At 45.2% G+C, this 59,299-nt stretch overlaps 2 protein-coding genes across 5 annotated transcripts; one reads left to right on the top strand and one right to left on the bottom strand.

Moving 5' to 3' along the window:
• Positions 1-1,101: 1,101 nt before the first annotated feature.
• Positions 1,102-7,891, bottom strand: cstpp1 (centriolar satellite-associated tubulin polyglutamylase complex regulator 1). The gene is made up of 9 exons (XM_072386718.1): positions 7,676-7,891; positions 7,492-7,594; positions 7,008-7,138; positions 6,089-6,173; positions 4,862-4,947; positions 3,351-3,558; positions 3,165-3,274; positions 2,992-3,055; positions 1,102-2,708 (listed from the first exon to the last, which is right to left on the bottom strand). The coding sequence occupies exons 1-9, from the start codon at positions 7,716-7,718 to the stop codon at positions 2,540-2,542; spliced, it is 999 nt and encodes a 332-aa protein (XP_072242819.1). The 5' UTR covers positions 7,719-7,891; the 3' UTR covers positions 1,102-2,539.
• A 4,237-nt stretch (positions 7,892-12,128) lies between these two features.
• On the top strand, positions 12,129-42,423 carry ckap5 (cytoskeleton associated protein 5). 4 transcript variants are annotated; one of them, XM_072386721.1, is made up of 45 exons: positions 12,129-12,223; positions 15,483-15,579; positions 17,027-17,220; positions 19,252-19,458; positions 20,195-20,366; positions 20,441-20,573; positions 20,656-20,756; positions 20,952-21,065; positions 21,225-21,329; positions 21,903-21,992; positions 22,310-22,474; positions 22,562-22,690; positions 22,774-22,932; positions 23,027-23,128; positions 24,223-24,333; positions 24,428-24,520; positions 24,622-24,807; positions 24,900-24,994; positions 25,415-25,598; positions 25,683-25,825; positions 26,084-26,258; positions 26,353-26,466; positions 26,559-26,687; positions 29,221-29,415; positions 29,501-29,621; positions 30,928-31,019; positions 31,730-31,837; positions 32,213-32,335; positions 32,817-32,966; positions 33,038-33,241; positions 33,316-33,451; positions 35,061-35,254; positions 35,336-35,508; positions 35,998-36,021; positions 37,275-37,448; positions 37,528-37,648; positions 37,746-37,925; positions 38,005-38,192; positions 38,729-38,804; positions 38,879-39,067; positions 39,174-39,311; positions 39,636-39,719; positions 39,821-39,980; positions 40,062-40,183; positions 41,022-42,423. In XM_072386721.1, the coding sequence occupies exons 2-45, from the start codon at positions 15,523-15,525 to the stop codon at positions 41,268-41,270; spliced, it is 6,159 nt and encodes a 2,052-aa protein (XP_072242822.1). In that variant the 5' UTR covers positions 12,129-12,223; positions 15,483-15,522; the 3' UTR covers positions 41,271-42,423. The 4 variants fall into 4 exon arrangements, with proteins under 4 accessions (XP_072242822.1, XP_072242821.1, XP_072242824.1 ...); XM_072386720.1 differs by having other exon boundaries at positions 41,019-42,423; XM_072386723.1 differs by lacking the exon at positions 31,730-31,837 and having other exon boundaries at positions 41,019-42,423.
• Positions 42,424-59,299: the final 16,876 nt, after the last annotated feature.

Here is a 59,299-nt window from a genome sequence, read left to right as displayed (position 1 = left end):
GGGGGGATGGGTGGGAAGGTGGAAGTGGGTTTGGAAGAAACGTAGAGCTGGGTGTCATCTACATAACAGTGAAAAGGATTTTATGTTTGCGGAATATCAGTCCAAGCGGGAGGATGTAAATAATAGATAGGAGTGGGCCCAGGACAGAGCCCTGGGGAACACCAGAGGAGAGGGAGGATGGGTGGGAAGGTGGAAGTGGGTTTGGAAGAAACGTAGAGCTGGATGTCGTCCGCATAACAGTGGAAAAGGATTTTATGTTTGCGGAATATCAGTCCAAGCGGGAGGAGGTAAATAATAGATAGGAGAGGGCCCAGGACAGAGCCCTGGGGAACACCAGAGGAGAAGGGGGATGTGAATGATTTCAAATGGATGAACTGAGTACAGCCAGAGAGATATGAGTGAACCAGTCTAGGGGTGTGTCAGTTGTGCTAATTGAAACCAATCTGTCAGGAGGAGGAGTGTGAGATGGTATCGAAGGCCATGCTCAGGTCAAGAAGGATGAGGATGGATAATCGTCCGGAGTCAGCTGCCATTAGGAGGTCGTTTGTAATTTTAAGGAGGGCCGTTTCTGTGCTGTAGGGGGGGGCGAAAGCCGGATTGGAATTGGTCAGAGAGGTTATTGTTAGAGAGATGAGCCTGAACCTGTGATGCAACGCCTTTTCCAGTATTTTTCAGAGAAATGGCGGGTTGGAGATGTTGTTGCTGGGGTCTGAACCAGGTTTTTTTAATATTGGTGTCACTGCAGCAGATTTAAAAGATGGTGGGACAGAACCAGTGATCAGGGAGGAATGGATAACGGCCGTTATCAAAGGCAGCAGAGATGGAAGGGAGGCTATAACCAGGGAGGATGGCAGGGGGTCAAGTTGGCAGGTTGATGGTTTGGATTTCCGGATGACTTCTGAGAAATCGGCGGCAGACGGGAGTTGGAACCATGAGAGTTATTTTAGTTGAAGAAAGACATCAGGGAGTTTCATTGGAGTAAAAGTAAGGGGGGAAGGGGATCTGGGGGACGTGGTGAGCTGTTGAGCACTGAGAACAGAGCCCTGGTGTCACCAAGATACATCTATAAATAAACCGACAATAAGCAGAAATCTTCCATCTCAGGCATCAAAGTTCCATCTTTATTATTCACAATGTTATCGTTTCTTTAATAAAAACTCATTAACATAACAGCACTGAACACACAGCAGAGTGTCAGTTTTCCATCTTTAAACATGAAGGTTTGCAGCCTCATTTTAGCACATTTAACACATGTTCAGCCATTAAACTGCAATTACAGAAGAGTCGGAGAGAAAGGAGGAAAACATGAATAAAGGGAAACAATAGAACTGAAAATATAACAAAAACAACATGTATAAGCCTCTTATATTATACTTATTTAAATATCTTTACCCCTCCTTCATTTTCTGCTTTTCTATCCCTTTATTTCTTTTCTCGGCTGCCTTTATTATTTACAGCAAAGAAGGGTGAAAACATCTGGATTATGGGTATAAAATAAGGACAAATACATTAATAAATAAGGACAAATACAGGCATTCAAATAAAGAAATCAGTGCTGAAAATATGCAGAAAAAAGTGCATCAACACTTTTATCAGAAACCAAAATGTTTGACTGAGTGTATCTTTATTTATTCTTCTTAATCCTCAGCAGATTTATTCTTTACTCATTCCATGCAAACTGCATCAGGGAGCAAATAATTCACATTTCCTGCCTATTTTGTTCATTATTGGACAATAATCCTCCAACTTAGTCCAGAAAACAGCTGAGAGACGACATAAAACTGTCAGAAAAATGAATTCAGTGCTTTTAAATACCAAAATAAATACATAAATACTGTTTATGGGTGCCAGTTTACCTCTGAACGATCACGTTTATGTGAGCTTCTTCTGACTTTCTGCTGGCCGACAGTTTAGCAGAAACATTACAGAAAAGGTGGCTTTGACACGATGATGATAATCAAAGCCTTTCGTCAGGTTTCCGTTCACCACAGAACAAATTCAACCAAAAGAAGATGCACAAAAAGACTAAAAAATGACTAAATATCTCATCACAGAGAAGATTCTGTTAGGAAGTTAGTTGCAGTGTTGTTCTTGTGGAGTAATAATTCACAGATATTATGAAGTGTAGCAGAGTTGATCATGAAATGTAAGTTTCTGTAAATAATGCAGTCGGATCTGGCCCCAAACAAGCCTGAGAACCTGCTGCAGAGGCAGAAGAAAGGCTGGATTTTAGTGGATAACAGCCTGGAGAAGAGATTTGTGAATTTTTTCACCTTTTGTTCTGACACTTTCTTCTTTTTTTTCCCATCAATATGGTTGTAACGAGGCATATTTGGTTAATGTTCGTGTGGAAGTCAAGACGATGGGATGTGAGGCGTCACCTCAGGGAGGAGAAGTTCTTTCTTAACAACCAGAAATGTGAACAGAAATCAAACTTGTATTAAAACTGTGTGGTTTTCTTTCCTCCTGTTTCCACTCGGAGTAACACATGTCAGAACTTTAGCAGCTGCTGTGGAACAGGAACCGTTCCCCGAGAGGTTCAGTTTTCAGAGGAGTCCGTCTCCTCAGTGGAGCCGTCGCTCTCCACCTCCATCTTCCTCTTGTGGTGGATGTTCCTGCGGGGGGAGGCCCTCCTCTGCACCTCCTTCAGCCCCCCCACGGCGCTGCCGCTGCTGTTGCTGCTGGGGCTCACTGAGATCTGAGCGATCCTGGAGAGTGGCAGGGAGAAAGGTTTTCCGTTTCTACGGTTACGCATCATGACAGACCACAAAAAAACGCTTCAGAAATCACGTGTTTTGACTTCAAGGAGATGCAAAGACGGACAGAATGTCCACAGCTGCCTCTAGGGCGGCGACATTCTGGGTTAAATGAATAAAATGACATAAAAACAACCCAGAAGCCCCATTGGCTGAAGCCCACCTCACACTTCTGCAGCAGAACAATCAGAGCCCAGGTGCACAGGAAAGCTCCTGTGGACCTGTGTTTTCTTACAGTTTGTCCAGTTCTTGGTCCATCTCCGGGTCGATGAGCAGCTCTGCCTTACTGGGTAACGCTCCTGCATGATCGGGGAGCAAAGACGAGTTGCATGAGAGAAAAAGTGATCTTCACCTGCTGGCTGAAAGGTTTAGATCGAGTTTAGCGGGAGCAGCAGAGGGTGAACCCACCGATAGTTTCGTTAATGGTGTCGTGTTTAGCCAGACTCATGACGAAGCCGTAGTAAGACACTCTGTCAGCCTGCTCCAGGATCTCCCTCATGCACGACCGGGCGGGATGACTGCACAGAGAAGCAAGTAAAAGCTGCCTTTGGGATGAGGAGGAATGCATGGCATGAGGAGGTCTGAGCGGTTTACCTGTGCTTGAAGCGCTCACACAGAGCATCCACACACTGAGTTAACGTGGACGGCTCCACCCCGTCCTGCTGCGGCTCCTCTCTGTCGTTCTCCTCTGCAGCCACGGAGGGCAGCTGCTCGATGGAGCTGGACGTGGGTACGATGACGGTGTTGGGACTCTTCCCTGCCAACAGGTCCTGGTAGATCAGCAGAACACTGTCCAAGAACTCTGGGAACGACAGATGTGCCTGTTATGTTCACAGCTGTTCACTCGCTTCGTTGGTCAGTTCCTTATTTCAGTTTGTTACATAAAGAACTGTGAAAAGATCCTGATCAGCTTCATTTCTTTATCTATTTCCATGAAAACAGGAAACAGCTGCAGAGATTCACTGAAACATGAACATAAACCCAGAATCTGAGGCAGAAACAGAGTTTTTTATCAGTTCTCAGCAGCTTTAAAGTGAATATCTGGTCTGAGCTCCTTTATTCTCCAACACAGCCTGAACCCTCTGAGACCAGCTTTCTGTCATTTCTTTAAGGAGTCTTCAGGAATAGTTCTCCAGGCTTCTTGAAGGACATCCCAAAGCTCTTCTTTGGATGTGGGCTGCCTTTTGTTCCGTTCTCTGTCAGATGATCCCACACTGCTTCAATAATGTTGAGGTCCGGGCTCTGGGGAGGATTCATCCCTCCATAAGACCTGTTGCCACTGATTTTCAGTCCACTTCTTGTGTCATTTGGCACAGCTCAGCCTTTTCTCCCTGTTTCCCTTCCTTAAGAACGGCTTCTTGACAGCCACCCTTCCATGGAGCCCATTTCTGATGAGGCTTGGGCCAACAGTAGATGGATCAGCTGAAGGTCCAGATGCATCTCTCAGGTCCTGTCAGGTCACAGCTGGATTTTTTCCTCTTTCTTAAGGACATCACTTTCAGATCCTGTTCATCTGCTGTAGATAGTTTTTTAGGCCTGACACTTCTTCTTTTGTCCTCCACTTGTCCAGTTTCCTCAAATGTTTTAAGGACACACTGCACACCATGCTGAGATATGCCAAGTTTTCAGCTAATAGCTCTTTGGGAATCACCTTGTTGCTGCAGAAATGCTATTTTCTGTCTGTCAAACTGTGTTATCTTTGCTGTTTTTCATAGATGCAGCTAAAGAAATGGGAACAAATGATGTGTCTTTGTGACAGGCTGCTGGTAACAAAGAGCCTAAAGATCCAGTTTAAATGGCTTCTTTGCTAAGTTGTCTGTTCTGTGTCGACACAACACTGGTTCATCCCTTGAGTTAGGAGCCTTTTTCCTGCCTGAATGCTTCATAGCTCGGAGTTAAGTGGCTGAACAAAGAAAAAACACTGAAAATGCTCAGGTACAAGGACTGAAGATGAGGGAAAAAGCAGAAAATGTCCAAAGAAAAACTGAAAGAGCTTCAGAAAGCTGCAGAACTGATCAGGACACTTTGAAGGTTACAGGAAAAGTATATTTGCCCAGTTCGGTATCAGTTTCATTCTCTGTATCTACACTGGTTGGATGCTGTACCTTGGTAGTAGAACTGCAGCTGAAAGGCATAAATGAAGTCAGAGAACGACATCAGACAATCTGTGGCGTCGTCCATCAGAACAATTCTGCAGAATGAGAGAAACAAAGTAGTTCAACTTCAAACCGGTTAAGACCAGAGCAAACGTGTAGGAAACACTTTAATCCATCAGATCCAAGAACACATAATGTGAGTGCAATGTGCTTCATGTTTTATTGTGCAGCACTTTGTGGTTTGAAAGTGCTTCATAAATAAAGTGGAATGGTGCCAAACAACAGGTTCCAGTCAGAACCTGTCGAGATCCTTCAGGAATGAGTTGGTCACAGTGTCGGCTGTGAGTTTATGCTGCAGAATATGGGACAAATGGAAGACTAATGAGCAGCAGCAGCAGAGCCAATATCCGATATCAGCGAATGATAAGCTCTTGCAAAGGCTTCTGTCCCAACTGGGTCCCTCCGTTGGTCCCAGGATTGTCGTCTAGCAGCTCCTACACCACGCCTAAGACAATCCAAACTCTGTTCATGTGTCGTCCCACGATGGTGGAATGACCTACCGAGCGCTACCAGAACAGGGGCGTCCCTGTCTATCTTCAAGAAGCTCCTGAAAACCCAGCTCTTCAGAGAGCATCTCCTCTCCCAGCACTTACCTTGTACTTCCCTCCCCCCTCTATCTCTGCACTTTATCTTTCTGCTCTTCCTTCTATGCCTGCACCCTATCTCTACTCTGTCCCCTCTGACAGAGTCGGACTCCTGGGTTCCTTCTATGTAGCTTATTGTTAGCTTTATATATAGCTTATTGTTAGCTTTATATATAGCTTATTGTTAGCTTATTGTTAGCTTTTTGTAAAGCTGTTATATCTTCATTTGTTTTGGATAAAAGCTTCTGCTGAATACAGAAACAGAAACAGAAGCTGGAGCTGGTAACTGATGAGGAAGCGGCAGGAATACGCAGCCGTTCCCTGACCCAGCAACAGAAGCAGAAGTAATTAAATGTTCACATGAAACTTTTATTGCAGCTCCTCTGTGTTTCTGTGCTTATTCAGACAGAGGCTGAGCTGTGTTTCTGTGACAAAGCAGCACAACATCTACCAGCTGGAATAATGTGGCATTAACTCCATCATCCCGGCAGCTTCTGTGTTTTCTCTTCTCTGACTCGTGCCTGTGATGTGCTTTGCACTCCATTATTCTGAAATAATTCAAGTGTTCTTGAGAGTGTTTCCCACGGCTGACCTGGCTGAGCTCTGCACCACCTCCAGTGGGAAGTCTGGACAGAGCAGCTGCAGCAGAGACCTGTACTCCAACACGGACAGCAAGTCTGCAACAGAACAGAAGGCACAGCTCACTTCAGCTGCATGCAGCGGCGTGGCAACCATCACACGGACAGCACCTCAGAGCTGCTCCTGCTTAACAAGGCTTCCTGATGTCAAACAGAGTGATAAACAGACGTGAGCCTTATCATGGAAACTCAGTTCTACACAGAGACACGAGTATTTGTGTCCTGATGACGTTTGCATCTGTTTCAGCTGAAAACTATACAAAAGATCATTAAAAACAACAGCTAAAAGCAAGGAAAACAGTGCAGAAAATGCATTTAAAAAGCAAACATGAAGCAAAAGCAACAGCAGACAAATATAAAAACAACAGCTTCAGATTATCCTACAATATCAGGTTCACCTGGAAGCTGCAGTAAATAGTGATGTTTTAAGGCCTGATTTAAATGAGTCGACAGTTTCAGCCGACCTCAGGTATTCTGGACGTTTGTTCCACAGCCGGGAAGCACAGAAACTAAGTTTGATCCTGGGCACACTGAGTAAACCTGCTCCAGATGATCTGAGGGTTCTGGGTGCTTCATAACGTACAAGTAAATCAGAGATGAATTTAGGCCCCAGACCGCTGCAAACTGAAGCTGAAAACATTTGAAAATTAAATGATTAGCAGACTGATTTGAATATTAATGAACAGTTCATTTGTTGTCCATGGAGAATGGTTCCACCTCTTCTTGTGTTATGTCATCATACACTTTCTAACTTTGGATTCTGAACTGTTGGTTAGACCGTGAGACAATGAATCAGATGTTTTCAGTGTGTAAAATTTTACATTTTTCTCAGATTTCTGACTGTTCAGAGTCAACATTTGTAGCCGCTCTCACCTCCACTCTTGCCAACTTGTCTGAAGCACCTCCAGAAGACTCTGATGAAGGATGCTCTGTTATGAGGAGTGGCCCTGATGTAGTTAAACTCCCTGAAGAGGACGTGGTTGCTGTTCTTCACGCTGCTGAAACTGAACAAACGCATTCAGTAACCGGCTGTTACCCACAAACCTTCATACTGAGCATCTCTGATATTTGTCCTGTTGAGGTTTTAAAGCTAAAGTCCCACTCATTTTCTGCTGTCTGCAGGTCTTAGTATGTTTGTACCCTCTTCTGATGTCTTGTTATAACTGTACATATAATTTTTTTTACAGGATCATCTGTTTTAAAGTTAAGCGTTTTTACTCTTTAAAGCGCTCTATTCATACATTTACTATCATCATTATTATTATCATCGCTCTTTCAGGCCGGCAGGACCTGGTCCGGTCTGGTGCTCCGGGTCTGGGCCGCTGAAGCGAACCGTGGGACTGAATGTGAGACCTACTATTCGGCGAAGTAGCGGATCAGGCCGAACTGGGTGTATTCGTCTTTGTGCTCCAGCAGCTGGGTCACAGCATCACTCAGGTAGAACAGCACATGACTGTCCGCTGGAAGACACACATACAGGCTCAGATGAACAGAACCGGACCGGGTGAGAAGTGAGCCGCGGCTGCTAACTCAGAACCTACCGAGGTACTGCTCGGCGGGCACGGCGGGACTCAGACGGTTCATTCTGCTCCTCCGCTCCGGAAAAACCGCTCAGATGATGACGAACAGGCGCGATGTGCGCGGTGTAATGACCTGTTTTAACTATTTACTATTTTAATTCTCAAATGTGTGGATTTCATTGGCTGACATGTTAGCTAACGGTCCTGACCGGGAGGGCTTCCATGGAAACAGCCGGATGTTGTGAGTTACATTAATTAAAGTCCCCCGAACAGCGCTGATAACAGAGGTTCCTGATTTGTTTTTATAATAATAATGTTTATGTTTCTGTTTCTGTATTTATCAGACACTTTTATCCAAAGCGACTTACAAATGAAGATATAACTAGCTATATAAAAAGCTAACAATAAACTACATAGAATAAATATTAGAATAATAATAATAGTAAATAAATTATAAGAAAATGAATTATAAGAAAATAAATAGTAAGAAAATAATCATTTGAAGAAGAAATTACTATTATTACTGTATTTTTTGCTCCAGTTAAAGGTAAAAATATCTGTAATTACATTTATCTAAGAATCGATCAATAATACTGGCAGAGACTTAAGTCTTGTTGGTGATATTTTCTTGCTTGGACTAAAAATATTCAGATATGTTGTTTGATATAAATGGATAGACATATAAGGTGACCGTTCTTCAACTGAAAGGTTGCTGGATTGATTGGATTAAAGTGATACTGAACCCCACATTGTCTCCTTCTAAACTGCTTTGGATAAACGACGGTGGCAGGTCACTTGGGTCAGGGGTAGAAAAAACAGACATGGGATTAGTACTTCAGGACGGGGTAATGTTTACTCCAAATATGGCCTTTTTAACCAAGCGGGGGCATGTAAATATTTTCCAGTCCCAGTGTCGATTCAAAGGCAGAATTCTGTAAATACAGAATGCTCTATCCAAGAGACATTTTTCAGTTTAACACATTAACTATGCGACAGACATGTCATCGTAGTAAAAAGAAGAAAAAGCCAAGATAGTATCTTCCAGAATTCATATACAAAGCAATAAATTTCCCTGAATCGCTGTGTATAGTGACAATAAAGGCATATTATCTCAAAAATCCACGATTTACTGACTACGGCTGGCAACATGCTGTCATACAAGCTTTTGAAACACAGCATGGCTTCCTCTGGTGATAATTTTTGAAAGACAGCTTGTATATTCCCATTTTTCAATTCAGTTGTTCCATGTGTGGAACTTCGAAAGCCGTCTGAGCAAGAAAAATCCTGCACTTTTTTTTTGGATTATTGAATGAAACATGAATAATTTTGACACAAAATAGAATCCCATTAAAATACTAAATGTACATGTAATCATATGAGCTAGAAGTTAATTAGTCATATGTTGTTAAAGCAAAATATTTTGTGTCACAATCGTTTTACTTTTTATGTTTTTGTAGTTTTAGTGAAAACCAGGTCCGAATTCTCACTGAGTAACATAATGACTAAAAGAAGAGCTTATCATGAGCTAAATTGATCACTAAAAGTATATGTTAAAGGGGAACAGAGGGATTTCTACACAGGCACTCTACTGGGACCACTTCATCCACACGCCCCCCTGCAGCACAGTTTATTCACTCCGTGCTCTGTGACAGTCGGCTAACTTCACAGAGTTTGCTGCTGATAGTTTTGTGCAACATGGCAGGATATTTATCAGATTTTGACAATGTGAACGACGACTTTGAGTAAGATGGACGTTCTTACCGGAGTGAATGAGCTGTGCTGCAGGGGGGCGTGTGGATGAAGTGGTCCCAGTAGAGTGCCTGTGTAGAATTAGCTCCATTAGCTCTCCTATAGCTGCAAGTAGCCACATAACAGCAGCTATGAGCTAACAGCAGCTATGAGCTAACAGAGCTATAGCACACGTTCATTCATTCATTCTTCTTAAAGTATTGGTGAAATAAAGACAGATAATGCCTTATTTAGAGGCTGCATCGTCTAAGCCCCGTTCACTCCGTTATATGTATCTCCAGTTATCTAAATATCTTCACATTTCTGGCCGACTTTCACCAAACTGTTCTCGGTGAGCAGATGAACGTATTTAATGCCAGAAATAAGGTCTAGGTTTAAAAATACCGGCGTTCCCCTTTAAGTGCACAATATGCTGTGTGTTTGTCAGTATCAGATGTGCTGATCTTGGTCAATTAAAAGAAATCAAAACTTAATGACTGGATTTTTTGTCAAGTTCACATAAAACATTTTCACGCCTCTTAGATGAAATTATGATTCCAGGATCTTCAGATCCTTTGCACTCATACAGCTGCATATTGTCTCTCTCCTGCCTCCAGGTTATCACTGTGGTCCTGAATAGGCACATGCTGGACCTCCCCATCTGATCCAGACCAATTTAATTACTTTTCCAACATCCAAAGTTCAGTTTTTTCTTTTCAAGAGTCAAGTCTCTGCAGAGTTTTGATCCATGCAGAGATTTTATTTTAGTCTGAGCATAACTGAAACAGCTGTTTTCAGAAACACTTCAGTTTGTTGTTCAGTGCAGACTGATTTCTGATTTTAACCTGATCTCATGCACTGCATCAAGAGAAAATATACGAAATTATATGTATATATGTATAAATAAATTACATGTAAATGTAATTTATTTATACAGCCCTTTACAACAATCCATTTCGGTGTAACCAAAGTTTGTCTACAGCAGATAATAAATAAAGAAAAGAATAAGTACAAAACAATAAAATACAGCAAAATTTAATAAGATAATATAAAAGTGTCACCATACTACTGGGTATTAAAAGCCATCTGAAATAAGTTTTTAGCCCTGATTTAAAGAGGTCAGAGGTCAGAAATAAGGCACATCTCGGGGGGGAGCTTATTCCAGAGCCTGGGGGCAGCAACAGAAAAGGCTCGGTCACCCCAGGGCTTGTATTTGGACCTGAACACTTCCAGAAAAAGTTGATTTGTTGACCTCAGAGCTCTGCCAGGGTTACGGACAGTTAAAAGCTCAGATAAATAATATGGGGTGAGGCCGTTAAGAGCTTTAAAAACAAACATTAAAAGTTTAAAATCAATTCTATGAAGGACAGGAAGCCAATGAAGGGAGTTAAGAACAGGAGTGATATGCATACGTCTGTTAGTGTTGGTTAAAAGACGGGCAGTAGCAGCATTTTGCACCAGTTGAAGGCGACTGAGAGAAGTCTGGGAGACGCCGACATAAAGAGCATCGCAGTAGTCTGACCTTGAACTTATTAGGGCATGGACGGCTTTCTGAAGGTCGTGACGGCTTAAAAACATTGTAACTTCGGCCAGGAGATGCAACTGGAAAAAACTAGTCCCGACAACATTGTTAATTTGTTTGTCAAACTTCAGATGACTGTCAAAGGTCAAAGGTCACTCCCAGATTTCTGACGGTTCAACTGAGCTTTGAAGGTGCTAAAGTCAGCCGTCACAGTATCCCCAAACACAATACATTCAGTTTTGTCATCATTTAAATGTAGAAAATATTGGGCCAACCATTGCTTAAGGTCAGCAACATTGTGCACTGTTACTATTTGTTACATGTACTACAGAACTGCACAAAAGTCTTGTTACAGCTCTTATTTCTTTATATTTTCCTTCCAAGCAGCCAGACTTTCCTGTAATCTTTTAAATTGGTCTTGAGCAATATTTCTCAGGCTTTCTGAAGGCATTTTCAAGTTTTTCTTTGGACATTGGCTGCTTTTTCACTCATTTTCAGTCCAGTCCTTCTACCTCGTTTTCAGAGGAATGTATTTTTGCAGCCATTCAAAAACTAGGGTGTGTAAAGGCGATGTCTGAAAGCAGCCAATAACAGATAGATCAACCAAAGCAAACGGGAGGACTTCGTTGAAGAGGATCCAGTCAGATCTCTTCTAAGTATGTGCAATAATATTAACGTCCAATCAGCAAAGGTATTTTACAAATTGAGGGCGGACCCTAGTTCAAATCTAACCAATCAATGCGCTTGTCTGGTGACAAACAAGGAAGCCCATCAGAATCATCGCAAATGAGTGAAACATGAGTCTCTGCGATTTAAATAGACTAAAGTGAGGCGTTTGCAGTTTTTTTCTGACTGTGTGTGATTTATCAGGCAATCAGAATTTATCTATAAGCTTGATGTAGTCGGGGTGGTGCCCCTGGTCTCCGCCCTCCTCTGTCTCTCCGCCCTTGGAGTCATTTAAAAAGATGCTAGAAGTTAGCCGTATTTAGCAGAGACAATACCGGAAAACATTAAAAAATAAGAGCCCAACACTCCCAAAATACGCAAACGCTCATTTGAATATCTAAAAATGTTTTTCTTGGGGTAATCTATTCTTGTTTATCCTAATCCCTGATATACATATGAATAAATGTGTTCTTCTCGATGAGTTGGGAGACGGCGAATTTCACCGTTTTATTTTGTACCGGAAGCCGCGCGCCCCGTTCGTGGTAACGGCAGCGCCTGTATAAAGCTCGACCGGTCTGCGCTGTGGTGATCTCATTATCACTCTCATCTCTTTAGGCTGCGAGCATCTTATTGTCTTCCAGAGACGCAGACAGGTATCTAACTGGTGCAAATTACTGTCTCAATTTGGTGAAAGCTCGTGTCGAACCCAGAAACGACACAATGGGTCTGTGTGTTTGAGCGGCTGTCGGGGAGAACTGCGTTGTTGGGCCTGGATGTGTTGGCGCGGATGAACGGTTAGCCCGTACCTTGTCTAGCTAACGGCGGTGACATCCAGCCGCGGGGTGACGTTATGAACATTTGCTCTACACATTGTGCTTTTAACCACACAGTGGTGACAAGCTACATATTTAAGTCAATAATAGCTGCCTGTGTTGGAGCTGTGGCGTTTTTTTAACGGAGTACGTGGGCTAACGTAGCAAAAGGTTGTTGCTAAGGTAGCTAGTTAATGGCGCTCGTCTTAGACAGCTAGTTATAATGCAGACCACTCCCGATTTGAGCCATCTGAGGATGGTGTAGATGTCAACAAGTGACAAGGATAAATGGAGGAATGGTTGCTAATTATTACGGCCTGGCTGTATTTTACGGTGCAGTCTAGTTGCTGGGTGCACGACGGTTAGCTTTGCGTGGAGTGTGCACAATTTTGAATAATTACTACACATTATGTGATGCTGAAGCCCTGGTTTGTTTCAGTTTTAGGTTAAATAATTCAGATAAGTTTCTGTCTGTTTGCAGCTGCCTTTCCGTGCACTTATACTTGACATACTGGTGGAGCTATGTCCTATGTGTGCTACGATTTAATAGCTGGTCTATGAGCTGGTTTATGATTCAAAAGTCGCCATCTGTGTGTTGTTGTTATGCGACTGGCTTCTACCAAAGGTCCAAAACGGGTTATTTTACCAACCACTATGTCAAAAAGATGACCAACCGTAACACAGATGGCCAACAACAAGTTATGAATTAATGATTGACTGAAAATATTAGATTTCCATGTGGTTTTCCAACCCTACATGTAACAGTTACTGTCTTAAGAAGTGCTTGGATCCTTTAAGTTAAAGCAGTAATACCATAATTTAAGTGTTTCATTTTAAGTAGGTAAAAATTCTCTTAGAATTTCACTCAAGAAAAAGTAGGTCAACAAAAGTAAAGTTAAAAATACATTTCAGACTCAAACCTTATATTGTTGGGTTATAATTGATTCGTAATGCATCAGCAGCTCGAGTTAATGATATAATGCTGGTTGGCTCCATTTTCTTTCTTTTTTCATTCTGATTAGCAAAATCTGAAAATGAAATGGTTGCTAAAGCTTCTAAATAAATGTAATGAAACATAAAATACTCCACAGGTAAAGAGGAGCAAAAGTAGGAGGTATTATTAAAACAACACTGAAGCATTTTGCTTTGTTTTTTTAAGATGAAATCATGTTTCAGATCTGTATTTTGTGTTATTGGATTATAGTGGATTTATTGATGTGTTGGCAGCTGCCCTTCTTAAACTGTTGGGTTTCTTATCTCTGGAAACGATTAATGAGGCGACACAAGGACAAACTTTGCAGCTTTTGCCTCATTAGAGATGCTTATTTGAGAGAAACGGGAGGTTTCTGGAGAGGAGACCCAAATAAGAAACTTATTTTTATTTTAAAAAATCCCCCCAAAAACGTGTGCCAATATTTGTAATCGACTTTCAGAAAAAAACAACCTAAAGTCGCTTATGATGAGCGGAGCTGGCAGCTGAGCATGGAAGAAACAGCTTGAGCTAACTGTCACATGACCAGATCAGGGCCACTTTTGGATTATTCGATCAACTTATGGTAAATGAATATTCGGTGTCTGGAGGAGGGAGAAGGGTGGGCGGTTGGGGCAGATGAACGTTGGCTTGAAAGGATGTTGTGTTAAAAGTGGAGGGATTTGGTATTCTGTGGCTGTTGCACTGTGTTTTGTTCCCAGACACATCCCAGAATGTTCTGCCAGTGCGAGTGGAGGAATGTGGGTGGGAGGGGGGCCATCTCCAAGGAAGAGTACCCTCTCTTTCATTTAAGCAGATGCTTTTGCACAGGCCCGGTCCCGTTAGCGCTCCTGCTTGTAAAGGTCAAATAGAGTTAGCCGTTTGCAGAGTTCAGGAGTTAAAGTTTAAACACTTTTGGTGCAGATGTTTAAAATGCTGTTTCGTTTCAGACTCTAAGCTGACGGCATCTTTCAGCCTGTTTACTGGACTCCATCAATGTGAAACGCAAACCCACAGCTCAGCTTTTAATGTACATTAGAGCGTCTCATGCTTTCAAGCTGAAGTTGGTGTGTAAAGAAATGACTTTACAGTCTGAAATCTGGGCTGAGATGCACTCACAGGCTGAGGTTTTCACTGTAGGACGGTCGGTGTTACTCTGCAGTCCAAGCGTTGCTCTACGGCTCATCTGTCCGCACCTGAAATGTTCTTAAAAACATGTTTATATCGTAGAGCTTCCTGGATTCAGCATGGATGTGTTTAAAGGCCTCTTTATACGAGATAAATGTAAAATTCAGCATGGATTTGTTTAAAGGCCTCTTTATACGGGATAAATGTAAAATTCAGCATGGATTTGTTTAAAGGCCTCTTTATACGAGATAAATGTAAACGTTTACTCTCAAAGGCACTTTCAGTTTTATTATAACCCAGTATTCTTTGTTAGTGATGTAATGTGGGCTCTATACCTATAATTATGATATAGATCATCATTTGTTGGCATAACCATTATGGCTGCATAATCACTTTAATTTAACTGTTTAAAAACAGATAAGTCACATTTCCTCATTGTTTTTCTCTAATTTCTAATAAATGGATGTTATTCGTTGTCTTACTTTTAGGTTTATTATAACAGTATTTGTATGATTATAGTAAAACAGATTATTTTATGTCATAATCTGGTTTTTGCTTCGTTTTACGGCTGAAAATGCACATCAGCAACCTGATCATATATTTCCAGCTTTGGGATTCTTTCACCCGGCTTTCACTGATATTTTCTGCTCCTGTTGCCCTTCAAATTCCTTTATTTCACAACTGTTTGTGGGTTTAGTTTGACCCTTATTTACACTGGACACCCCAAAGTGGGAGCCGGTTCTGTGAGAGGAGTTGACCTCCTGATAATAAGGAATTAAAGTGGCTCAGCCTGGAAGTAACAAACTGGTGGATGATTTATGCAGCTTCAGTTTCACGGCATCACTGAGCTGTTCGGACCAGTTTGGCTCTGTTTTGATGGATCATTTGTCCAGTTTTTGGAAAAAAAACAGCTTTTACCAACAAAGCTTTAAACTTCCAGTGTTTCCACAGGAAATGCATAAAGTATGACTGTATTTTCCTGATGTTTCTGTTGTTTTCCAGCTGAGTACGTTTGGGGAAGCCCAGCCCCCGACCAGACACGATGGGGGACGATAGCGAGTGGATGAAGCTTCCCATCGACCAGAAATGTGAACATAAGGTGAGCAGTTGGCTGATATTTGTTCTCAGTTCAGACTCGTATCTTTTATTGCACATTTGCTGCAGGCAGTTTGACTTTAATGTGAACTGTTCTGACGTGTAATCCGGCCTCTGGTCTCGCTGTGCAGCACAGAGCAAACATTCACGTTCGAGTTCTGCAGGTTGTGGCGTCTGTCTTCTTTCTTGCTTCTGATTGGAAGCCTGCAGTGATGTCATAGACGGCCAGCTTTTGGTATATCTGCACTTGGGCCTAATAAAACCATTTATTCTAAGTCAATATTTGCTTCTGTCTATTAAAACAGCTGAGCTATAGAAGAAGTGTGTTTGCTGAAGCCCAGACAGGCTTCAGCTGCAGTCATCAGGGATTCAAACTAGCGTTTCTGTCAGATTAGCTCCCCTCAGACCTGCTTACTGTGTTAGTTTGGTCTTTAAAAGGCTTAACATTCAGGATTACACTGATATTGCTTTAGGAGAGCCCTTTAATCCATGACATCCGTGTAAATGCGTACAACAGAAGACAACATGACACGATTTGTTGGTCGATTGTGGTGCTTTGTTTGCTCTCAAAAGCTTCCAGCTTCAGGTCTCTTTTAATCAGGTTTCCATTATTCAGTTTCTATCAAATATTAAACAAAAAGCTGCTGATTTAAACATCATTCATGTGAAGAAATGTTTTTCTCCTTGAGGTTTATTTCCTGTTAGAGCAGCCACTTCTTTTGGATTGGTGCTGCTAAAGCTTGGTGCTACATCTCTTCCACCGCCCTCTGCAGACGGCACGCAGCCGTGGGTCATATCTGTGGCTCTGCTAGTGAGGGAAAAGCTGGCTGCTGGAGCTGAAATTCAGCTGCAACAAGCCCAGCTCTCATGAAGGCTCTCCTTTCAGCAGTAATTATTTTTATTTTAGAGGAGACGTCGGTACTTTTGCACGTTCAGCTTTAGCTTCAGTGTGAGAAACGCCATCATATTGAGGAGGGTTGCATCATTTTATTTAATTTCCTTTGAAAACTGCTGGCAGATTAAGTCTCCCAGCAGTATTATTTCCTCCTTCCTGGGCTTGTGAGTTAATTTTAGACTCTGCAGCAGAATCATTGTTGAAGTGGAACCTGAACACGGGCTGAACCTGATTTCCTGCCTCGCCCCTGTTTAACCTCACAGTTCTGTGCTTTTGTATCCCAACCAAAGGCCTTTTTGGTCTGGACGTCATCAGCTTTGTGATGTTTAATGTGGGTGGAAACGTTGTTCTAGTCCGACTGACTGACCTTCTAATGAGCCTGGAGGAAAGCTGCAGTTTGCTTTTAGGGCTCTAAAACTGGGGAAAAAGATGACATGCAGTTACTAACAGGCTATTGTAGATTTAGGTCACATTGCATGTCAGTTTTTCAGATCTCCACCGTCCCACAGAAGCTTGACTGTCTTTAATTCTGTCTGCCTCCTCTTGTCTTGTTCAGGTGTGGAAAGCCAGACTGAATGGTTATGAAGAAGCTGTGAAACTGTTCCAGAGGATAGAAGATGAGAAGAGTCCAGAGTGGGGGAAATACCTGGGACTGATAAAGAAGTTTGTCACTGACTCGAATGCCGTGGCGCAGCTTAAAGGCCTGGAGGCTGCTCTGGCCTTCGTCGAGAATGCCCACGTGGCTGGCAAGTAAGTTATGGTGGGAGCTTAATCTTCACGTTTCTAGATTAATCTGGATTTGGAAGAGATTCCTTCTTGGGTTGGAGGTTTTGAGCCCGGGTTGGTGACTTGTTGCTTGAGCTCAGAGGTCATTTTGTGGACTGTTACTGAGCTTCACCTTCCATCCTGAGTTCTTCTTCCCAGAGGATTTAAACCCAGATCTTCTTGGGACACTGAAACTCCGGCGGTTCCTTTAAACCATCTAAAACCTCTGTTTTGACAGGAAAAGAACCCCTCATGCCTTTCAGATTTCTCAGGCTGTGGCGCCATGTCTTCTTCCTCAGTTAGTGAACAGGGACGAGTGAAAGCATGTGGCCCCGCCCACATCTCCACCAGCCTGCAGCTGAGCAGTGCTCATAGGGTAATATGGTTGAGTTTTCAGTAAAGCTCCGATATAAATAGAATAATGGATGAATAAATCAGCCATAATGCTGAATGGCAGAGAGATTCTCAAGAAAGTAAAAGTTCTACAAGGTAAAAGGATAATGAAATGGATTCACTTGGCCTGTTTCCAGGCCAGAACACAGCACCAGCAGAGCTGAGCGAGGAGCTGCTGCACCCCATGAGCTGACTGGAAAGTCACTTTCTATGGAAGCTGCTGGCTCCAAAGCCGGGAAGCAGGCCTGAGAGCATAATGGACCGTCGGCTGGCCTGTAAACCAACCAGAGGCTCATTCTTTGAGCTCTGGGCTGCAGGAGCTTGTGCCTTCTGCCATTAGCTTCCAGGAACTGTCGAACAAGCTCCTCGCCGGCTCCTCACAGCACATTTCTATTAGTTCTGGTTGATCCAAACATTCGGGCTGTCTGACCTCCGACTTTTGTTGGTGCTTACAGATTCAAAGCAGAAATCATTCTTCTTCTTGTGTCTAAGTGCTGGCAGCAAATGGGGTTTGAAACATCACCCGTTTCCCTGTTTTCTGTCCAATCCTGTATTTTCAATGGCACCAATAACCTCAGAATAAACCATTTTGATACAAGTCCAGCTGTGATCTGCTGCTCTGGGGTTTCGTGTGCTTGAGCAACACCGCCCTGCTGCACGGGGCGACTCTGTGGCTGCACGGGGCGACTCTGTGGCTGCACGGGGCGACTCTGTGGCTGCACGGGGCGACTCTGTGGCTGCACGGGGCGACTCTGTGGCTGCACGGGGCGACTCTGTGGCTGCACGGGGCGACTCTGTGGCTGCACGGGGCGACTCTGTGGCTGCACGGGGCGACTCTGTGGCTGCACGGGGCGACTCTGTGGCTGCACGGGGCGACTCTGTGGCTGCACGGGGCGACTCTGTGGCTGCACGGGGCGACTCTGTGGCTGCACGGGGCGACTCTGTGGCTGCACGGGGCGACTCTGTGGCTGCACGGGGCGACTCTGTGGCTGCACGGGGCGACTCTGTGGCTGCACGGGGCGACTCTGTGGCTGCACGGGGCGACTCTGTGGCTGCACGGGGCGACTCTGTGGCTGCACGGGGCGACTCTGTGGCTGCAGCAGGTGACTCTGTGGCTGCACGGGGTGACTCTGTGGCTGCAGCAGGTGACTCTGTGGCTGCAGCGGGCAGAGCTGGACTCAAAGATGGTGCACAGTCTCTCATTAGCCAAAAATGTTGTCATTCCCACTGCACATGCTCAGTGTCTCCCTCTGCTGGCTGTGGGGGTTGTTTCCCACATATCCTGACTTTTAAACATTCATAAAAGATCTTTAATCTTGCAAACGTGCCGCAAAATCCCGACTAAATGAGTCCAAAGAAATGCAGTGAAAATGGCTTAAATGGACCACCGTGGCGGTCTGTTCAGTTTCTGAGGAGACGCGGTGATAAGTGTGATTTCCTTTGGAGAAACTTGCAGCGCCATCAATAGATATGTTCTCCTCCTTTTTAAAAGATTTACAAAGTGACTGCGCTCTCTGGGTGACGTCATTCAGTCCACATAATGTCTATTTTACCAAAAAATCTGTGGAATATGAGAGATTCTGAGGCTCGGTAGTGCTGACGGGCCTTTTGTCTCCGCTTCAGGACGACGGGTGAGGTGGTGTCGGGCGTCGTGACCAAAGTGTTCAACCAGCCGAAGGCCCGAGCCAAAGAGCTGGGCATGGACATCTGCCTGATGTACATCGAGATAGAGAAAGCCGAGGTGGTTCAGGACGAGCTGCTCAAAGGGCTGGACAACAAGAACCCCAAGATAGTGGTGGCCAGCATCGAGACGCTCCGGAAAGCTCTGAGGTCAGTGGTTCCAGAATATGTGCTTATGCTTTGAATCCATGTGATTCTATCGTCTAACATGGTTGTTTAACCTTTTGATCCCTTTCTAGATTGATTTAATGACGCAGTTCTGCTGTTCATGTTGGTTTAAGTGGCTGCAGCTGCTGTGATATGTTAATGAATCTGAAATTAAGCTCATTCGGCTTCATGGATGAGCATAAAGTGCTCATTCAGACGGGTTCAGTTCTGGTCCCAGTAATAGAAAACAGCATGTTTTAGGAAGCGGCTTTAAAAATTCCCAAAGTAATAAGCTGTCTTCTGGAAGATTTGTTTAAAACTGGACAGAAACTCTAAATTTTCTCTTAATTCTTCATCAGAAGTGGAAGTTCTTCAGGGTTCTTTCTCTTATGCTACTTGGTTCCAAAAGGTTTAGAGAACTTTTTGTTTTGTTCATATATTTGAATGCAGGAGCACCTAAAAATAAGCCCATAAATCCTTTGATATTGTCAGAAGTGGGTTGTTTACTGTCAGAGAGTAGTCTGAACCGGTTCAGCAACTATCTGCACCTCCCTGGAGACGAGCCTGTAACTACAGCAGCATGAAGGGATGATTGTATCCTGCGTCTGACTCCATCAGATGTAGTTTAATTTTGATGAGGGACTGAAAACTGAAGAGTTTCACGATGCATTTAGAGATGATGGCGGATGTTTGTGGCTTTACTTACTAACACAGTCCCTTCTCTGGCATCTTCCCACAGCGAGTTTGGGTCTAAGATAGTGACACTGAAGCCAGTCGTGAAGGTTTTACCCAAACAGTTTGAGTCCAGAGAGAAGGCGGTGAGAGATGAAGCCAAGCTGCTTGCGGTAGAGATCTACAAGTGGATCAGAGACGCTCTGAGACCTTCTCTGCAGAACATTACCTCTGTGCAGGTGAGACGCGCTCATCATCACGCACAGCTTTAATATCCAGAGCTGTTCAATGAAACCATCCTCTGTCCCTGCAGCTCAAAGAGCTTGAGGAGGAGTGGGTGAAGCTGCCTTCTTCTCCTCCCAAGCAGTCCAGGTTCCTGCGCTCGCAGCAGGAACTGAAGGCAAAGTTTGAGCAGCAACAAGCACAAGGAGGAGAGCAGTCCGACGGTAGGTTCGTCTGAGACGTGATCGGCCCGATTTGGTGCTTTCCTCCGAGGCCGTTGAGTCATTATCTCTCATCTTCCTTCAGGAGAGGATGAGGAGGATGCGCCAGCAGCAGTGGATCCTTATGAGCTGCTGGAACCTGTGGAGATTCTGTCCAAGATGCCCAAAGACTTCTATGATAAAATTGTGAGTTTATTACATCTCAAACCCATCAAACAACGAGTGTGGCCTGGGCATCTTCAGGTTTCTGTAATGTAGCAGGATTTTAAACTGCAGCCAGATGATGTAACCAGTGCACATCCCTTAGAGACGCAGTCTGCCTGAAAGGGTTTGGAAAAGGATGCCTTCGGTGTAAGAACTTCTCCTCCTTCTGTCCTGCAGGAAGCTAAAAAGTGGCAGGAGAGAAAAGAAGCTCTGGAGGCTGTCGAGGCTCTGACCAAGAACCCCAAACTGGAGAACGGAGACTACGGAGACCTCGTCAGGGCCCTGAAGAAGGTAAAGACCGCCAAAATCCGTTCTTCTTTTATTGTTGTCCATCTTTTATCACGGGTTTTAGCCAGACTACAGTCAGAGAGCTTATAGGGAATGTTTCTGCTCCTAAATGAAGTTTTGCACCATCAGCCGTTGGTTTGACGCTGCTTTTCCGTGTTCCAGGTTGTGGGGAAAGATGCCAACGTGATGCTGGTGTCGATGGCGGCTAAATGTCTTGCTGGACTGGCTGCTGGTCTCAGGAAGAAGTTTGGAACTTATTCAGGACAAGTGAGTGAATGTAATCTATCTGGAAGATGGTGTGGCTGTAATTTGATGGTTTGTTTTCATCTAATTCATTATTTACTTATTTAGACGGTTAAAACGTTTTGGTTGTGTTGGTCTGACCAAGTCAGACTTTTAAAATGCGCTTTCAGAACTCTCAAAACTGGACAAATACATCCAGATGATCAGCTGGGTTTGAATCCTCCTGCATGGAAACACTCAGCTGCTCTGTTCAGGCTCCAAAGTTTCAGTAGAAACAGTTCATTAATCCAGCTGAAGCTGCTCTCAGTCACACGTTTTTCTGTTTCTTTTGTCAGAAACTGGGACTAAAATCAGCCCATTAAGACTACCTATTAAAGCGTTTCCAGCCGGTCGCTCTGCTCTAATAAAATCCAGATTTTTATAACCACAGAATCACCGTTAAAGTAGCTGAAAGACAGCGTCTGAGCAGTGAATTCAGCTGAACTTAGATGCACCACGACCTCCCACAGAGGAGGTCAGAGGCAGCAGGAGGCCTGAAAGGTCCTCTCAGCCTCAGAACCCGGGTTCACCTCTGTGCATGTACACTCTGTCTTTTAGGTGGTTCCTACGATTCTGGAGAAGTTCAAAGAGAAGAAACCTCAGGTGGTCCAGTCCCTGCAGGAGGCCATTGATGCCATCTTCCTCACTGTAAGTACAGTCCTCAAACTTGGATTTGAGCAGCTCTTTTTGAGTCTTCAGGAGAATCTGGGGAAGAAATTACTGCTTGAAAGCTCTTCAGACAAACTGCCTGTCATGTATATTCAGCTGAAAATCTTTTTATCGATGGACTCCTGCTTTTCTTCCCCAGTTTGCTGCTCTTCCTGTTCCTAACTCAATAACTGCTGTTATTCATGGAGCACTCTGCAGCTTCTAATGTGTTTCAGAGGGCATCCTGGTTGAAGTAGAATAGATTAATGGACTGATAGTTGCTTGTTTTTTTGACTAATGTCCGTCTGTTTTCCCAGACAACTCTGCAGAACCTGTCGGAGGACATCCTGGCTGTGATGGACAATAAGAACCCCTCCATTAAGCAGCAGGCCTCTCTGTTTCTGGCCCGCTCATTCAGACACTGCACACAGACCACGCTGCCAAAGAGCGCCCTCAAACCTCTCTGTGCAGCGCTCATCAAGGTACACCCACAGCAGCGGTAAAGCACCAAAGCTGCGTCATTTAAAGGAAACCATGATTTAACAACGGGCTTTTCTTTTCCATCTCAGCAAGTGAACGACTCGGCTCCAGAGGTCCGGGACGCTGCCTTCGAAGCTCTGGGGACGGCCATGAAGGTGGTGGGTGAAAAAGCCGTGAACCCGTTCCTGGCAGACTTGGATAAACTCAAACTGGATAAGGTGAGGATCAGGAGGTGAGAGCAGAGAAGGCTGCTGTTTTTATTCTCCTGCACTGCCAACCCTGGTCGCTTGTTTCCTGACAGATTAAGGAGTGTTCGGAGAAGGTGGAGCTCCCTGGAGCGAAGAAAGCTGCTGGAGGAGGAGCGGTGGAGAAGAAACCTGCAGCTCGAGCTGCTCCTGCTGCTGAAGCTCCTTCAAAATCCTCGGCTCCGCCTAAGAAAAGCCAAGCTGCCGCTGGCAAGGTGTGCACCTCCTGAAAGCTGATGATCCAGACCAGCACTTAGTCCCGGTTTGTTGAATAGAATTTAGTGATGAGCATTTTTCTCTTTTCTGCAGATGTCAGCAGGTCCACCGAAAAAAGGCAAAACGGCGTCTGCAGCCGGAGGAAAAACAAAGAAGACGTCGGACAGCAAAGAGCACACAGAGACTGAACTGTCGGTAAGAACCCAGGGGAAGTGTCACAGACAGGAAGCAGCTGTTCTGCTGATGGGTTCACATGGTGGCGAAGCACACAAACCCAGCTGTGTTGGTGCCGACGTGGTCTACAGTCGGTCCACCGTGCAGAGTAGGGCTGAAACGATTCCTTTAGTACAGGGATGTCAAAGTCCGGTCCTGGAGGGCCGCTGTCCGGCAGGTTTTAGATGTTTCACTGCTTCAACGCACCTGAATCAGATCAATGCATCATTAGCAGGCTGCTGCAGAACTTAACAATCTTTCATAGAGATCCATTTAATCTGAATCAGGTGTGTTGAAGCAGGGAAACATCTAAAACCTGCAGGACAGCGGCCCTCCAGGACCGGACTTTGACATATGGCCTTTAGTAACTCTATTATTAACAAAATCTTCAACTTTTAGTTGCTTTCTTGTCAAACCTGCTGATTCCCTGACATGAGACGTTCCCTTTGCTGTAGCATTGACGTTGTGCTAAGCTAATCGGTTTTACAGTGGACACACTGTTCAGTATTTTCTCTTTTCTTTTCTTCGAAATGCTCTCCAACTTTTAGTTTTTCTCTGATTTTGCTCCCCGTTGTTTCCTCCATGAAATCAAGCAGCACGCTGTGTGGCGGTAATAACTGTCCGTGTGAAACGGGGCGAGCACCGAGCAGCACGTGTGTGTCGGACCTAAACGAAGCATCACAGCAGCAGCGGGTTTTGTTGTGCTTATTCGGGGGAATCGTTTCAGCCCATGCATCAGCTGCTTTCTGACCTTTCTTCTGTGCTGCAGCTTCTGTCTGCGTTATATTTGGTTTTCTGGAAATGTTCATCATTGCTGTTTTGTTTGACAGTTTGCAGTCGATTTTAAACTTAAAGAATGAGCTTAAATCTGTCATAAATGTGTTCCACATTGTGTGCACAGCTACAAAATGCTGGTTGGATAACATGCAGCTGCTGATGACCTATTCACTGAAACTACAATGAAAAGTGTTGGTTCTGATGAGCGTGTGACCAACATGAAGCGAAACGGTCCATCCTGAAGCTGTAGAAGCGATGCAGTATTATTTCCGGTCATGTGAATGTTGTTGTCATGTCAGGTTGAGGCGTGTGAGGAGCTGGCAGCAGGTGTACTTCCTGCTTCCTGCCTGCAGCAGCTGGACTCGGCCAACTGGAAGGAGAGACTGGCCAGTATGGAGGAGTTCCAGAAGGTAAAGTCCCACCAAGCTCAGTTACTTTAACTTTCCACTGAAGAGTCTGGAGTGGTTTTTAAGAATCGATTCAGAAATGTTTTTGTGTTTGTAGGCTGTGGAGACCATGGACAAGGCAGCCATGCCCTGCCAGGCCTTAGTCAGGATGTTGGCCAAGAAGCCGGGCTGGAAGGAGACAAACTTCCAGGTAACTGCTGGAGTTACAGCTGGACTGTGGTGTGAAGACGCTCCTCATGTCGTCTGTTCCTCTGCTGAGGAGTCGGTCTGTAACGATGTTACCTTGTGCAGGTGATGCAGATGAAGCTGCGCATCGTGGCTCTCATCGCTCAGCGAGGACAGTTCTCCAAGATGTCGGCCTCTGTGGTTTTGGACGGCTTGGTGGATAAAGTCGGAGACGTGAAGTGTGGCGGAAACGCCAAAGAAGGCCTGACTGCGATCGGAGAGGTGTGCTCTCTGCCGTGGACGGCAGAACAGGTGCGAACCCGGTTCCAGTTAATAGAAGCTGATAAAACAGCACGAGGAGAATGGAAGCACTTTATCAGCGCTGTTTGTTTTTCGTACACCAGGTCGTGTCCATGGCGTTTGCACAGAAGAACCCCAAAAACCAGGCTGAGACGCTCAACTGGTTGGCAAATGCTATGAAGGAGTTTGGCTTTGCTGGGTAATTTCCTTATGATTTATCATGTTTTTTCCTACAAAGCATTGGAAAAGATCACGCAGCCCCTGTTTACGCTTTTCTGCTGCAGCTCTAAAGTATTTCCACCTGAAAAATAAGCTGCTAAAAGATACTTTCCTTAATAAAAGCTGCAGCTCTAAAGTATTTCCACCTGAAAAATAAGCTGCTAAAAGATACTTTCCCTAATAAAAGCTGCAGCTCTAAAGTATTTCCACCTGAAAAATAAGCTGCTAAAAGATACTTTCCTTAATAAAAGCTGCAGCTCTAAAGTATTTCCACCTGAAAAATAAGCTGCTAAAAGATGCTTTCCCTAATAAAAGCTGCAGCTCTTGTAAACTGCTCATATTTGGACAGATGTTGCGACTCCTTTAGCATCTCCCTAAACCTTTATCCTCTGTTCTCCAGCATCAATGTGAAGGGCTTCATCAACAATGTGAAAACTGCTCTGGGAGCCACCAACCCTGCAGTGCGGACGGCCGCCATCGCCCTGCTGGGCGTGATGTACCTCTACATGGGAGCGCCGCTTCGCATGTTCTTTGAGGACGAGAAGCCGGCTCTCCTCGCGCAGATAGATGCCGAGTTTGAGAAGGTACAGATCCTTTTCCGACCCGTTTGTAACCGTGACGTCACGTTTCTGTTCGGGGTGAATTAGAAATGTTCGACTCGCTCACAGATGCAGGGTCAGTCTCCTCCAGCTGCGAAGAGGTTCACTAAGAAGGCGGCAGCAGAGGACGTGGGAGATGAGGGCGACGAGGCGGATGAAGAAGGAGGGGCGGGGCACGACATCATGGACTTACTGCCACGAACAGATATCGGGTAAGAAAAGCCACAAAGCTTTTATTCTTCTGAAATAAAATGATAAACTTTATCTATTTAAAAAAATAACATTTTTAGCTTCTTCTCAGTCGTGTTCAATGATTTAATGATTGTTGGTAAGTTTTTAATCCCGTTAACTGGTTTTAAATGTGATTTCCTGTTATAATGTCTTCAGTTTAATTTGAACCAGAAACCCTGAACAAAAAAACATCAGTTTGACTGTGAAATATCCGTTTTTCTCCTGCCTTTTTTCCAAAGTGACAAGATCACGTCCGACCTGGTGTCTAAGATCGAGGACAAGAACTGGAAGATCAGGAAGGAAGGTCTGGACGAGGCTGCGGCCATCATCTCTGAGGCCAAGTTCATCACAGCCAACATTGGAGAGCTGCCTCTGGCCCTGAAAGGCCGACTGAGCGACTCCAACAAGATCCTGGTGAGAGGCTTGTCCTGGTCTCATTTGGGCTTGTACTGAGATGGAAGTGGGAGCCGTAACTTGACTGACAGCCACTTGGTGTTTGTGTCTGCAGGTGCAGCAGACTCTGACCATTCTGCAGCAGCTGGCTACAGCAATGGGACCTGGACTCAAGCAGCACATTAAAGCTCTGGGAATCCCCATCATCACCGTTCTGGGAGACAGCAAGGTACTCACAGCAGTAACTTTCAAAAACCCCGAAGATTTCAGTGTACAGATGAACTGCTTGGTAATGAGACGTGTGCTTCGGTCCCTCTGCAGCTTAACGTGAGGTCGGCTGCCCTGGCCACTCTGCAGGCTTGGGTGGAGCAGACTGGGATGAAGGACTGGCTGGAGGGAGAGGACCTCGCTGACGAGCTGAAAAGGGAGAATCCCTTCCTCAGACAGGAGGTATGCAAATGCTCGTTCTGAGGGGGAAATTATTCAATGTTTTATTTAACTCCCAACATGGTCCCCCTGTTTCACACGGACAGTTATTACTGTCGCACAACGTGCGCACGTTCTGCGTTTGTAGCAGCTTGATTTGATGGAGGAAACCGGAGAAAACAACAAGGAGCAGAATTGGAGAAAAAGAGGAAAATGTCTAAAGTTTGGGAGCATTTCAAGAAAATATTGAACAGTGTGTCCATTGTAAAAGACAATTAGCTTAGCATGATAGCACAATATCAATGCTACAGCATCTCAGAAGAAAACAGCCAGTTCATACATCAAATCCAATGAGCGGAACAAACACAAGGGAACATTTCACGTTAGCATTTTAATGGAAATCAGTCGGCTTGTTAGCTCAGAAGGGAGCTAGCGGAGAACAGAAGGGAAGCTATCGGAGAACAGAAGGGAAGCTATCGGAGAACAGAAGGGAAGCTATCGGAGAACAGAGGGGAAGCTAGCGGAGAACAGAAGGGAAGCTAGCGGAGAACAGAAGGGAAGCTAGCGGAGAACAGAAGGGAAGCTAGCGGAGAACAGAAGGGAAGCTATCGGAGAACAGAGGGGAAGCTATCGGAGAACAGAGGGGAAGCTATCGGAGAACAGAGGGGGAGCTATCGGAGAACAGAGGGGGAGCTATCGGAGAACAGAGGGGGAGCTATCGGAGAACAGAGGGGGAGCTATCGGAGAACAGAGGGGGAGCTATCGGAGAACAGAGGGGGAGCTATCGGAGAACAGAGGGGGAGCTATCGGAGAACAGAGGGGGAGCTATCGGAGAACAGAGGGGGAGCTATCGGAGAACAGAGGGGGAGCTATCGGAGAACAGAGGGGGAGCTATCGGAGAACAGAGGGGGAGCTATCGGAGAACAGAGGGGGAGCTATCGGAGAACAGAGGGGGAGCTATCGGAGAACAGAGGGGGAGCTATCGGAGAACAGAGGGGGAGCTATCGGAGAACAGAGGGGGAGCTATCGGAGAACAGAGGGGGAGCTATCGGAGAACAGAGGGGGAGCTATCGGAGAACAGAGGGGGAGCTATCGGAGAACAGAGGGGGAGCTATCGGAGAACAGAGGGGGAGCTATCGGAGAACAGAGGGGGAGCTATCGGAGAACAGAGGGGGAGCTATCGGAGAACAGAGGGGGAGCTATCGGAGAACAGAGGGGGAGCTATCGGAGAACAGAGGGGGAGCTATCGGAGAACAGAGGGGGAGCTATCGGAGAACAGAGGGGGAGCTATCGGAGAACAGAGGGGGAGCTATCGGAGAACAGAGGGGGAGCTATCGGAGAACAGAGGGGGAGCTATCGGAGAACAGAGGGGGAGCTATCGGAGAACAGAGGGGGAGCTATCGGAGAACAGAGGGGGAGCTATCGGAGAACAGAGGGGGAGCTATCGGAGAACAGAGGGGGAGCTATCGGAGAACAGAGGGGGAGCTATCGGAGAACAGAGGGGGAGCTATCGGAGAACAGAGGGGGAGCTATCGGAGAACAGAGGGGGAGCTATCGGAGAACAGAGGGGGAGCTATCGGAGAACAGAGGGGGAGCTATCGGAGAACAGAGGGGGAGCTATCGGAGAACAGAGGGGGAGCTATCGGAGAACAGAGGGGGAGCTATCGGAGAACAGAGGGGGAGCTATCGGAGAACAGAGGGGGAGCTATCGGAGAACAGAGGGGGAGCTATCGGAGAACAGAGGGGGAGCTATCGGAGAACAGAGGGGGAGCTATCGGAGAACAGAGGGGGAGCTATCGGAGAACAGAGGGGGAGCTATCGGAGAACAGAGGGGGAGCTATCGGAGAACAGAGGGGGAGCTATCGGAGAACAGAGGGGGAGCTATCGGAGAACAGAGGGGGAGCTATCGGAGAACAGAGGGGGAGCTATCGGAGAACAGAGGGGGAGCTATCGGAGAACAGAGGGGGAGCTATCGGAGAACAGAGGGGGAGCTATCGGAGAACAGAGGGGGAGCTATCGGAGAACAGAGGGGGAGCTATCGGAGAACAGAGGGGGAGCTATCGGAGAACAGAGGGACGCTCTGTGCCTCTGCCCATCAGAGCAGCTTCAGCCTGTTAATGTGAACTAATGTTCTGAGTCACATCAAAGTCCAACCAGAATAAAACCAGCTAATTTTATCAGATCGTGTTGTATCTGTAACATCAGAGGCTGCTGGTTAAGGTGTCGTGTTAACTGCGGTTATTCTGAGTCACTGACTAGACAATAAAACAGGAAACAAGAGACTTTGTTAGGATTTCAGCTGCATTAAAACACAGTTTATGAAAGCAGAGACAGTAGAAGAGAAGCTAACAGATGTTACCACAGCTGGATGTTAGCTAGAAAGCTAATAGCTGCTGTTCTATAGTCCTGTTATCAGGAGGAGGAATATTAGAAAAATAAGGTAGTTATTGCCCTTTTAATATGGCACAATTATTTCCTAAATGATTAAATAGTTTGATATTCCAGGTGTTGGTAACTCTGAGCTGAAACACGTCAGATTGACTCTCTTCATCATTAGGTGCTCGGCTGGTTGGCAGAGAAGCTGCCCACCCTGAGGACCGCCCCCGGGGATCTGATGCTGTGCATCCCTCAGCTCTACGCCTGCCTGGAGGACAGAAACGGAGATGTGAGGAAGAAGGCTCAGGACGCCTTGCCCACCTTCATGATGCATCTGGGCTACGACAAGATGAACAAAGCAACGGGAAAACTCAAGGTACAGCACCAGCTCGTAACCAGCAGGCGTTTTCAGGGTTTGCCTTCAGGAGGTTTGACGTGTTCCTGTCCTCTTCTCCCTCCAGCCGGCCTCTAAGGATCAGGTGGTAGCCATGTTGGAAAAGGCCAGAGCAGTGATGCCAGCTAAACCTGCAGCACCGGCCAAAGCAGGGAAAGGTTCTGCAGAGCCGAGCAGAGCTGCCTCCGGTGGGTGTGGCTTCACGGTGATATTTTAACCACAAAGTGCAAAGATCATTGCAGTTATGTGTGGAGAGTCTGTTTCCTGTCAGCGTTTTGGGAAATGGTTCAATTACAAAGTCACGGGAGCTTTTATTTACTTAGTTTGGAAGCAAATTCTGAAACTGTGTGTAAAGACGCACGAGTTACACCAGCATCTGTGTGTTTTTAAGGAAACGTTCACACTGATCGCACCAAAATGACCACTTTTCACCTGCTTCCTCTGAATTTTTCATCAAACCTCTTTTAAAAGTGAAGAACTCCTCAAAAACCATTGTTAAATGATCCAATCGTCTCATTTGTGAGTCACAGCTTTTCTTTTTACCAGAGACGGCTGCAGCGTTTAGCTGATGACTCCCAGCCTTTGTTCAGGGATTCAAAGCTTTCTTCCATCTGGACAAAGCCTTTTGTTCCTGCTGCTGTCGCTGAACTGAACGAGCTGTCGCTTATCTGCACACAAGTTCTTTAATTTGCTTTATAATCGTGTTTTATTCGGTTTTTATGATTTTACTGATTATTTATACATGTCCTGATTTTTGTGGATCCAACGCACTTTAATACTGTAGCAATAACTAATGTCACGATACGATTTAATACACATAATTTTCTGAAAGACTTTAAAGGAACTGTGTGATTTGAGATGAATCGTCGCTGATTGGACTGTTGGTCCGACCTTTGAACCGGAAGGACAACGGAAACAAACAACCGTGTCTTCAGACTCATGTTTATGGTGTGAATATTACATCATCAACCTGCTTGTTTTACTTGCTAAATACCATGAACACAAATCCAAATTCTCTAATCGCAAACCATCTTTATTAATTTTTGAGAAGGAGCTCAAACAATAAATTACAACAATCCTACATTCTATAAACGGAAAAGCCATCAAAACCGCTGAGCTATGCACTTTATATAACATTTTTATGAACTAATTTATCACAGTTTTGCATAACGTGACACACACCCCCCCCCCCCCCCCCCCCGGCATTGTTTTGTATTATGTTAATTTTCTGTGTTTTTGCTAATTGTAACGTCTGACTTTTCAATAAAGTTTGCTTTAAAAAAAAATAAAAATAAAAAAAAGATACTTTCGGCTGTAAAAATCGATACTTTATCGGAAGCAAAATATCTATGTATCGATAAAATCGCTCGGCCCTATTTAATACTCCAAATATCAGTAAAATGATTCTAATTTTAACTTTTTTATCATTAGGTTTTAACTAAAGAAATGAACCTGGTCCAGTAGATTTAACTGTGACTTCCGTGTTGTTTGCAGCTTCCAGGTCTGGTGCAGGTGGGGAGGACTTCCCCGAGAGTAAAGCTGAGGTGAAGAAGGTGCGAGGAGGAGGAGGAGCGGCTGCGAGGAAGGTGCGTCGGGTTGGATGATTTTTAATGTGCGCACAGGAACAGAAAGTTAGGTTTAGTCTTTGTGCTGCTGGGAAAAGAAATGAATGGCTGTCTGGAGTCAAATTAATTTATTTTTGGGTACAAATGGAGTCAAATTAATTTATTTTTGGGTTCAAATGGAGTCAAATTAATTTATTTTTGGGTTCAAATGGAGTCAAATTAATTTATTTTTGGGTTCAAATGGAGTCAAATTAATTTATTTTTGGGTTCAAATGGAGTCAAATTAATTTATTTTTGGGTTCAAATGGAGTCAAATTAATTTATTTTTGGGTTCAAATGGAGTCAAATTAATTTATTTTTGGGTTCAAATGGAGTCAAATTAATTTATTTTGGGGTTCAAATGGAGTCAAATTAATTTATTTTGGGGTTCAAATGGAGTCAAATTAATTTATTTTGGGGTTCAAATGGAGTCAAATTAATTTATTTTGGGGTTCAAATGGAGTCAAATTAATTTATTTTGGGGTTCAAATGGAGTCAAATTAATTTATTTTGGGGTTCAAATGGAGTCAAATTAATTTATTTTGGGGTTCAAATGGAGTCAAATTCATTTATTTTTGGGTTCAAATGGAGCCCGAGTCCAGCGTCTGATACGTTTTTATTTTACAACACTTTTGTCACTTTTCAGCCATGAATACAAACATGATGTGGTTGTTTTTTCTCACCTCACCCAGCCTCCCTCCCCTCCCGAGGATCCCTCCCCTCCCCTTCCCTCCAAGGACAAGGAGTGTAATGGTAGTAAAAAGCCCCCCGGCAAAGGGAAGGCTGGTGGCAGTCAGCAGGTAGATGTGATGGTGTCCTGGTGATGAAACTCTGCCGTCATCTGGACAGATGTTAACCTCTGTCCAGCTTCTCTAACCCTGTTTCTAACCACTAATCCTGCCTCAGAGTCTGATAATCAGCTGTGAGGTGAAACTGTAGCTGTATGTTCACAGGTGAAACGGAGAGGTCACATGACGCATGAGTGTGTGTCCGATATCAGTGTTTCTTCACCTCTTTGTGTGTGATAACCTGCTCCGAGAGCTTTCAGTAGAACTCCTCCTTTAGCTCCTGTTTTCCACGCTTTCATCTAAATTCACCCTGTTATGCAACACGATGACATGACCACAGAGAGCACAGCGCTTCACTCACTGTGATGTCACTTCCTCCTCTGTCAGGGTCCGGCTGCCAAGAAGCCTGCAGGCAAAGGCCAGAAGGAGGATGAAGACAAGTCTGGACCCATCTTTGTGCTCATCCCCAATGCCAAGGAGCAGAGGATCAAAGAGGAGAAGCAGCTGAAGGTACCTGATGGCAGGAAAACGGGCCTCTGCATGGGGTCTGTGGCTCGGGTTTTAACTGACTGATGTTAAACGGGCCGCTGTGGTTTGTAGCTCAGTCGGGTTTCTGCAGATTTAAGCCACTGTCATTGCAGTCGGATGCTGCTGTGCTGTAGATAACCAGTTCCCCAGTAAAATAACATTAGTGGGGTGCTGGATGGCTCCAGGTGTGCAAAGGCTTCGGGTCAGAACCAGAAGGCTTCATTAATCCAGAGGAAACTGCTTAAAATGAACTTCTTTTCACACAATAATGCATCTGTAGCACAATAATTCAGTTAAATTGATGGACTTCAGCTCATATATTTAAGTTTAGCCTCCCTGCTTCGTCCGCTGTGCATATTAAGTCTCTTTAAAGTTTCACGGGTTAGGAAATGTGCAGCTTGACTGGTTGTCTGGTCCCAGCTCGGCCCCTTTTGCTTGAATGAGCAGAACCTTTGTGTTGTAGATACTGAAGTGGAACTTCATGACGCCCCGGGATGAATACGTGGAGCAGCTGAAAACTCAGATGTCCACCTGTTTTGCAAAGTGGCTTCAGGACGAGCTGTTTCACTTTGACTTCCAGAGACACGTGAAGGCCATCGGAGTCATGATTGAGGTATCGGTCGTTCTGGTTTCTGCAGGCTCGGTTCTTTGGGTTCAGTGTCAGTAACAGTCTGTGTCTCACAGAGGTTGGAGAGCGAGAGTGAGGCCACCATCGGCTGTCTGGACCTGATCCTGAAGTGGTTCACCCTGCGCTTCTTTGACACCAACACCACGGTTCTGATGAAGGTCCTGGAGTACCTGAAGCTGCTGTTCACCATGCTGAACAGGGAGAACTACCACCTGACAGAATACGAGGCCAACTCCTTCGTCCCCTACCTCATTCTGAAGGTGAGCCCCCGGCATGCTCTGCTTCTTCGGAGCTTTGGTTTGATCAGCTGCTCAGTTCTTTTCCTCGCCTTCAGGTCGGAGAATCTAAAGATGTGGTTCGCAAAGATGTTCGGGCCATCCTGACCATGCTGTGTAAAGTTTACCCGGCATCTAAAGTCTTCCCTTTCCTCATGGAGGGAACAAAGTCCAAGAACTCCAAACAGCGAGCGGGTAGGTTCCTCTTAAAGGTTAAAGAGCGCTTCTGAAAGACTGCTTTTAAAAAGTCTGTTTCTAAACTACTGAAATGTGATGACTGCTTGTTAAGAGGAGCAAATTAGAGAAAAGTTTATCATCCTTAACATTTATCTGTGATTCTGTGGTTTACAATCCAATGAAAAGTATCTCCATAACTACCCCAAAGGGTATTTCCTTTTAAAGGTGACATATTATGGCTTTTTTTTTAACAATTTCACACCATTTTGAGGTGTTATTGAGGCTTTGGTTAAAATAACTGTTTGTTTAAGCACAGTGTCGACAAAAAGGGGTTCAAACAAGGCTCCTTTTTCAGGGTGGAGACTTGAGAAAGTGCTCAACCCGCCCTTTTGTGCTCAGAGACCTACATCTTTATCAGAAACATGCCAATAAAGTCTTATGTTATGTTAACACCAAGAGAGTGAGGAGAGGACCGGTGTTGTGTTGAAAATGCAGCTAAGCAGAGGAGGTGGAGTCAATTTAAGGAGTGATGTACTTTTATAGATATAAATCAGAACTTAAACTTAAACAAATAGAATAAAATACCAGGGTTTTCTACTAAATTACTACTCTAATTTATGCTCCTGGGAACAGGAAGAATCTGTTTGTTCACTCTCACCAGTAGGGGGCAGCAGGGAGCCATTATTTTTAGCCAGGCTTGGTTTAACAACAGAGGAACAGGCATCAGTTACTATAAAATAAAGGAGCTGCAGTGGCTCCTCATTTAAAAAGTTGGTCATTTGAATACTGGAAGCTTTTCGATATTCGCATGAGGAGACGTTCTGCTTTCTATCTACAGTCAGAAGTTAGGTTAAAAAGTAGCTGCTGGTCTGGTCTCACTTATTTTTATTAAAATTGATGTTTAGTTTTAATTAAGAATGATTAAGGCCTTGTTTTTAACTGCATTCATGGTCTAAAGTTTAAGAATTAAATGCGTGCCGTCATCCAGCCGGATAAATCCTCCCGTGGCTTTCTGACCTTTTCCCCTTGTCCTGTTCAGTATTATGGCAGCAGAATTGTAGTCTGAATACCTTTGATGCCAAACAGATTTGCTTTGCCAAGGGAAGTTTTATAAATGTAAAGCTCCCCTTGATGCCCATTTATTTATTTTTGTTTACAATATATGACATGTAATAGAACTGAACCGGACCGGGGGACAAGGAAAGAAGAAGAAAGAAGAGGAAACAGAACAAAAATAGAAACAAAAACCAGACAACCAGCTGCTACACCTGTAAAAACATAACAGACAACAATCCATGGCCTCTGAGGGGAATCCAGCCTCCAGGAGCTCCTGAAAGCAGACAAGCAGAGAAAAAACAAACAAAAACAAGCACAAGTAGCAGCAATCGCACACAACACAGCTGTGGATATAGATGAGCTGAAACCACAGGATAACACATCAACTGCTTAGCTTGTCAGAAACGTAACGTGACTTTGAGCGTCTGTTGGTTGGTGTCGATTCACACTGTGGCTGCACCATTCTGGACAGAATAATAATCCTGAAGTTTTTATTCCACTTCTCTGTAAACTGACCTCCGAGGGTTAAAAAACACGCCATAAAGGCTCGTCTGTCTTTGTTTGCTCTCAGAGTGTCTGGAGGAGTTGGGCTGTTTGATCGAGGGCTACGGGATGAACGTCTGCCAGCCCACTCCGGCCAAGTCTCTGAAGGAGATCGCCGTCCACATCGGCGACAGAGACACGTCTGTCCGCAACGCCGCCCTGAACACGGTGGTGGCCGTCTACAACGTCTGTGGCGAGCAGGTCTACAAGCTGATTGGAAATGTAAGCTGGAGACGTGGCGTTCAGTGTGAATCCTGACCTGAAACCTGCTCCGGGACGTTCACCTTTCTGCCTGATTTCCAGCTGTCGGAGAAGGACATGAGCATGTTGGAGGAGAGGATCAAGCGATCGGCGAAGAAGACCGCTGCGGCGCCGGCCAAGCCGAGCGCCACCGAGAAGTCTCAGAGAGAACACCCGGCGAACCCCAACGCCACCTTCCTCCGCAAGCCGGCTCAGGAGGACCCCAACAAGCTCAAGTAGGTCCTGAAGCTGGGTTAGCGCGTTTGAATCTGCCTCACCTGATTTATTAAATATCTCAGAGGAACATGACGTCACAGTAAAGTAATGCTGCTCACTAACTATCAGAGAGGAACTAAATGAAGATGTTTTCTATACATTTTTGGACTTTAGGATCCTGGATTTGAGCCGTTTTTATTGCTGTGTTTTCAGTTTGAGTGTCAGGTGTGAGATGTCCTCCAGCTGTTGTTACTGAGCATGTTTCCCATCAGCCTCTTTTCTCTGTGGGATCATCTGTTGCCTGCAGTTGGATTCATCCTCCTGTTGGACTGTTTGCTCTCACTAATCTGTCTCTGCTCACCCTGAGTCTTTGCATGTTGGGTTGCTCTCACAGGCACCGGTTCAGCCTGTGAAACCAACCCGTCTCTGAGCCGTCTCTGTTTCTTAACCCTTCATCTTTCTTCCTGTGTGATCTCTCTCTGCTCTGCCTGCCTTCCTTTACGGAGCAGAATAATGTATCGCACGTATAGGATGTGAGTACAACTCCTGCTCCCCTGTGTTCTGCGTCGTCATCGTAGGAGCTCCCCTGAACTCACTCCTAACACCCGTCATTCATGATGCTAATGAGCAAACGCTCGCTGTGGCGTTTTCCAGCTTTAGACGTGCTTCTTCTCCTGGTGGGAGGGGAACTCCTGCAGTCACCCGACAGGAGATGAAGCACCAGACTAATGTTAAACGCCATTCATCCTCCCCTGCCACCCCTCTGTTCTCCTGTGTTTGTCAGTCAGATTAATGTCTGCTGCTTGGTGTCGAGGAGTCAGGCTTTTTATTTAGCTGTGACGGTAAAAGAAGTTGTTGCATCCGGTGAGGATGTGTCAGAAAGGACGTGGAACAGAGACTCCGATGAAATCAGGCTGAAGACTCGGCGTATCTGAGGATAATCTTTGCTCTAAAGCAGTTGTCACACACGCACTGCAGCTCCACTTTCCCACACATGTCCTGAGAGGCAGTTTCTGCTGATAACTGCAGGACTGTGACAGCGAGGAATCCTCCGGAGAAGTCAGAGTTTCTGCTTCTCGCTCTTTTCTGTTGACCGGCATGCTGCTTCTGTCCTTGATCTGCTGTGATTGCCTCATCCTTCCACCCTGGCGGCACTCCGGAGTATTTCCAGCTGTGAAAAACCCATTTAGACCGGCACAGCTCCATTAATCTGGCGCCATGTCTGAGAGGTGCGACTCCTTCAGTGATTTCAGACATGAATGTTACGCATTTCCTGTCTGAAAAAGGCTCAAAAAGAGTCTTCTGCTGTAAAGTGAACAACTGTGACACGATTCTGTGCTCAAACTCCTGAAATTTACTGCCGTTGACTTAGTTTCCAAACAGTCGCTGTCTGTTTGAGGCGTTTGACTGGTTTTAGTGTAGTTTTGTGGGCAGATTGTGCTTTTAGTCGGTTTTAAAACGTTCATTAAAGCTGATTAGTTCTCCATCTGCAGGAAAAGCTCAGAGTTGTTGTCCTTGTTGCTCGTTCTGTCCTCCTCAGAGGATACAAACATGTTGTTGTGTGATCAGTGCTGATCAGCTCCAGTTCGGTCCAGCTCACCTGGAGAAGAAGGGGAAAAAAAGCTCATTAACACCTAAAAATGAAGTATTTTAAATGTAAAAGTCCACACACACATTTACACGGTCTCATAAAGTCCAACAGAAGGTGTGCTGGTCGGGACTGGAGCTCAAGCGGCACTGATCAATCACACTCTGGACTAAATGGATCCTGTCCCTCTTTGTCCAGTCAAGCCCGTCAGAACGCGCAGCACAGCGAGCCGTCCCACCCGTCCATCCCCAAGGAGTTCCAGTTGGACCTGGACATGATCGAGAAGGACCAGAGCCGAGTGTGCGAGCTGCCGGACCTGGTCCAGCACAAGCTGGACGAGCTGCTGGAGCCCATCATGATACCGGAGCCAAAGTAAACTCACTCGGATCAGAACGTAAGCAGGTCTGCAGGAGCTCAGAATCCGTCTAATATCTGGTTGTTATGGTTACAGGATGCGCGCCGTGTCGCCGCACTTTGACGACCTTCACAACAGCACGGCCTCCACCATCAACTTCGTCATCTCTCAGGTGGCGAGCGGCGACATCAACACCAGCATACAGGCGCTGGCACAGGTGCGGCGGCAGTTTTCTGACCCGACCCGAGTCATTAAAGACGCCAGCGTTTCTACTCCAGCCTCAGACTGAAGCAGGTGTGTTTTGACCTCCACAGATCGACGAGGTTCTGCGACAGGAGGACAAAGCGGACGTCATGTCGGGTCACATCGACCAGCTGCTCATCGCCACCATCATGCAGCTGCGGCTCATCAACAGCACGCACTTGGCTGACGACCGTGTGGACAAGACGGACATCTTCAAACTGTACAGCTGCATCATTGGGAACATGCTGTCTGTGAGTAGACTGGTGCTGAGGCGCTCCAGGTGAGGATGAGCAGCCGCCGACCTCCTTTTAACGCGGTCTCCTCCCTCAGCTCTTCTCTATGGAGGCGCTGGCCAGAGAGGCGTCTATGGGCGTCCTGAAGGACCTGATGCACGGTCTGATCACCCTGATGCTGGACAGCAGAGTGGAGGACGTGGAAGATGGAACTCAGGTCATCAGGTCTGTCAACCTGCTGGTGATCCGAGTTCTGGAGAACTCTGACCAGACCAACATGATCAGGTCAGTAAGAAACGCTTCAGATGTGGTTCTGCTCCAGATTCAGTCGGTTCAACATTACTGCTGGTTACCTGAAGCATATCTGGGACGTGATGGTCAGATTCCACCCGGACTTTAGGATGAAAAAGATGCTTCTCACCACCGTTCAGAACTTTATTAAAACACAAAACAGAGAGAAACTCAAACATAAAACAGGATTGTTTTTAAAATGAAGGGAGGGAGGGAGGGAGGGAGGGAGGGAGCTAGCAGAGGACGGAGGGAGGGAGGGAGGGAGGGAGGAAGCTAGCAGAGGACGGAGGGAGGGAGCTAGCAGAGGACGGAGGGAGGGAGGGAGGAAGCTAGCAGAGAACAGGGGGGAGGGAGGGAGGGAGGAAGCTAGCAGAGAACAGGGGGGAGGGAGGAAGCTGAGACTCCTAATTGTCCTTAATGTGCCCATCAGAGCAGCTTCAGCCTGTTAATGTTCTGAGTCACATCATCTGGATTGTTTAAAAATCTTTGCATAAAGCTGAAATTTGACTGCTTCCATCCTGCTGCTGCAGTGCTCTGCTGGTGCTGCTTCAGGACACTTTGGTGTCGACGGCCGGTTCCCCCAGTGTCTCTGAGCTGGTGATGAAGGTAAGACCCGGCACCTGACGCCGCTGCCGAGCCCGCGGCCCTCTGACTGACCGAGCCCTGTTTGTGTGCCTCAGTGTCTGTGGAGGATGATCCGCTTCCTGCCAGAAACCATCAACAACATCAACCTGGACCGGATCCTGCTGGACGTCCACAACTTCATGAAGGTTTTCCCCAAAGAGAAACTCAAGCAGCTGAAGAGCGACGTCCCACACCGGACCCTCAAGACCCTGCTCCACACACTGTGCAAGCTCACCGGAGCCAAGGTAACCCCAGCTTTAGCGCTGGAGTTTATGTTTAAACTAGTTTTTTTTCTTTTGAGTCCTGCTGAAATCCAGTTAAATGTCTGTTTATTCTTCTCGTGTCGAGCAGATCTTGGACCACCTGTCGATGATTGAGAATCGTAACGAGTCCGAGTTGGAGGCCCATCTGAGGCGGGTGGTCAAACACTCTGGAAATCTGTCGGGATTTAAGAACGATCGAGGCAACGAGAAGACCGGCCTGCACATGGTGAGTGGGGCACCATGACCGCCTGACCGGACCTGAGGAGAACCACCAGCTGCTGAAGGCTGGGTTTCTGCAGAGGGTTTTCTGCTCCGTCCCTGCAGGAGTCGGTTAATAAAACGTTCTGTATGAAACTGTGAGGCCGACCAGAGGAATGTTTCGGGGAGATTTGCTTCAACTTCTTCTGTTTTTGAGCCCATTCAGGGTTCTGATTAATTTTTATGGTTGAATTCTCTTTAATTTGGTTTCTTGTTGAACTTTTTACATGCGAGTTGTTGTTCTTCAGCATCTTTACGATGACTGTAAACCTGTTGAATTCCTTCTTTTCAGGATGATCGCATGTCGAAGGCGAAGGTCAGTGACATTCTGTCTGAGATCTTCAAGAAAATCGGCTCCAAGGAGAACACTAAAGAGGTCAGCTGAGCTCTGATATTCATGTTTCACTTTAAAACCCAACTAAACCCGTTTTATGGGAGCCTGGGGAAGGTTTTAAGCTCCTGGGATCTTCTGCTCAGGGTCTGACGGAGTTGTACGAGTACAAGCTGAAGTACTCGGACGCAGATCTGGAGCCCTTCCTCAAAAACGCGTCTCAGTTCTTCCAGAGCTACGTGGAGCGAGGCCTTCGCATGATCGAGTCCGACAGGGAGGGCAAGACTCGCAACCAGACCTCAGCAGGTAGGCTGCGGGGCTGCCGGTGCTCTGTGGTCAGGATTGGTCGGCGGGTTGTGGTTTCACCGAGTGTTCGTGTCTCCGCAGGAACGCCTCAGCATGGCGTCGACTCCAGTCCCAGCAGCAACAACGAAGAGCTGAAACCAGCCGTCTACTACGAGAGACTCAAGATCCTCCGACAGAGACAGGGCCTGGAAAACACCTCCAGGGTTAGTTTGTTTTACCCCCCCCCCCCAAACCTAAATCTGATTCTGAGCCGGAAGGAGAAGCTTTCAGGTTCCTGCTCCATCTTTGTTCCAACCCTCACCTGAGCTCACAGATCTGGGTTCTGACCCAAAGAATGAGGTCCTGGATACAAGCGGCTGAAATGGGTTTCCTTCAGAGGGGGGCGGGGCTCAGACTTAGAGATAGGGGGAGGAGCTCCACCATTCATAGGGGGAGGAGCTCCACCATTCATAGGGGGAGGAGCTCCGCCATTCATAGGGGGAGGAGCTCCGCCATTCAAGGGGGAGGAGCTCAGAGTAGAGCCGCTGCTCCTCCACATAGAAAGGAGTCAGCTGAGGTGGTTCCTCTGGTTAGATGCCTCCTGGGAGGAGGCCCCGGGTCAGAACCAGAACTCTCTGGAGGGATTATATATCCCATCTGGTCTGGGAACGCCTCAGGACCCCCCAGGAGGAGCTGGAGAGGGAAGGACAACTGACAGAAATGGCATAGCCGTGTAAATGTGACACAGATCCTGTGAGAATATGAGCAGCTTTTATACAAACAGGGTTTAGTTGGTTTTTATTAAAGTATCTTCCAACTTTCCTTTTAATTAAGTGCAGAATTTGGACGATAAAGTCATAAAAAGTCTAATTTATCATCATCATCATCCCCTAAATAACCTTATTTTTAAGCTGTTTTCTTCAGTGTTTGTTCTGATGTCCACTGAAGAAGTGAATTAAATTAAGGTTTGAAATGATTGATCAGGTTTAAAAGTGAAGCTGGCTTCCTGACTGCAGCTAACCTCCACCCTCCTCTTCCTCCACCCTCCTCTTCCTCCAGCAGCAGCAGGTCGGAGGAAGCGAGGACGAGCCTCAGCAGCGACCCGCCATCTCCCTGCTGTCCTCGAAGCCGTCCGTGGCGTCCTCCACAGACATGCTCCACAGCAAGCTGTCGCAGCTCAAAGAGTCGCGGGAGCTGTACCAGCAGGAGCACAACACACACTCCCCGACACACACCCGCTCGGCCTCGCCCGCCGCCAACCTGGACGACCTGAAGAAGCGTCTGGAGCGGATAAAGAGCAACCGGCAGTGAGGCTGCAGCTCCTCCTCTTCTCCACACAGCTGCCGCCTTTGTTGCCCACTCGTCTTCATGTTCACGTTCCGCTTTTCAGCCTGAAGGGACGCCTCCACCCTCGGACTGAACCTGACTCCACCCACTGTGCCTGTACGTCGTTAGAAATCAAACACACCCAGTTAAACGTGTCATCAGGGTGAGGATGAGCCGCTGTGTAGAGGAGGATTCTGTCCCGTCTCCCCCTGTCCTCTCGCCCCTTTTTAATCCGTTTGTACATATTTAACCGCTTCGTCGTCTCGTGTGGCTGCAGGAAGACGACGAACGTCAGGAAACGGCGTCGCTCTTCCGCTTTCACTGCGACGCCACAGCAGCTGCACAGAAACACAAACGAGTTAACGGTGCGGCTGCAGGGAGATGAGCGCCCCCCTGTGGCCGCACACTGATGTAGCAGCTTCACCTCCCTGCACCAACGCCATCTACTCGCCGTCTGCCGCCTCGGCAGGTTTTCACCTCAGAGATACTTTGACGCACTCGCTCTCTGTGCTCGTTTTAACTCCAGCTCCTAATTTATTCAGAAGAGTCCGCTGACCTTCAGCTTCATGAGAGGAGCTGAAGGTCGAACCTGAACGCACCGTCAGTTGTGTTGGGTTCAGGTGGAGCTTCTCTGGTTTTATGAAGGTGCAGAAACCCTCCAGATGGTCCCGTTCTCTCAGTCAGCAGCGATTAAAAGCATTAACTCTGCGTCTTCTTCTTCTGTGACGTCGGATTCTCTCCCGTAGGCGGGCTGGTGGGGGCTGTAAATATGTATGTAAAGTCCTCATTAACACGCTCCCTCACTTATTTAACAGCGGGAGCGCCGAGCCAACATGGCCGCCTCCGGAGAGCTCGCCATCCTGTTCGTAGGCTTGTTGAAGAGCATGGCATGACGTCAGTGACTGTTTTTATTTTCTCCTGTAAATAAAGTTTGCTTTAATAAAACTGCTGTTTAATGACATCACTGTTTCTGTGGAGGAAGGCGGTCCGTCACTCATCTGTTCTGGACCTGAATGTCGAGTGAGAAGAATGAATAACATGTTTTTTTGTATTTAATTCAGTGCTGAAGTAGTCTTATTGTTGCTCTCCTTGTATAATCCATCGTGGAATATGGCAATAAAGTCTTTGTTTCTCTTTTTTTAACAATCCATCCGAGTTTATTTTCTGTGAAAGTCAAAGTTCTCGGGTTTAAAGAGTTCTGGATCAGCTTTTAGGATTTCTGACCCGGTAAGTCCTGGAATTATCCGCTGCCTTCAGTTCTTTGGTTTGTTTTGGTCGGTAAATGATTGGAATTAGTTTAAATGTTTTGAGGTAAAAACTTCACAGAATTTAGTCTTTCTGCGACTGTTTCTGTTCCACTTTGTAATAATTAAATGTTTGAGCTGTTAAACTGAAGGAAGGAGGAGGTTGAAATTCAGTTTTATTTATAAAGCGCCAGATTATCATCTCAAGGCACTTAAATAATAAAGTCCAATTCAAGCCAATTGGAATTAAATTAATTGTAATTATAATCCAATGAATTCATATGGAGCCAATTCAAAAATAATATCCGAGCTAAGGAAACCAACAGATTGGACCGAAACTTGTCTTCAGTCCAATCTCCCGTCCTGAGCCTGAGGGACTGTGGAAAGGAACGACTCCCTTTAACAGGAAGAAACCTCTGGCAGAACCAGAACCAGGAAGAAACCTCTGGCAGAACCAGAACCAGGAAGAAACCTCTGGCAGAACCAGAACCAGGAAGAAACCTCTGGCAGAACCAGAACCAGGAAGAAACCTCTGGCAGAACCAGAACCAGGAAGAAACCTCTGACAGAACCAGAACCAGGAAGAAACCTCTGGCAGAACCAGAACCAGGAAGAAACCTCTGGCAGATCCGCCTGGACCAGCTGGGGTTTGAGAAGACAGAAAAGAGGGAAAAGAGGGGGGAAAAACACCATAACACCATTCAAAGGATACCTGCTGGAACAGGGAAACACAAGTTAAGAACCACAATAATGTCACATGGACATAATATCATTTGAGAAATTAAACAGGGGGAAAAGAGAGCAAAGTGAGGAAAGGTGTGACAGATGAGGTCCCCCAGCAGGCTGGGCCTATAGCAGCAGAACTATGGGATGTTTCAGGCTCACCTGAGCCACCCCTAACTATAAGCTTTATCAGAAAGGAAAGTTTCAGCCTGATCTTAAAGGTAGAGAGGGTGTCTGCTTCCTGAAGCCAAACTGGCAGCTGGTTCCACAGAGAGGGGCCTGATAACTGAAGGCTCTGCCTCCCATTCTGCTTTTAGGGGCCTGATAACTGAAGGCTCTGCCTCCCATTCTGCTTTTAGGGGCCTGATAACTGAAGGCTCTGCCTCCCATTCTGCTTTTAGGGGCCTGATAACTGAAGGCTCTGCCTCCCATTCTGCTTTTAGGGGCCTGATAACTGAAGGCTCTGCCTCCCATTCTGCTTTTAGGGGCCTGATAACTGAAGGCTCTGCCTCCCGTTCTGCTTTTAGGGGCCTGATAACTGAAGGCTCTGCCTCCCGTTCTGCTTTTAGGGGCCTGATAACTGAAGGCTCTGCCTCCCGTTCTGCTTTTAGGGGCCTGATAACTGAAGGCTCTGCCTCCCATTCTGCTTTTAGGGGCCTGATAACTGAAGGCTCTGCCTCCCATTCTGCTTTTAGGGGCCTGATAACTGAAGGCTCTGCCTCCCATTCTGCTTTTAGGGGCCTGATAACTGAAGGCTCTGCCTCCCATTCTGCTTTTAGGGGCCTGATAACTGAAGGCTCTGCCTCCCATTCTGCTTTTAGGGGCCTGATAACTGAAGGCTCTGCCTCCCATTCTGCTTTTAGAAACTCTGGGAACCACAAGGAAACCTGCAGCCTGAGAGCAAAGTGCTCTGTTGGGGAAATATCCAACTGTGAGATCTTTAAGATGTGATGGAGCTCGGTCATTAAGAGCTTTTTATGTGAGGAGAAGAATCTTAAATTCTACTCTGAATCTAACAGGGAGTCAATGAAGCACAACTTAATCACCTCGGACTGTTCTGGATGTGGACGGAGCCTCAGTTTTAAAGAGAATTATTCAACTTGCAGTTCATCTGAGAAATTCTGCAAACTTCATTCATAAGAAACATCTTCTGAGTTTATAATTAATTAACAAAGACTTTATGGTTTAACTGTTGCAGCAAAGCTTCAGTTGTGTCATCTTTTTGAACTAGAGGAACCTTTTATGTCCCAGTTTACCAGGAGATGAGCATCGAAGCAGTTTATCTGCTTTATGTTGAGCTCCAGAACACTTTCAGTTCTTTTATCTGCTTAATTTCACATAAAATTAAACCCAAATGTGGGAGAAAAGAATAGATTTTGTTGTGTTGTTGGACACTGGGGGAGCTCAGAAAGTCAATTCTACGGTAGCCTGAGAGGGACAAACACTCAATTTAGCTGCAGTTTTGTGTTTTACCACAAGATGTCACCGAGTCCCGCAAACTGAACTGCAGGAAAATGCTCAGGATGTCCCGGTTCTGTTCTGTTTGGGTTATTTCTTCACCTGATCGGAGGTTTCTGTGAGGCTGGTGTTACCCGCCATCATGATTTAACTCTGGGGGCTTGAAGTGGAGATTGGGGCCAGCAGGAGACCCCGCAGCCGGGTCATGGGAAGCTGCGTCCGGACCGTTCTGGTGGCGTTTCGTAACCCCTGATCCGCTGGTTCAGTTCAGTTTGAGTTCCTTTAACGTGACATAATGCAGACTTACAGCTCAAAGCCGGTTCATCCGCAGCTTTAAAGTGCACAGAAAAGACTTTCTGCTGTAAGCAGCTCAGAGCTCCAATCCTGCCAAACATGCGAGAGGCGCAGTGAAGGATCACTTGAAGACGTCGACCACACACTCTGCCCTCTGTCGAAGTCTGCAAACACCCTGAAAAGCCGCTCCTCTTACTTCTCTTCTACCAGTTTTCGCTTTTTTTCTAATCTCCTCATCAAATGTGCCAAAAGCTCCCCAAAGAATCCGCGCGTCTGAATCTCGGCGCGGAGAGAATGGCGTCATTAAAAGGCTTTGATTTGCGGCGCAGCCGCTTTGTTTGCGCTTCTCAGAGCATTTGAAAAGATAAACATAATTCCAGCGATCATGGACCCGGCTGAGAGCTCAAGTGTTATTACAAAAGATTAATGCAAGTGCTTGGAAATGTAGGTGCACAGATTCCAAAGTCCTGCCGGGATCTCACGGGAGCGCTTAACGGCCACCGTCTCATTTCATTTTGATTGATTTCTGCAGCAAAAAGTGCCGCTTTCCTCTTTTTGTGTTGTGGAACTTTTATGGAGCTCTTTTATGGATGATTATCAGTTTTTTACAACACAACCAAACGCGCACTGACGGGATCTCTGGTCCGCACGTGATAAATTGCATCTTCAGGCACTGAAGCGAGTCTCTGATTGGACAGAGCAGAGTTTGACAGGAAAACGTCTCAAAAACACTCAAACTGATTAAAAATGGACTTCAAAGGAAATCTTCTGTCTGCGGGAACTTAATCATTATTTTTTAATCTTTATCTTGAATCTGGCAGATGTCAGGGATGCTGAGAGGTTCCTAAAAGAAAGAACTTTTTAATCCTCGCCATCATCTGACGGCTCCAAACGGTTCACTCCAGCAGTGAATGGCGTCCAGGCCTTTCAAGGAAAACATGTTAACGTTGTCCAGTATAAAGCTATAAAGCTAGTATAAAGCACCTGTTAATATCTGCGCGCTTCTGGTGTAATTATGATAATAAAGATAATATTTTAGGTTATTCTCCCTATAAGATTTAGTCTCGCTGCACAGCTAAACACAATTAAAAGTAATATAAAAAGCTTATAAAGAAGCAAACTGACACATTTAAGAAGCTGAGATAATAAATATTTGATCATCATCTGATCAGTTTAATGTGGTTAAAAAATGTCATTTTTAATAAACTGAAGATTAGAAATAAATTGGGTAGAAATTTATCTCCGAAACGTTTTGGAGGAGAAGGGAACTTTCCGCATGTTACACTCTGTTTTCTGGAAGTATGTGTGCGCGTGTGCGTGTGTGGTTCCCTCTCATTGTTCGTGCGCGCTCCGTTTGATTGGCAGCCGGTCGGCCCTCCTCGCTGGGCGCTGCAGCCGACTGACCACTACCATATGGAGGCCTTTATTCCTGCACACTGACCGGGACACACACTGCTGACTCCGGACAGCGCATTTTAACCCGTTTAACACGCCGGGACAAAGGACGCGGACCCCCGTGCACGCAGCGTGGAATTTAACCAGCTCTCTGTGCCCCCTGAAAGCAGGAAGAGGCAGAAATGTGCTTCAACGTCCATTTTACCCGTCCAACACAGATTCAGTTAATCTGCGCCTCAGAGTGGCTCTGAAGCACTTGAATGATTCATTTCAATGGAAACACATGAGTTTGAATGGACAATTTTCACTCTGAACTCACTGATCATTATAAAACTTTTTACTTTCCTGTGAAGAGTTCAAGTTGAAGTTTATCTGAACGTATAATAAAAAGTAGTCAGAAGGATTTCTGAGTCATTAAACATCAGCGGGAGTTATAATTGTTCTGCATTTGTAGCCTTTAAATGGATAATAACAGTAAAATGTGCATTTTTTCATGAGCCAGATCTTAGTTTTGTTTTGTTTTTTTCATGGAAACAAACATTATATTTCTGTTCATTTCTTAATTGATCTGTTTTTGTTGTATTTATCTTTAATAATTAATGTATGTTATAACAGTTTCAGAAAAGGTTCAGATTTACACAGAAACACTTTAATTAAAACGGACATTTATCCCAAAAAAAAGAGGTTGTAAATGCAACTTTCAGAGATGCTGCAGCTGAGATTTCTTGTTTCCCACTCGGATCTGGACCGTCCTTCCTCCTCCTTCCTCCTCCTTCCTCTTCCTCCTCCTTCCTCTCCGCCCAGCTGAATAACCACTAAAGGTAATTAGATCATAATGACCCTGCACCATCCATACAAAACCTGATTAGCCACGCTACCCTCTGCCTAATGAGCTGAAAAACTGCTGTGTGAGTGTGTGTGTGAAATGTCTGTATTTTGCTCCTTTCGTCACAGCTCTGTGTGGCATCTGACACACTGACGTTGGCCTCCATGTAAACACAGCAGAAACCTGAGCGGGTTTGTCCACCAGGAGGCAGAGCTACCTGAAGACGTGGCCCAACAGAACAGCATCATTCGATTCGGAGGATTTGTCTATGAGAGAAGGTAAAATGCAGACAGAGACTGCAGACAGAGCGCTAACAGTAAAGGAGGAGGATCACAGAGCTGGTTAACAACAGATGGTGGAATCCTGGACCTGGCTGCAGGAACAACTCTAACAGCTCTCTGCTCAGCTTTAAGACTATCCGGGCAGACAGAGACTGCAGACAGAGCGCTAACAGTAAAGGAGGAGGATCACAGAGCTGGTTAACAACAGATGGTGGAATCCTGGACCTGGCTGCAGGAACAGCTCTAACAGCTCTCTGCTCAGCTTTAAGACTATCCGGGCAGACAGAGACTGCAGACAGAGCGCTAACAGTAAAGGAGGAGGATCACAGAGCTGGTTAACAACAGATGGTGGAATCCTGGACCTGGCTGCAGGAACAGCTCTAACAGCTCTCTGCTCAGCTTTAAGACTATCCGGGCAGACAGAGACTGCAGACAGAGCGCTAACAGTAAAGGAGGAGGATCACAGAGCTGGTTAACAACAGATGGTGGAATCCTGGACCTGGCTGCAGGAACAACTCTAACAGCTCTCTGCTCAGCTTTAAGACTATCCGGGCAGACAGAGACTGCAGACAGAGCACTAACAATAAAGGAGGAGGATCACAGAGCTGGTTAACAACAGATGGTGGAATCCTGGACCTGGCTGCAGGAACAACAACAGCTCTCTGCTCAGCTTTAAGACTATCCGGGCAGACAGAGACTGCAGACAGAGCACTAACAATAAAGGAGGAGGATCACAGAGCTGGTTAACAACAGATGGTGGAATCCTGGACCTGGCTGCAGGAACAACTCTAACAGCTCTCTGCTCAGCTTTAAGACTATCCGGGCAGACAGAGACTGCAGACAGAGCGCTAACAGTAAAGGAGGAGGATCACAGAGCTGGTTAACAACAGATGGTGGAATCCTGGAGCGTCTCTGCAGCCCAGATGTTGAACTGCTGGCTGTGAGTTTCTGTCTCAGTTCACCTGAGTTACCTGCTGACGCTGTGTGTGACATCATCAGCTGAGTTGTTGCTAAGCTACAGAAACAACAGCCCAACCCACTGATGGAGACCTCTGAAGGTTTCTACCACACCTTCCTCTCTGCTGCACTTCAGCTGATTTATATTTTATTATCTATCCATAACAACGGCATATTTTAATGATAATTAATGCTGCACTTTAATTTGCTTTTGGGGATCAATAAGTATTACAGAATCAAATTGAATTGGTGTGAAAACAGTAAAATGAAAAATAAAAATAGGGCAAATCTACACACAAATACACCAGTGAATCAAACTTAATTTCTGCAGCACTTTTCATCCAAATTAAATGTTGCACATTTATCACCCCCCCGCCCCTGCTCCAACACAGTAAAGGCTGCTGGTACACTGAATATAACTGAGGAAACTCAAATCTGTCAGTTTAAAGAAGGAAATAAGAGTCCCCAAATACAAAAAGACTGATTAAGATTAAATTCAGAGACACACCAACTAGTGAAAGTCGGTAGGGTCACAGTGTGGTTCTGCTGGACCTCAGTGGACAAAAAAGCATCTTTATTAATGGGATTCTGGATTTTGTAGGGGTTTCCTGTACTGTTTTAGACAGGAGCAGAAAATTCAGTGCATCAGAGACTATGGTTATATCATGTGGCATCCCTCAGGGTTCTGTTCTGGGCCCAGTGCTGTTCTTGCTATCTAGATCAGATCAGTTTAGTAATATCTCACACCACAAGACTGAGATCTTGGCAACTTTCACTACAAGCTTCAAGTTTTCTTTTCGGTTATTCTACTGTATGAAAGTAAAAGTACAGAGTAAAGTCGTGGTCTTATTGCACCAATCCACAGGGCGGTTATTGGTGTAGACCTGCAGCAGACTCCATGATGGCGTTATCTCCGCTTTGACCTACCTGTGAGGAGTTTACCTGTTCTCCCTGTGCCGGGGTGACTTTCTCCCACCGTTAATTGTTGATTCTGAATGAACTCAAAGAGTTACTGTGTGTAGAAAAATCAATAGACCTGCTTATCCAATAGAAAGAGGAGGTGGGAAATGGTTTGTGGCGAATGAAACATTTAGCATTCATACCATTGCTCACAGGTGATGTGTCCGTAGCTTTCTCAGGTGTTTGTCGTATGAATAAATGAAATCATTTCATTCTGATTTGCTCTGATGAAGGTGGGAGTTACATTAATGGGATTTAGGCCTCCGGCTGCTGTTTTATTTCAACCTGTCTCTATACTCTGTTGAAGTTTTAATTCTCTGTGGAAACCTATTTACACCTTCTGTCTCCCCCCCCCCCCTCGCCTTTCCTCGGTGATAATGAACTGCCTGTCTTGCCTCTGTGAATCTGTTCAGATTGTGTGAATGATAGACTAACCCCTTTCTGAATTATAGACTCCCAGGGGTCACCGTGCAGCCCGGGGGCCCATTGTTGCGAGCCCTCTCACAGCCCCTCTCAGCTGCACTTGACAGCCCTCTGGTATGATGTTAGTGTGTGTTTCCTCTCAGGTAGAAGGAGCAGCAGATCACTCCCTGCCCTCCACTATGCCTCACTGGCTCTTTTATAGACTCACTCTTTCTGCCTGAAAGGAGGCTGGATTCTTAAATCCAGCTGCCACCAACTTTCCATCTCGGCACATTTTCCAAAGAAGTGAGCAGCAAAATCAGAGTGTGTGTGTGTGTGTGGATTAAAATAAAATAATTACAGCAGCTAATGCTGTGAATAAATATGTAGAAACATGTTGACATCAGACTGAATGGCTGCAGAACACAAACCTCATCTTGTATTTATGACCTTTGTATCTCATCATTTATACAACTTTGAGCCTCTTATGCTTTAATTTCATGATTAATAACATTTTCAGGGTCGTTGTAACCTCTTTATTGCAGTTGCCACACATGTAGAGCTAAAAGGGAGGTAGTTTATTGTAAAACTTTCATCCTGAGTGGTGAAAAAATGTGAAAAACACAACAAAAAGGAAAACGGGTTCAGTGAAGTATTTTAGAAAACAGACAGAAATGCTTCACTATTAAGAATGATTTAGAAAACTAAATAAACCAGAAAACAACCACCTTAAAAACTAAACATTTTCAAAAGAACAACATAATAAATAAACATTTTAGACTAAAAAACACATTTTATAAAACACGATATTGTGAAAATGCTTAAATAAAATTCAGTTAAATTCAATAAAACCATTTCATTCACTCCCTCTGCTACACTTTAATTTACTGTAAATTAGTAATAAAAGGCAGAGAAATAAAATATTACTGAATTTTATAGAAAATTGAATTGAAAACATCAGATCTGTCCTGATGTTTTTATTAGTTTCTGATCTGTTTGAGCTCTTCAACCATATCACAAACATCTAAACTATTCCTTTAAAAGATATAAAAAATCTAATTAAATGTAATAATGTCCAAACGGAGATTATACCAAAGCAGCATTCATTAGTATTAAAGATCAGACAGATAATGAAAATAAAATATAAACCAGCTGAAGTGTAGCAGAGAGGAAGGTGTGGTAGAAACCTTCAGAGGTCTCCATCAGTGGGTTGGGCTGTTGTTTCTGTTGCTTAGCAACAGCTCAGCTGATGATGTCACACACAGCGTCAGCAGGTAACTCAGGTGAACTCTCAGCAGACAACATGGACAGAAACTCACAGCCAGCAGTTCAACATCTGGGCTGCAGAGACGCTCCAGGATTCCACCATCTGTTGTTAACCAGCTCTGTGATCCTCCTCCTTTACTGTTAGCGCTCTGTCTGCAGTCTCTGTCTGCCCGGATAGTCTTAAAGCTGAGCAGAGAGCTGTTAGAGTTGTTCCTGCAGCCAGGTCCAGGATTCCACCATCTGTTGTTAACCAGCTCTGTGATCCTCCTCCTTTACTGTTAGCGCTCCGTCTGCAGTCTCTGTCTGCCCGGATAGTCTTAAAGCTGAGCAGAGAGCTGTTAGAGTTGTTCCTGCAGCCAGGTCCAGGATTCCACCATCTGTTGTTAACCAGCTCTGTGATCCTCCTCCTTTACTGTTAGCGCTCTGTCTGCAGTCTCTGTCTGCCCGGATAGTCTTAAAGCTGAGCAGAGAGCTGTTAGAGTTGTTCCTGCAGCCAGGTCCAGGATTCCACCATCTGTTGTTAACCAGCTCTGTGATCCTCCTCCTTTACTGTTAGCGCTCTGTCTGCAGTCTCTGTCTGCCCGGATAGTCTTAAAGCTGAACAGAGAGCTGTTAGAGTTGTTCCTGCAGCCAGGTCCAGGATTCCACCATCTGTTGTTAACCAGCTCTGTGATCCTCCTCCTTTACTGTTAGCGCTCTGTCTGCAGTCTCTGTCTGCCCGGATAGTCTTAAAGCTGAGCAGAGAGCTGTTAGAGTTGTTCCTGCAGCCAGGTCCAGGATTCCACCATCTGTTGTTAACCAGCTCTGTGATCCTCCTCCTTTACTGTTAGCGCTCTGTCTGCAGTCTCTGTCTGCCCGGATAGTCTTAAAGCTGAGCAGAGAGCTGTTAGAGTTGTTCCAAACACATTCACACAGCCCGGTTCATAAAGTTAGGTGTACAGTATATCATAGTTTCAGGGATGAGAAAAGTCTAAACTGGATCATTTGGATTCTTTCAGCTTTGACTTTCAGTCCTAAAATCACCACATTGGACTTTGATTATCTCAGTTATGTTCTGTGTTTCTCTTACTTTCTTTTCATGTTTTCTTCACCTTTAAAGTTTTCTGATGAAGCCTCTTTTTGGGGTTCATTGCAGCTCTACTTCTCCGTAAGAATTAAAGTTATTTCCGGGTGTCAGTGCTGTCACTCAAGCTTAAGTCATTAGATAAATTGTCTCATTTCAAAAGGAAAAGCAAATTTAAGGGCCTGAAAGAGAGAAAAATACTTTGAGCAGGCTCACGGCTCTCAGCACAACTCTGGGTGTCCGTCTCAAAGCTCCCATGGCCTTCAAACCAAGAGTTAATTAGTCTTTTCATTATCCATGAATGAGTTAATTGATTAACGGGAGCTGTTAATGGATTTATCCGTAAACAGCCTCTCTTCGGCTCCTCTCTCGTCCGCAGGTTTCCAGCCCTGAGACGAGAGGCTCGTTCACAATTCCTCGTTTTAATTAAAAACTCAAGAATCTTCGCCTCGGTCGTCTCACGCCAACCTCCTCCTGGGCCACTTCTCCTCTTCAGAGTGGCAGAAGGATCGGCCCTCGCCCTCCTCCTCAGCTCCCTTATGTCCTGACTGCTCTCACAATAAGAGCCATTAAATACAATGACAGACAAAGATGGCGCCCTAATTCAAAGCCCCTCCTCCTCTGCCTCTTTACATCATTAGGGTATTAGTCATGAGCGGGACAGAGACACTGATGGAGGAGAAAGAGATGGATGAATGTGGGACTTCAAAGTGCGGCAGCGGCTCTTGAGGGGAATAATCAGCCGGCTCAGTGTGGCTTAGCAGGACTTCCAGCTTTCTATAAAAACCTTCATCAAAAGTTCATCAAACCAGAGCCGAAAGCAGAGTGAAATTAAGACGTGGGTTTCATTGCAGCTTTTACAGCGAGTTGAGTAAAATCCTCCCTCTTCATTCTGCTTCTCAATAAAGGAACGGTCCCACAACCCGAGGTATCTTTTTATGTTTTTGTAGCCGTGTTTGTGAGTTAAAAAGTGAGGTCTGCGCAGCCTCTGAAGCAGCTGGACGACATCTGATCACAACCCGGTCATTTGGCTGCACTGCAGGTTAAAATCAAAGTAACTGCATATTAAATTAAAATGGACACAGTTTATGCGACAGTGGCTTCAAGAACTATTCAACCCTCTGAGTTACAACATAAAACAAAGTGTTTTGGGGGGATTCTGGGTAATAAAAAATGTTTATTAAAAGTTCATGAATCTCTATTAATCCCATTTGCTGTGCAGCCCTCAGATAAGACACTTAAAGGAGAAACGTAATCAGTTAAATAAGTTCCACCTGTTCTGAAAGGCCCAGAGTCGGCCACAGGCTCCAGAAAGACCAAGAAGCTCTCCAAACAGGTCCCAGATCAGGGTTGGGTTATTAAAAATAACATCCGAAGCTTTGATAATCCCACGGAGAATCATTAAATCCATACACTGTGTGATTCTGTCACATGTTCAAGACTAAAAAACACGATTTCAATCATATTCAAACACTGACAACTTCCCTTTATTCCCTTTATAATTAAAGAATGACAGGTTCAGTGACTGTTTGAATGCTCACAGCCACCATACATACCGTGTTTACTTTTTCTAGTATTGTTTTGTTGTTTTTTTGCAGTATAAATACTCTAAATAGATGAAAAATTATTATAATTTTTCCTCATACTGTAAATGTCCATAACTCAACTAAATTCAACTCTGCAGTGATATCGTTCCCAACTTAGAGCTCAGATTTCCGAGGCAAATTAAACGCAGCATTAATCTGAACTTCAGGCCACACAAAGCAAAGCTCCAGAAAGTGTTTCCCACATCGAGTGTTTGAGCTTTAAGGAGAAGCCCAACAGACGGAGAGATGGATAAACAGTTAAAAATGTGTTCGATCAAACCGCCACAATGCGATTAAATGCTTAATAAAACTCACTTCACATGCTCGGGCTCCGGCTCTCAGGGGACATAGAGATGAGGATGTCAAAATGCAATTGGTCACGTAGGATTGCCCTCTATCCCTTTCTGTTGTTTTCAGGAGAAAAGCAGCAATTATAACGACACAAAAAGGCTTGAATGGAGGAATTGGTTGGAGTGATATTAAAGAGGCGGCTGTTAAGTAAATGATGAGAATGATAATTTGAGGAGAAAGCAGCTCTATCGGACATATGGCCAAGTGCCGCAGGGTGGAGGGCTTTTCATGATCTTCACTCTATTAAAGGGATTAGAGTGGATGCCGTGCGCACACACACACACACACGTAATGTGCTCTGTTGTTCTCTAGCCCAGCTTCCATAACCTACCTTAAACCTTATTCTAGTTTTTACTCTCCAACCAAACGTTATCCCTGAAAAATGTGAATTTTGTCCCTGCATTGACTCATGTCCCCATAATTTGGTCCCCATAAAGCTGTCTAAACATGAACAAACACACATTAACCACATATATATTATACATTTATAATATTTTAGTCCAGAGGGCCACTTTGAAAGTGTTTAATCTCTTTTATATCCTCTGTACGGTGGCCCTGAAGGTCAAAACAATGTCATTTATTTCTTTTGACTTTTTACTGCATAGAACCCAAACCTTTTGCTTCATATTGATATAATTTCCTGTTTCATCTGTGTCCTCAAAATTAAAACACTTGCTGCTTTCATTGAGCTGTTTTCATTCCTGCCCGCTCCACACAGCAACATAAAGCCAAGTTTTGCTTCTCAATCGGCAGTTAAAGGAGGCATTTCCATGCTTTTTGGAGATCTAGATCATTTTACATCATGTTCAGATGAAAAACCTGTTTCACAAACCTTATCTTCACACACTAACAGGAGGATCAGACACACACATCCAGCTGGCAGAATCAGCTGAGTAATGACAGCACTGCTGGTTCGGCTGCTCTCTCACAGATATGTTGCGTTAACGCTTCATGCTAATGCTAATCTGTTAGCCAGGGTGGCTCATGTTCACGTGCTGCACCAGAGGTCCTGGTCGCAGTCCCTAAACGTCCCAATATGAGAATAAACTCTGATCATGAAGAACCAGGTGATTGCCACTGATATAATCCTCCATTTTTCTCATAAACGTGATCTGATTGGCTTACACCTGCAGTGCTGCTTCGAAAGTTCAGTTTTTCTCAATTTTCCAAAGCGTGACGTCACCTCCGCTCAAAATGACCGACAGGTGTGACCGTTTTACTTTAGTTAGAAGTAATAAATGCATGGAGCAGTTTATCTGCATCACTCTGAGACAGGATGTTCCTGATTTTTACAATATTACAAAGGTGAAAGAAGGCAGTCCTAGTTTTATATGTGATTATCTTAGAAAATCTCGCTTTTTGCCTCTCATTAATTTAATTTAAACCAAATATTTCTATGCTTGCTGTTAGTTAAAAGGCAACTTTGTGAAGAATTCCTGTTGAGTCGGCTGTTTTTACCATCTTTTTACATCTTTGTTCCAATCTAAATGCAGACAGATCTCTTTATCAAGTGCAGTTTTTTTCCATGGATCCCTTTTGGGTTATTTTGCTTTTATTTAAAGGGCAACTCCGGTATTTTTAAACCTAGACCTTATTTCTGGCATGAAATACGCTCATCTACTCACCGAGAACAGTTTGGTGAAAGTCGGCTGCTGTTATGTGGCTACTTGCAGCTATAGGAGAGCTAACGGAGGGATTTCTACACAGGCACTCTACTGGGACCACTTCATCCACACGCCCCCCTGCAGCACAGCTTATTCACTCCGTGCTCTGTGACAGTCGGCTAACTTCACACAGAGTTTGCTGCTGATAGTTTTGTGCAACATGGCAGGATATTTATCAGATTTTGACAATGTGAACGACGACTTTGAGTGAGATGGACGTTCTTACCGGAGTAAATAAACTGTGCTGCAGGGGGGTGTGTGGATGAAGTGGTCCCAGTAGAGTGCCTGTGTAGAAATCCCTCCGTTAGCTCTCCTATAGCTGCAAGTAGCCACATAACAGCAGCTATGAGCTAACAGAGCTATAGTACACGTTCATTCATTCATTCTTCTTAAAGTATTGGTGAAATAAAGACAGATAATGCCTTATTTAGAGGCTGCATCCTCTAAGCCCCGTTCACTCCGTTATATGGATCTCCAGTTATCTAAATATCTTCTGAAGGACGCCGACTTTCACCAAACTGTTCTCTGTGAGTAGATGAACGTATTTCATGCCAGAAATAAGGTCCAGGTTTAAAAATACCGGAGTTCCCCTTTAAGGACATCGCAGGCCGGATGGAAGTGGTCCAGTGGTTGCATCTGGTACCCACATCATATGTTACCCGTATATGTATAGAGACTTAAACATGTTACACAACAGGACTTAAAACTGGTCTCTACCTGGATTTTTGTCCCCACATTGAATAATAGACACTGGAAAATACGTTTCATGTCTTACATATTTAGACATGATGCTAATAAACACAAATACATTAATACATACAATCACAACACAGAGACTCATACACAAAAAATGTTCATTTGACTTGTTTCCATCATCTGGTTGGAGAGAATAAACCAGTGTTTGTAGTGAGGTCAGTAGGAGGAGCTGTAATAATCAGAGTAGAAGTCGTTGCCTTGGTCAAATACGAGAGAAATATGGCAAGAAGTCTTCATCTTTGTCTCTTTACCTTTCAGCTCCTCCAGTGGAGTGAGGTCTTTGGTGGTTATGTAATAAAAACAGACAGGTGGAAGCACAGAAATAATAATCCAGTTTGATGCTCGCGGTCGACTTTGACGAGCGTTGGAGCGAAGCAGCACCTGGACCTGGCAGGGAGGCAGGGATTTACACATTAGCTTTCCTCCTTTCTCAGGACGGACCCCCATGAAATCACCCTTTTAACTGAGGGATCACTCACCATGTGTGTGTGTTCATGCTGGTAATGCCCATGGTAAATTGAAACCATTACTGTCTGGTTGTGAAAAGGCAGAACTAAAGACCATCCTGTGTCCCACCACTCGCTGCTGACTTTCTAACACAGCAGCTGTGTGTGTGTCTGTGTATGTGCTCGTGTAGAGGAAGTACTCGCCTCCTTTTCTAAAGTAAAAGTACCACACGGTGAAAATCCTGCAATACAGCTGAAAGTCCTGCATTGAGAAGTTTATTAGAATATTAAAAGTAGTGTGAAAATGATGTCTAAACCAGATGAATCCAGACATTTTAATCTTTGGATAATGTTGACTGTAACATATTAAGTAGTCAGATTACTTGCTGAACCAAGACTTTACCAACTTATTTAATTGTATTTAATGATCTAAAGGGGCAAGTAGTGTATTTATTGGGCAGTTAACCCTTTATCACAACACTTAAAGCCGTTCTGACTCTGAGGAAACCAGGTGATGTAGAGTTCCAGCTGTTATTTTGTCCCATTCTGCCTGCAAACAGGTCTTAAGGTGTGCAGCAGTGCGGGGGGGTGGTTGTATGTGTTGATTTTCAGCCTTTACTCATTCTGTCAACCCCATAAACAGACTAAACTGATCAGTTTTACATGTTATTACATTCCTAAAAGGCTTAAAATAACTTTTACAGCCACAAATTGGAAAAACTTGGGATAGTTTTCTGCAAAAAACGTTATTTTGATGTTTTCTCTTACTTTTACTTCCTGTCAGACAGTCTGAACTCAACAGATTTCCTGTTCAGCTTCATTTAATCTGGTAACAAACATCATTTCTACACCTCAGACCTGCAACATCCCATAAAAGATCAGAAAACAGTGAATCTTTTCCCACTTTGTTTCCTTCTGCCAACACTTAAAGCCGTTCTGACTCTGAGGAAACCAGGTGATGCAGAGTTCCAGCTGTTATTTTGTCCCATTCTTCCTTAAACAGGTCTTAAGGTGTGCAGCAGTGCGGGGGGGTGGTTGTTTCTCTGCTGGGGACAGGTCAGGACTGCAGGCAGCCAGTCCAGCACCCGTACCTCTTCTTCCTCAGCCAGGCCTTTGGACTGTGGCAGAATGTGGTTTTCCATGGTCTGCTTGAACAATGCTGGGACGTCCCAGGAAAAGATGTGGCCTTGAAGGCAGCATATGTTGCTGTAAAATCTCAGTGAGCTTTTCTGCATTAATGCTGCCGTCACAGAAGTGGAAATGAGCTTTGCCCCCTGATCCAACCCCATACCATCACAGAGCCTGGCTGCAGGGACTGGTTGCTGACAGCAGGCTGGATGCTGCTTTTGCTCTTTGCTCCATTTCTTCCAGCAAAGATGTGGAATACTGATGGGTCTGACCACAGCACACGTTTCCACCGTGTGACGGTCCATCCCAGACGCCTCCGAGCCCAGAGAAGTGGACGAGGTTAACATCAGGCTTCTTTTCTGTACAGTAAAGCTTGTGAATGGAACTCTGTATTGTGGTGCTGGACAAAGGTTTCCACAGTAATCCCTTGTCCATGTGCTTCTATCAGCTGCTGATGAATGACGGTTCTTGATGTAGCGTCTGAGGGGTCAGAGGTCACGGTGTTCAGCTTAGACTTGCTCCCTTGTCCTTTACTCACTCAATAACAGGTGCAGTTTGGTATAAGTATATCCACGAGAGTGGATGAGGAGGCCTGAGGAGGTGGTGTGTACTGGAATTAGAAGGAGTCCCAGCATTGAGCCGTGAGGTATCCCTGTGGAGAGGTAAGTGGATTTTCATTAGTTGGAGATCAGAAAACAGTCCCCCTCCTTTTCCTGGCTCACTGGAGGTAAGACACAGTGAGTAGAAAGCAGAGGGAGCCGCAGTGTTTTCAGATTTGAGCCACCTTCGGTAACCGATTATGAGCAAAGGTTTAATAAACTCTGCAAAACCTGAAGGTGAAACTAAGCTTTGTTTGATTTTCTATGCCTTCCTCTGTGATATTCTAAAGACCAGATAATAATATACTCCATCACATTGTTCTGGCTTTTTGGGCCTAAAGTTTTTCCCTCCAAAGTTTGGATTCCTTCACACCTTCGTGCTGTTACTTCTATTCCCTCCATGTCTTCTCCCTCCTTCTTTTAAAGTCCCGTATCTCGTGTTTTGACTGGATTTTCTGTTACATTTTGGGTTCCATGTCTTTACAAACGAACCTGCTTCGCCCCTGTTTCCTCCTCCCGGGCCCCCCCACACTCGACCCCTCCTGTCCCGGCTCTCGGACCCAGCCATCTATGACAGATATGGTTGATTGTGAGCAGATCAGAGCAGATCATTGAG

This window comes from Leuresthes tenuis, unplaced genomic scaffold (genome assembly GCF_036924035.1).
Source record: "Leuresthes tenuis unplaced genomic scaffold, fLeuTen1.0.hap1 SCAF_5, whole genome shotgun sequence".
Taxonomy (NCBI): Eukaryota; Metazoa; Chordata; class Actinopteri; order Atheriniformes; family Atherinopsidae; genus Leuresthes; species Leuresthes tenuis.
The sequence above is the reverse complement of the archived record's forward strand: the minus strand, read 5'-3'. Positions and strand labels throughout refer to the sequence as shown.

Coding starts and splice junctions, on each gene's coding strand:
- cstpp1 (XM_072386718.1), bottom strand. CDS start 7,718: ATGAACCGTCTGAGTCCCGCCGTGCCCGCCGAGCAGTACCTCG. Junction 6,174..7,007: donor ACAAGTTGGCAAGAGTGGAG/GTGAGAGCGGCT, acceptor GTTCTGTTGCAG/ACTTGCTGTCCGTGTTGGAG. Junction 2,709..2,991: donor GACCAAGAACTGGACAAACT/GTAAGAAAACAC, acceptor GCCACTCTCCAG/GATCGCTCAGATCTCAGTGA.
- ckap5 (XM_072386720.1), top strand. CDS start 15,523: ATGGGGGACGATAGCGAGTGGATGAAGCTTCCCATCGACCAGAAATGT. Junction 25,599..25,682: donor TAGATGCCGAGTTTGAGAAG/GTACAGATCCTT, acceptor ACTCGCTCACAG/ATGCAGGGTCAGTCTCCTCC. Junction 26,467..26,558: donor CCGTTCTGGGAGACAGCAAG/GTACTCACAGCA, acceptor GTCCCTCTGCAG/CTTAACGTGAGGTCGGCTGC.